This window comes from Nothobranchius furzeri, chromosome 1, assembly GCF_043380555.1.
Source record: "Nothobranchius furzeri strain GRZ-AD chromosome 1, NfurGRZ-RIMD1, whole genome shotgun sequence".
Classification (NCBI taxonomy): Eukaryota; Metazoa; Chordata; class Actinopteri; order Cyprinodontiformes; family Nothobranchiidae; genus Nothobranchius; species Nothobranchius furzeri.
The window spans coordinates 48,683,477-48,755,565 of NC_091741.1; the positions used below are offsets into that span (position 1 = coordinate 48,683,477).

At 41.6% G+C, this 72,089-nt stretch overlaps 2 protein-coding genes across 3 annotated transcripts in view; both read right to left on the bottom strand.

The window, feature by feature from the left end:
* Positions 1-34,653: 34,653 nt before the first annotated feature.
* rassf8b (Ras association domain family member 8b) lies at positions 34,654-53,017 on the bottom strand. Of its 2 annotated transcripts, XM_015958380.3 has the most exons (10): positions 52,783-53,011; positions 41,028-41,167; positions 39,761-39,927; positions 38,359-38,709; positions 38,067-38,281; positions 37,786-37,989; positions 37,582-37,656; positions 35,854-35,976; positions 35,232-35,361; positions 34,654-34,998 (listed from the first exon to the last, which is right to left on the bottom strand). In XM_015958380.3, exons 3-10 carry the CDS (start codon positions 39,870-39,872, stop codon positions 34,883-34,885), a joined length of 1,326 nt encoding a protein of 441 aa, XP_015813866.3. In that variant the 5' UTR covers positions 39,873-39,927; positions 41,028-41,167; positions 52,783-53,011; the 3' UTR covers positions 34,654-34,882. The 2 variants fall into 2 exon arrangements, with proteins under 2 accessions (XP_015813866.3, XP_015813857.3); XM_015958371.3 differs by lacking the exon at positions 41,028-41,167 and having other exon boundaries at positions 52,783-53,017.
* Positions 53,018-59,587: 6,570 nt separating this feature from the next.
* pkp2 (plakophilin 2) overlaps positions 59,588-72,089 on the bottom strand; it is an 18,907-nt gene continuing 6,405 nt past the window's right edge. The window contains exons 3-13 of the mRNA XM_015958358.3: positions 71,046-71,278; positions 70,755-70,893; positions 68,475-68,682; positions 67,526-67,703; positions 67,125-67,242; positions 65,965-66,126; positions 65,506-65,682; positions 65,048-65,201; positions 64,796-64,964; positions 64,613-64,691; positions 59,588-59,810 (exon numbers count right to left, since the gene is read on the bottom strand). Of these exons, the coding sequence (XP_015813844.3) occupies positions 59,739-59,810; positions 64,613-64,691; positions 64,796-64,964; positions 65,048-65,201; positions 65,506-65,682; positions 65,965-66,126; positions 67,125-67,242; positions 67,526-67,703; positions 68,475-68,682; positions 70,755-70,893; positions 71,046-71,278 (1,689 nt within the window). The 3' untranslated portion in view covers positions 59,588-59,738. The remainder of the gene's footprint in view (positions 59,811-64,612; positions 64,692-64,795; positions 64,965-65,047; positions 65,202-65,505; positions 65,683-65,964; positions 66,127-67,124; positions 67,243-67,525; positions 67,704-68,474; positions 68,683-70,754; positions 70,894-71,045; positions 71,279-72,089) is intronic.

The window sequence follows — 72,089 nt, forward strand, 5'->3', positions numbered from 1 at the left end:
CCCTTTTCAGGAACCTTCTGAGTACCCAGTCAGGGGTAGGTACTCTGAGTGGCCCAGTTAACGACTCAGTGCACTTGGTAGGTGGGAATGCTGCTAACTGGTTGTAACTCAGTCAGAAACAATGTTTTGTTCACCACTTTTGGCGCGTTTTGCGCCAATCGATGACCTAACTCACAACGCAGCAGTCGTGTGCTGACGTTTTAGCAAATTCCTTACAGGGCCAAACTGTAAACGGAGACACGACAGCTAAGAGGACCGGGCCTCCAGATCTCCCGGTCAATTTCCCCCTCGCAGCATTTTACCCTGAAGTTCCGGTAAAGGAAACGCCCACTGTGATGGGACTGTTCAGCATAAGGGCAGAAACGTAGATCTCTGTGCAAATGCAATAAAACTAGGTCCGGGACTTTAACGCGTTAATTATGATTAATTAATTAGAAAAAAATAACGCGTTAAAAAAATTAACGCATTTAATCGCAGCTTGCATTTCGAGCAAGGCGGAACCTTTGTCATTGCACGACTTCCTCGTAGACTGAATATCACTGACGCACACAACAATGCACAGTGATAATGGCTACTAAAATGGAATAAAAACAGAAGTTGCCTTGCTTGGACTGATGCAGGATTTAGGAAACCTGTCCGCCTCTTTTCTTAACTTGGAAAAAAAACTTCCAGACAACAACGGAGTCCGTGCCGCGGACATTTTTCAGAGATCGTCTCTGCTGCAGCTGCCCGGTGGCACCGGAAACTTTACAAAAGTTGCGGTAAGCTATATTTTTAACATTTACGTAACATCTGTGCAGCACTGAAAGCATCAGACAGAATAATTCTGTGCCCTAACAGTAGTTTATGAAAGTAGTCAGACAAACGAGAGGCACCTGGCTGCCGCTGGGAGAATGCTCCGTGTTCTCGTGTCTTAAAGTTGAAAACAGAAGTTTAAGTTAAAACAGAAACACTCTGAAACTTTTCTGATGATTTTCTAAACAATTCTGTCGGGGAATTCTATCTTTCTGAGATGAGTCACTGTCTAAACATCACATGCATTACTAAGCAGCGAGGTGTGTTGAAGCTGTCATCAGCTAAGGGGCGGATGCTTAAGTGCATCAGGGGCAGCGAGGAACGAGGAAGTTGTGATCAGGCTGGAGATCACACCAGATTTGCTGCAGCAGGCGTGAATCAGCGGGTCTGCAGCATCCCCTTCTTAACGTGACAGCAGGACTTCCCATGTAAGGAAGGTCCGCTCACCTGTTCGTCAGATCATTATTTCCTCGCCATGATCTTTTATCATCCCATCAACCTCCAGTCATCCAACTGGAACCATTTAGTGTTCCTGATCATTCTCAGAATACGTCACGCCTTCTCCGGTGTTAAAAGTTAGTACATCTAAGTCCTATATCATATTTGTGCCTGTTCTGTCATTTTGAAGGATTATTATTTATGTGTTTTTACTACATTATGAGTAGAAATGCTAATAAAAACTCCCAATTAAACAAACAAGCGAAACTGGAAAAATTAGAATCTGGTGCAAAGTCAAATTTATTTCAGTCCTTCAACTAGACAGAGAGACTATTTAAAGGCTCAGGAACCCTTTGCAGGTGTTTTCTATTTGTAATTATAAATTTTAGTTGATTTGGGTTTTGTTTCATATCACACAGTGACATTTGAATAATTAAAATAAATTTTTTATTAAAAGCTTTAGTTTACAGTAATAACCATGTCTAATGTTTGATTCTCTGTCTCATAATTTTAATTAAAAGTTTTGCTTTGAGAGCACATTTTCCTGAACGATTAAAATGCAATTAATTTAGATTAATTAATTACAAAGCCTCTAATTAATTAGTTTAATTTTTTAATCAAGTCCCAGCCCTAAATAAAACACATTTCAGCAAGGTAGGATGTCAGAAATGGTAATAGTTGACTGAGAGGGCTGGTTCAAGGGTTCGGTTGTTCATCTTCAAAGAGAAACAAGTTTTTAAAGGCAGAATCTGTGGATATTTTTAAGAATGTGTATCTATATTACCAGCTCAGCTACCTAGTGGTAGAGTGTCCGCCCTGAGACATGGAGATCAAGGTTTGATTCCTGGTCGGGTCACATCAAAGACTTTGAAAAATGGGACCCAATGCCTCCCTGCTTGACACTCAAGAGTTGGATTGTGGGGTTAAACCACCAAATGGTTCCCGAGCGCGGCTGAGTCTGCAGCTCACCGCTCCCCCAGGGGATGGGTCAAATGCGGAGAACAAATTTTGCACACACATCAGTGTGTGTGACAACTGATGGGACTTTGGACTTTTGATTTTGAATAAATCTGTTTGAAGCTTCCATATCTCATAAGTGATAAACAATTTGGTAGACTATACAAAGAACAGTGTTGTGCTAAAGTTTTAAGCAGGTGTGGAAAAATGCTAGAAATATAAATGATGATGTTTTTTTTAAATCAATTTCCAAAATGCAAAGTGAGTGACCCCAAACAGCAAAAGTCATCACAAACTGTCTTAAGCGTATGAAGAACAAGAAGCTGTTAAAGAGCCAGGATCCTCTGGAGATTTCTTCCTGTTAAAAGGGAGTTTTCCTCTCCACTCTCGCTGCATGCTTGCTTATAATGGGGATTGCTGTAAAGTCCCTGACACCAGTCAGTGACTCGATGCAATCTGCTGGGGTCCTTATGTAGGAAACTTTTTACTGATTGGCTTAATGAACTGACCTGTGAATTGTCTTGAGTCGACTCTTGTGATTAGGCGCTACATAAATAAACATAATGAAATAGATGGTCTGGCCTCCACAGAGCCCTGATCAACATCATAGAGTGTGTCTGGGATTACATGAAGAGTGAGAAGGATGTGAGGAAGACCTAACAGTCCAGTTCCTTCAACAGTTTCCCAACCGTGGTCCTCAGGGCACACTATCCTGCATGCTTTACACGTCTCTGCTTCAGCACACCTGATTTACATTGCCCCCTCAGGAGGACATCAGGTGCTGAAGATGCTTGTTAATCACTCATTCATTTAAAGCATAGGTGTGGCAGCTGTGTTTGAAAGGGCAACATGGAAAACATGCAGGACAGTGTGCTCTGAGGACCAGGGTTGGGAAACACTTATCTAGAAGAACTGATGCTGTTTTGAAGGCAAAGGGTGGCCACACCAAAAATTGATGACAATAAATGATTAACGCTTCCAGTTCTGAAGGAATTCTTTGTTTACAGTATGTTTGTTTTGATCCAGAAAATGATGCCGTACTGAAAACAATTTCTACGTTTCTGAAAGCTGCTTTTACAAAGACTGTGTCGGATTGTTGCATCGATGCAAACAGAGCAGAGATTTAAGTCAGCTCAAACTCTGCTTGAATAAAAATGCAAAAAGGTGAATGTCACGCAGGATCTCAGTGACCAGTGAAGACAAACTAGATGGTGTTCAAAATGTTTCACAAAGAAAGGGGGTAGAAGAAAAACATTGTAGTGGGATGTTATTAAAAAAAACTTTTTGATTTATGCCCTTTTGTGATTTTAGTGATAGGGTCACATTTCTTGTTCAAATGACTACTGCGCAGTGCTGGAGAGCAGCATGGCCGGAAACATCCTGAAGTCGTAGGTTAATAAATAAAACGTGCTTTGATAAGTGACCTTACACCTCGTACAAAGTAATTATAGAAATCTTTAACGATACTATTGTTGAATGATGTTTCGGACCGTTTGGATGAATTGGAGACTTACGCAGGCATGACATCAGACTTGAGATGAAAATGTCAGATCACCTTTTTGCTTTATGGGGTTTTCCCTAAATGTTCTTTGAAACCAACCAACCAACCAAACAAAGAAAATACTTCTGGCCTTTCAAGTTATTTGTTGGTCGACAAACAAGAACATCTTTAGATTGTAGATTTTAAACAGGCCTGCCTCAGTGTGTGATCCAAATATGTCTACTTTGATCATGGCTGGGAAATGCAGATATGATGGTTAAAGCCACTGTGTACAAACACTGCACACCTTTTGGCCATCTTAAAGGATTGCTTCATGTCACACTGTGTGAACTCTGGAGAGATAGAACACTGTACGGTGCAAGATATCAGTGAGCCAAACTGCATGAGGTCTCACCCTACCCCAGGACAGCAGTAGCTCAGGAGGTAGAGCCGGCTTCCAGTAATCGGTAGGTTGCAGGTTCGAATGAAAAGACCAAAAAGCGCCATCGTTCACACTTTTTATTAGACTCCAAACTGTTTATTGACTTGGAGAAAGAAAGCTGGCTTTGCTAATCCAGAATCAAAAGATGTAGAGTTCAAGGTCTTCTTTCTCTACAGAACATTTCTTAAAGTTTTACCTACAGAGTTTTGGTTGCCCATAAACTTTTAATACATGCAATCAATAAAGTAGTTTCTTCTGTAAAATAAGGCTGAACAAACCTAGTTTTTATAGTACAAAAGATTAATATTATAATCCAAGAAGAGGCAAAGTTCCCATAATAATATTCATTTATCTTCTTGTCTGTTCTTTTAACACACACACACACACACACACACACACACACACACACACACACACACACACACACACACACACACACACACACACACACACACACACACACACACGTGTGTCCCTTTCCGCTCTGACTCAACCTCAGGGCAACCTCTCAGCACCGCACCGCTGTATTGTTTTTCCTCTATCTGCTCCATCAGAGAGAAGCAGGCCTCATTAGCGTTCAGGGCCCCAGTAGGGTCCCCGGGCCCCATAACCCACCCGACCAACCTCCAGCAGCCCCTGTGGGCTCCAAGCCACAAACACAACAAATCACTGAAACAAAAAATCCCTAATGCCTGAATCTTTACACTTCAAAAACACAATTATGCTAATGCCAGGAATCATTTGCCATCCCAGCTCTGATTTAATGCGGCCTTTTAGTGGGGAAAGCTAATTAGAGGCTTTAATTAACATGTGCGATACAAACTGGAGAGAAGTGGGAAGGAGCCTGTCGATCACGGAGGAGCTCGGCGAGGGCGATGAAACGGGGAGAGCGAGAAGGGGAAGTCTGTAAGCAATGCAAATGAGGCGAGGGAGCGCCACAGGAAGGCGTGGATCTCTGCTGCAACAACGGTTTCTGTAAATATCACCGTGACCCGCAGACAGAGCGGAGTCATCTCATTAACACAGATTGGAAGGTGTCACCAGAACTCGGCCGCCAGGGTCAACGCCGACACGATCCAAGCCGAGCTCAGTGAGGGCACCATCATTAAAACCCCCTGACAAAACGCACGACTTAAGCTGGTGTTCTGTTCGGTTGATATTTCACTCTGCTCACATCCTCTTCTCCTGCACAACCACCCCAGGGAGGACATGCACCCTGCTCCCTATCAGCTTTATGCTCCTATTCTATATTATACGTCTTCCACAGAGTTATTGCATTTATAATCTTGACAAAACCTTTTAATGTTTATGTAAATTCAGCATCAACATGTAGTGGGGACTGATCTCATTAACGCAGGCTGGATGGTGAACTGCAGCTTGGCCTTTTGCTGCAGCGCCATTTTCTCCATGAAAATAATTATGAACCAGGCTGCGGAAAATAGAAAAAGTGAAGAAGATAGGAGCAGCAAATAGGTAAAGTCAGGGAAATAAGGCTATTAATGTCTGAAGCTTTTATTCTTTTTGTCACCCAGTTGAAGTGTTCTTCAGAGCAGGCATTGCACTTTAATAACCCAGATTAAGACATTTTAGGACGCGGTTCATTTTTCATTTCTCATTTTATTGCTTAAAGTACGTTTAAAGTTTAAATTGGATGAATTTTCTGAGTGGGAGTTTCATTAAAATACATTAAGCTGCTGTGTAGGTTGAAAATTTAATACTTGATGTATGGAATAAGAGCTGCTGACACTGTTTTCTAAATGGAAAGTTTCTTTGCAATTTTTAGTTTTACTTTGGCATTCATGCCATGTTTCAATTTACGTGTTTGCAGGATTTAATCTAGTAACTTTTAAATTAGAAAGCCCAAAGTTTTACTTGAATGTTTTCAAATGTTTTCTATCATGTTCTTCGTGTTGTTCATGGATTAGCATAGTTTATGATTTCTGTATGGTGCAGGAATTAGTCCAGCCATTACACGTGGGGCACAAAATACTTCTTTTTTGGTGGGAGAACGTGTAAAAGACAACTTAAATGAGCAGATTTATAGATGTTTGCGTGGCTTTTGTGTGTATAGAGGAGTGCAGCTAACTCAACATTTCTGTTGGTATTTTTTCTGTTTTGCTCTTGCACATTACACGTGGAACGACAGGTGCTGAAATCCTGTAACACAGTGACGGATCACTCAAGCGGTCATCCTGACACGCCATGCAGTGCATGCACGTCACGATGCCTGATCCTTCCATCCATCACCTCAGTTATTAATCTCAGAGAGGAAACGTAGAACATTGAGGCTCACCTGTAGGCTCAGGACAGCCAGTCTCTTTCGGGTTCGGTCACAGGCAACACTCTCTGTACGTCGTGTTCTTTTGAGCTGCAAGAAGAACAAAACATCAGAAAGCTTCTATCTTGGAGTCATTAAACTGAACTTTTGACATGTTTTCAGCTCATGTGAAAAAATTCCCCTTAAAGCTGAACTTGTGCTATACAGTTAAACCTGTGTTACCTTTAGTGTATATCCTTAGACAGCAGGAAACAAGCCCCTCTGGCTTATTGAGGAACTATAGTAGGTCATCCAACTCCCACGCTCTTCCTCCTCCTCACTACGCTTCCTGAAATTTGTCCTCGCAGTTTTGGAAAACTTTGCTCATCTTTTGCTTCTATTTTTTTAACACAAGAATCACAAACTTTTAACCTTCTTGACTAAACAAAAATGCAGACTACTTTTGGAGTTTGGAATATTTTTACTTTTATACTGTTTTGCTGCACTTATTCCACAGTTATAAGCACCTCAAATATCTTATAAGAAATTAGTTTTCAGCAAACTTCTTCAGCGTAAGGAAAAACTGGAGCATCAGTTCAGTCCTCTCCTTTGGGTTTAATAACATGTTTTACAAACTGTCCTTTGCTGGAGCAAGAATTAGCTCAGTTCATGTGTATTTGGGCCACTTGACAAAGTGAGCAAAGGGAAAATTGGAAATATTATTTCCAGACAAAAAATATTGAGATTAGAATTAAAATATCAAGGAAAGGGGAAAATCCAACTAAAATAAATTTTTGTGACGTTTAATGTTAAAGAGGTTTTGTTCTGGGAGAAAAGATTACATCTCACATTTAAGATGCCATCTGGAGTGAAGGCGTTGTACCACTCTCTCGTGGTGCGTAGACAGCTGAGCCGAAAGGTGATGGATAGTGACCGAAAGAACGAGATCACGGATACAAGCGAGCTAAAATTATTTTCTCTGCAGGGTGGCTGGGCTCTCAGAGATAGGGTGAAAAGCTTGGTCATCCAGGAGGGGCTCGGAGTAGACCTGCTGCTCCTCCACATGGAGAGGAGTTAGTTGAGGTGGCTCGGGCATCTGATTAGGATGCCTCCCTGGTGAGGTTTTCTGGGCACGCCCAACCAGGAGAGACCTAAAGGAAGACCCAGGACACGCTGGAGGGACTATGTCTCTTGGCTAGCTGGAGAACTTCTTGGGATTTCCCTGGAGGAGCTGGCCCAAGTGGTTGGGGAGAGGCAAGTCTGGACCTCTCTGCTTAGGCTGCTGCCCCCACCACCCAACACCGGATAAGCAGATGATGAATGGATGGATGCTGTTCAAGCTCACCCAGAGGAACCAATCACTGTTAAATGTAAGGAACAGAACACAATCTGGTTCAGGAGCATAATAGAGTTTTATTGTTTGAAGTCAAAAAGTCCCACAATCATCATCCCACACTGGTGAATTTCATCTCCGCATTTGACCCATTCCCCCCGTACAGAGCGGTGAGCTGCAGCTGTGGCTGCGTTTGGGAGCTATTTGGTGGTTAAATCCCCCAGTCCAACCACTAAAAGCCGAGTGTCAAGTAGAGAGGCACTGGGTCCCATTTTTTAAATCTTTGGTATGACCCGACTGGAAATCAAACCCCAGTATCCCAGTCTCAGGGTAGACAGTCTGCCACTAGGTCACTGGGCTGGTTAGGACCCATCTGGACCGATCTGTCAACATTTCAACTTTAATCTCAAACCTGGGAATGAAACAAAAACAAAATCGTTCCTCGTTTATTTTCTTCTTCTTCTCTTTTGCCCTAACATGCTGTTGTTCGATTCACAGCACATCCTGCAGACTTCATTTTTGGATTTTATTTTGTTTCAGCCTCCAAACCAACACTCGCACCTCTTGAAAGCTTTTGGTAAGAATTTGATGAGCCTTTTTTACTCTGAATCTTCCCCGTTTGGATTAGGAGACGAAAACCTTCTCTTTCAAAAGACCTGCCTGCTGAGTCAACTCCTAAAAGGTCACCTGGTGCATTAAAGTAAAAATACAAAAAACTCCGTATTCCGAGGAATCAAACAGAGGTTTATCTTTCCTCTGGACTGAGTGGGTCCCACACAACCATAAACAGTTTGTGATGCAGCGTTTCCTCTCCGATTTTGTATTCTCTCTGCAGCAGCGAGACGCGTCTTCGATCATAATATTTCGACAAAGGTGCTCTTGTTCTAACACTCATCTGAATTAACAATGCAGCAGGCCAACACTCACATTATTCACTTCACATTCAAGGTCAGTGACTATTAAGCGGTTATAAAATATGTTCCTTATTAATATGATACAGCAAGGAACTTGTTTCCCAGAGGGCACCCGAAGGAGACGAGTCTATAAATATCTGTTCATGCTTAATCAGATCAGCTTTGTGTGTTTTTATTTTACCGTTTGGCACAAGTGATGGTTCTGACCAAACACCACCTTCGGGTTGGTTCACCAAAGACTTATTTCCCCTATTCAATGACTTTATTCAGGTCCGTTTTATTCCATATTGATCCATGCCTGAGCTCACTCCATTTCCATCCCCAACTCCAATAAAATGAGCACAGCTGCAGTGACTAATTGATTGCAAGTGAAACTAAACGGGAACTATTTAGAACATTTTTCCCCAAGCACCAGCAGCAGCAGCAATCATTTCACTGCTTTTTGTTTGCTAATGAAATGTTTTTGGGGTTTCCAATGGATTGTCAGGCAAATTAGGACATTTTCTTCCACGTCCTCGGTCTGCGGGAAGTGTTCACGCCACACAATCTTTCAATGACAAAAATGGCATTTGTTTGATGCCAAAAAGAATCCTTATTTGGATGCATGAAAAACGAGACCTCCTGTGCAGAAAGAGCAGTAAACATGGCAAATTTGCACCCTTTCAGTAAACAGTATTTCATAACACTCATAAAGAAATCAATAAGATTCAGAGAGATGGAGCTGAAAAAAACAAACAAAAAAACAAAAACAAATGGAAGTGCTGCTGAGGCTGGCATCAGAGGGCCCTTTATAGTAAACTTGATTAAAAGAAAATTGCTTTCAAGTGCTCTCAGCGGGCTGGGAGGTTGAGTGGGTGTGCTCTTGTGGGTTTCAGGGTGAGGAAACAAGATGAAGAAATGCTTTGAAACTGCCGGAGGAGAGAGAAAGTCAAAAAAATAAATAAAACGTGCAGGCACTGGTGACGCGCTTGGGTTGCATTTCTGTTATTATCAACTTACGCACATTTTCACCTACCTTTTAACTCTAAGATTTTTTTAAATCTAGTTTTTGGCCTCTCCGTCATGACGAAAAGCAGTTTTTAGCTTACTTTTAAATAATATAAGCTTCAAATTTGTCATTATTATATAAATGGCAAGCAGTGAATTGAAAATATGTGTTCTTTTTAAAACACACTGTTGCATCGGAGTGTCAAAAGCACAGGGATGGGTTGGAAAATTCAATAATTTATTAGTGGAGTTGAGCTTGTTAGGTATTCACCAGACAGAAATGTCTGATGGATGGGGGTCTTTAATTTGGGAACTGTCAAATTTGTGTAATTTATTCCCTAATAAATTCAAAAAGACATCCAGGAGATCAAATGCTGTTTCTGATTTCCATGAAACTCTCCGTTAATTGGCTTTTAAAGAGTGGAATAATTCTACCTCCTGGTTTTAAAGTGAGCACATTTTGGTAAGAATAATATTACTGTAAGGAAAGTGTAACTGGGAAGGGTAAAACTTTGGTTTTAGAACCACTATGGAAAAAAATTCAGATTTGCACTTGATTTAAAAATCTGTCTTCATCCCTGGGCTCACAATTTAATTACCCATCTTTAAAACAGTAATTCTATTTTACATATTTTTGATAGAACAGATGGTTTCTGTCCATTCGGTCAGTGAAAATGTCTCATTGTCCAAAACGTTCAAGATTTTTGCTCCACTTAGCTCAGCTGAAGAGGAGCATCTGTGTCTCTTGTCTTCATGTGTCGCTGCCTTTAAGTGGCTCCATCTACAAAGTGTTGAGTGCTCAATAATGTGTCTTTTCAGTCAGAGAGTCCTGTTTTCTTCTACAAAATGCATCTCTGCGAGGTGCCGCTGACAATAGCTTGTAGTGACTTGGCATTTGACAGAGAGTGTGGCCCTCAGACAGACACGGAGACAAGATGGGACACTTCAGTGGCCACGCTCAGATGGGTAAAATCTCCCGGTCCGACAAACTCATCCCACACGATCGATGGCTGCTGTGACAACAGCCCTTCTCGTCACAGGCTGGAGAACAAGCTGTTGTGAAGGTCTGGGAATGGAAGATAGGCCCCCGGAGGGGAGGCTTGATTTACAACCCCGAGTCGAGATGGAAGCAACGTCGCCCACAAGCTTTAGACGGCCCTCTAGAAAAATCAGTCTCCCTCACCCTATCTGCCTGCCTCGCTTCTTGTCGTCCTTCCAGTGTCTCTCTGCTCGCTTGCCGACAGCAGGAAAGGGCTGAAATGACACACCAACTAAAAAATAGCTTTTCTATCTCCTTTACCTTCACCTGAGTGGATGGTGAAATCCAAAATGTCACTTTTGGCTTATTTTAGTTTTTATTTCGTTTTTTTCTTACACAAACCAAGCCAGAAGGAGAGGATGCTTAGACAGATAATACAGGAGGTGACGCTAAATTTACCATCTCGTGTCCCCGTGTCTCAGTGAAGACAACAAAATGAGGACACTCAGAGGGTTAACTGTGCTGCTAGACAAAACAGCAACCCTGCAGGAGGAGATAACACCATGTTTTGTGGGAAACATGTCACCTTTAGGCAGTCGTACACAACACAGTGCTGTGTTGCAGGAAGAGAAGGGCCGTGTCGTTTCTGGGAAGCTGGAACAATTCTGACACCCGCTGCTGTTTTTGTTGTGAGGCAAAGATAAAAATAAAAAGGGATGTTCTAATCTAACACTTCCTCATGCACAGAATCACGTCTAGGTTGACTTTCTGTTCCAGTGACACATTTGAACTTGGCTGCGGCAGGAATCTGAGCAAATATTCAGCTTTAACACGGATCTGAGTCAAGGTGACAGCAGCTACGATGAGAATAGAGTCATTCTAGAGACCCTTTTCAGGTCTAGATGAGACCCGCCATCAACCTTTTCAGCTCTTGACCACATATTCAGCGGCTTGTCAAACCATACCCCCCCCCCCCCCCACACACACACACACATACACACACCAGCCTTTCTCTTCGTCTTTAATCTGCTGTTGAGTGAGTGAAGACACCCTCTCTCGCCTCCCCATCTCTCTCCTGAGCTGTATAAATATTCATGGGTCTGCCGGGTGCGTTTGTGCGATGGCTGTCTCATTAGCCTTTGATCCCCCCCGCGCGAGGCCTGTCGGTGCGTTGCCGCGCCAACAACAGAGCAGCGTTTGAAGTGCAGAGGGAACATCTGCTTGCATTGATCTCCATACACTTTCTTTGCCATCCATACGCATGTCCACACACACACACACACACACACACACACACACACACACACACACACACACACACACACACACACACACACACACACACACACACACACACACACACACACACACACACACACACACACACACACACACACACACACACACACACACACACACACACACACACACACACACACACACACACACACACACACACACACACACACACACACACACACACACACACACACACACACACACACACACACACACACACACACACACCTCCTCTAAGATTTGACTTGGCTCGCCCTGGCCAGTTTCTCTCAAAACCAGTTTGTGGCATGAAATGTGCAAAGCTTACACCAGTAATTGATTAGCTCAGCTACAGCTAATCATTTTCCAAGTGATAAATTGATTTTAATGCAGATAATAGAAATCAGCACCCTAGAGACATTTCCTTTTATCATATTTTTACGCGTTAGATCAACAGATTAATCATTTTCAGTGAGGTTTGTGTTTGTGTTGACTGAAAAATAACAAGGACAATCACTGAAAATGAACTCTTGAGCACTTTTCCTGCAATAAAACGGACGTTTGGTGAACCAGATGAAAAGATCATTTGAATATTAATTTTGCAAAAGTTAGTCTGAAAAGACACACATTTGTTGATATAATCAAATGCATTCGGTTTTTGGAACATCTTTAACTCGATAATTCTGGTTTAGCTTCTGAAATCTGCTTTCATGAGAAGGACACATCATGCCACGAAAGAGCTGGCAGCATGTTTTCGACATCACAGAGTCAAATCACTCATGCCACTCTGTCTGCTCCAGAGGCATTTTAACAAACTCATTCTCCTTCTCCTACGTTACTCAACACTGTAGCTTGATGGTGTTTAACATTTTTCTGCAGAGCAGCCAGGAAGGAGAAGGTCCCTTTAGTATGACATCATAACATCAACACAAAGACAATCGCTGGCCTCTAACAATCACCAGGACTCGCCTCCTGCAAGGAAAACCAAACTCACGATAGAAAGCTAGTCTGGGCTATTGGCCCTTTGGGAATAAGGTAGCCGATCAATACCGCCCGTGTGTGTGTGATAACATTAAACTGCCCTTAATGGCACTAATGAAGAGAGTGGCTGACATGGTCAGGGATGTCTGGGTCAAACAAGCAGCCTGTTACTGGCAAAACGAGTTCATTAGTTTTAAAGCGCTGATATGATGCAGCGCAGCTGTTTAGCTTCAGGAATTTAAGCGTGTGCCCAGAATAAACCCATGGACTGCTAAGAAAAGCCTCTTCAGCTCTGTTCTTTTGCAGTTATTTGTTTGAAAGAAGGATAAAAATCATCTCTTCTGGGTCAAGTTTGAGAGCAGAACATTTGTCATCATCATTCGTAACATCAGGTCACATTGCTATCAGTCCTCAAGTGTCAAAGGAGCACACACACACACATGCACACACACGCACACGCACACAGACACGCACACGCACACACACACACACACACACACACACACACACACAGCAACTAGCTGCTAAAAAAACTTCTTTGCAAACACACACTGCTTAACACACTACTTTCATTAGTCTTTCAGAAGATGAGGACCCAACGTACCTCATCCATGATCGTGTGAACTTCAGGACTGGTGAGGCTGCACGGATGTCTTCTGTCTTCTCCGGGACGAGGACTCAGGAGGAGAGCTGCTCCTTCGCAGCCTCCTCTCTCTGCCTCTGGCTGGTTCTGCTGCTGCCTCTGCTCCCCTCACTATCATATCTCCCTCCTCCTCCTCCTCCTCCTTCGCCCTCCTCTTCTACTCCTCCCCTTTTTCTAACCCGCTCCTCTAGTCTTCCCGCTCTCCTGCACCACCCAGATTCTCAAACTTAATGGTGACAAAGAAAATCAAGGATTACTTTCAGATTTTTAAAGAAAAACGGTGTGCTGTTGTGCTAAAATGTGTCCCCTAAAGGTTTCATGTCGTTCTGGTTTGTCACTTCCAGAAACTCACACCATTCAGTTATTATAGGGAGTTTTGTTCATCATTTATCTCCTCACTGCTCATTGTCTGATATTTTCCAGCCCACAGAGTGCAGAAATCACTTTCCCTCGGTTTAGCTAAACGAGATCAGATATTTTTTAATACAAGCTACAAATCAAACGCTAAATAGGAGACAAAGCACATTTAAAAGGCAGTGATTTTTACAGTTTTACTTAGAATTAAACAAGATGACTTTTAAATGAAACTTTAAAAAGATCAAATACAAAAGGATGCCAATGAAAAACCTTCTGTTTATAAAATAGAAGTTTATTTGTTCTTGTAAACAAAAAAAAAGAGGATAAATTGAAACAAAACAGCCACTCATAGCCCTGTGACCTGCTTCATACGCCTCCCAGTGCTGCAGTCTCTATTTATTTATGAAAGGATGAATTTACCAATCCTCCTCCTTCATTTCATTTCTAACCTAAGATAAGAATGAGATGACCACTGGTGGATTCCTCAGCACTGACCATCTCCGTCCTTTTCTCTCCCTTCCTCTCTTTCCCCCTCGCTTCAGCAGACAACCCTCCACTGCCTCTGCCCCGGTTTCCATAGTGACACTTTCCCCGACTCCGGCTCGACATAATCAAGCAAACGGGATGGGGTGGGGGTTGAGGGCGAGGGAGAGGGAGAGGAATCGTGAGAGAGAGGTGGGATCGAAGGAATAGCCAAGTCGAGAAAGATTAAACAAAACAGGGAGATAAAAGAGCAAACAGCATAAAGACAATGTCAATAAAAGGAGGTTTGTCAGCAGCAAACACCGTCTTTGGTCCAAGTCCGTTTTTGGCTCCTGATCAGGTGCTGCTCAAAGCCTCGGCATATGGCTAAAATAATTATCACGCTCATCAAACAGCTAGATGGCCACTTGTGCTTTGCGACAACGCTCCCACCAGAGCAGAAAAATGAATTATTAGAGAGAGTTGATCAATCTAAATTTTAATGTGCTCAGCATGGGTTTACTGCAGGATGCCAGGGGAGATGGTGCAAACCTCCTCGAATGCTGGAATAACATTATGCACCACATTTAGGGACATTATGAAGCATTCTGTTTTAATGTTTTAACCATCTTATCAGCACGGCTCTGCGGAGTGGTTAGCAAGCCCATCAGTCTTTTTGATGGATACTTTTTCGAAATATTTTCCATATTTATGTGATCGGAGATCATTAATCTTACAAACTTTGGGGATCCGCTAACTTTTGAGGGTGGGGGGGGGGGGGGGAGAGAGAGAAACAATAAATGATGTATTCACAAGTCAGTTTATCAAAGTCACCTTTCACAGAGCAGGGCTTGTACCTTCAAATGTTATCAGTCTATTAAATGTCTCCTATCAGATCTTATCGCTTCCATGGAGAAGTCTAATCAACGTAGCTCTCTCAGAGTCTTGGTGTTATCACTTATTACTATGGCCAAAGCTCTACAGCTGCAAGATAGGTGAACTTAATTAGAGGATGCTCACTCGGGAGTTTGAGGTTTGCATCTCAAGAGAGCCGAGCGCTTTTAGAGTTTTTTTCACTTTTCGCTATCGGGAATTTTGTTTGGTTAGGGAAACCAAAGTGTGTAGAAAACAGTTAGAGACAGGATTTCAACTGTAGCCCTTTTCATGTACCCATGTTCATGTACCCATGACAGTTTAACAAATCAATCCAAACCAACCTGGTCAAATGTGAGGAAGTAATAGCTCCCATTTTAAACAAAAAAATGACCAAATTAGTTGTAAAGTTGTGCTCGAGTTAACCAACCACATCCAGGCTTGCTTACTGCCAGACCTGTAGGAAATCTCTTCAGTAAAACCTGTCTGACACGAAGTAGCTAAAAGATCTCAAAAAGCAACACAGCATGACTCGTTCCACAGCAAATCAAGACTAAAAGACTCCTCAGACTTTATGATTATTATTGGGTTCTCTGAGTTTAACAAGCAGGCTGAACAGGAAAATAGTCTCCTACACATATCCCCTGTATATCTTCTGATAGAAGATAGACGGTGAAACTGTAGGATTAGAAAAGCCTGACGGACCTAACATTCATGGGCTCACCCATCTTTACCAGTGGCGGGGAAGGCTGTTGATGGTTTAGCATCCAGGAAACAGCCGACAACATCTTGATCAGCAGAAGCTAACTGTTAGCATTGGCAGCTCCACCGCACCGATTTTGGCTTAAATTATATAAAATTTGAACTTCTAGAAGACCTGCAGTAAAGGTTAACTGTCCAAAGTTCCTGCTTAAATAAGAGTCATATTTGTGTTGAAAACCTTAGTTATTTAGGATCGTATGAACTGAACTTTTTGGTGCTCAGAACATTTGGGTTCCTCACACAGCTGTTAGTGAGCCTTAATAAAGAATTAATAGATTTTCATCAAAATTCCAGCACATCTTGTACTTTTGATCTTTTTGAGCTTCTTTCAGTGTCCAACCCCTTCCCTCTGCGTTTTGCTCTCGTCTATAAACACGCGTCTGCAGCTTAGATACAATTGTTTCATCCGGAAGAAGCAGCGAATGTCCCCAAGAGGAACGGCATGGATTGGGTTGTTGTAGATCATCATTTTGCAGCATTAATCACCGATGAATGGGATTACTGCCAGCTGCCGTCCTTCCTGTGTGATCAACGAGCTGCAGCGATATGACTTGTGAATCATCTAATTCCTTATTGATCGCCCAGACCTGCGGTGTTATAGCCTCCTCCTCCTCCCAGCAGGAAGGTCAGGAGAGAGGGTCAGCCGCCTGTGGACCTGGAGCAGATTTAGAGTCGTGATTAAAATGAAACTCTTGCAGCGAGGACACCGAGGGTCACAAGGATCCAGTGTGAGCCTTTGTGGCTTACAGGGGACCATTTCTTGCCTGAGGGCTCTACTCGTGGTGACTTTTCTCAAGAAAACTCACATATTTTACTCTAAGGAGATGTATTTAATGTCAAATGCACCAATAAGACATATTCTTATATCTTTGTGTTTGTTTATAAATCAGCACCTTTTTTTATTCTGTGGTTTTGCCACTTTGACATATTTTGAACAAGCAAATTTCTCATCCTTTCCTACAGGTGAGATAAAAATCAGATGTTGGGCTTCCTCTTAATCGCCAGTCTCCCTGCCATCCAATTTGGTGATGCCTGAAAGAGTGCTTCCTTGTCGAGCACAAACTTGTTGGGAAGATTTATGTCTCACTAACTCTAAATTCCAATCTCAGCCTGTTAGTTATCCCCGGCTCTAGTTTTGCTGACAGAATGACTGACAGCTGGCTGATTGGGGAGCTGTGGATCTCTGTGCCCTCAAGTCAGATTCTGTTGGGATTTGACCAATTACTGCTCAAGGGCATCAAGACAAGGAGCGGAGGGATGCCGCCACTGCAGGTTGTGCTCCGACCCCCCGGAGGTGTCGGTGCAAGTCAGAAGCTACAACAGGAACAGGGCAGATAAGTCAGTGACATGGTGAGACTCAGCAAGTTGTGTTCCACTCCCACGTTATCGGGCTGCAGAAGCACACAAAAAAATAACCAAGGGATCTCATTTCTTTCCTATTTATTCTCATTTGTAATGCTTCAAAACTTCATTAAATCTTAATTTGCTTTAAAGATCCCTGGAAAGACCAGGACGATATTGATATTTCCCTTGATGAAAACCTCATTTAAATGCAAATACACATGCAGTCATAAGACCTGGCCGTTGGTGTTTAAAAATAATAATAATAATGATCCATTTTATTTAAAAGCGCCTTTCAGGACACCCAAGGTCACTTGACAGGAAAAATACATTCAGTAAAATACATTAAAACAACAATAAAACACAATGAAGAATAGAACATAAAAAAAATTATTCAAATAAAATCAGAGGTCATAGGCAGATTTGAACAGGTGTGTCTTGAGTCTGGATTTGAAGAGGGTGAAACTGTCAATATTTCTGATGTCTGTGGGAAGTGAGTTCCCGAGACAGGGAGCAGAGCGGCTGAAAGCTCTGCTCCCCGTGGTAGTGAGACAGGCAAAAGGAACAACAAGATGGAGGGAGGAAGATGATCTGAGGGAACGGGAGGGGTGGTAATACTTATAAGGTCTGAATTACATGGAGGAAAGAGGTTGTGGATGGCTTTGAAGGTATGTAGGAGAATCCTGAAGATGGACCTAAATTTAACTGGAAGCCAGTGAAGCTGCTGGAGAACCGGAGTGATGTGGTGAAAGGAAGGGATTCTGGTGCTGCTGAGTTCTGGACCAGTTGAAGTCTAGGAAGGAGTTTGTAAGGGAGACCATAAAGAAGTGAATTGCAGTAATCGAGACGGGAGGTGACGAGACTGTGGACAAGAATGGCGGCAGTGTGAGGGGTAAGGGAGGGGTGGAGACAGTTTATGGATCGAAGATGGAAATAGGCTGACCGAGTTATGTTAATGATGTGAGCATGAAAAGAAAGTGAGCTGTCGAGGATGACACCCACACTCTTAACCTGAGGGGAGGGGGAGACTGTTTGTCCCGTATTGGGGAGCATTACGCAGAAACTTCCTAGTCATGCTCAATATTTCATTTCTCTCAGAGTCCTGCTATACGGTGAAGAGGCTTTCAAGTGGAGGCTAATAGAGCAAATGGGCTTTTTAAACAGTTTGTTGAATTTCAGCATGCTATGGCAACAAACAAGGTAAATCAGCTGAATTCATCAACACATTTGTTCTTTAACTCAAATCTAATTGCATTTTCTAAGCAAGAATCATAGTGACATATCACTAATCAGAGCCATTTTAAGTGATTTTGATTTTTCAGGTCATGGTCAGCAGACAGTAGGACCTGGAAACTCCTAGTTTAAACTGGTTTGTGCATTGTGTGAAAGTGGAGATTAGAAACAAGGAAGTTTACTCACGACATGCTAACAAGGCTAACAAGCTAAAAATTCATGCAGTCGAGTTTTTCAGATGAAATTTTTGATGGCTAATTTTAAGCATTTGTTGTTCTGAACCTGCATTTATTGTATTAACTGCTATGCTGCATTCATTCCTTCATACAAGAATTTTTTTAAATTAAGAAATAAATTTAACGAATTCCAGATAAATGTCTCAAATTAAAAGAAAAAGATAAATAAATCACAAATTACCTTATAAGTGTTACAGATGTCCAAATCCTCCTTCAGGTGCAGTAGCAGACCAGCTAGGGTTGCTGTTCATTCATGTCCTGTTGGATGAAAAGAAGTTGTGATTATTTAGTATTTTTTTGCAATCAGCCTCAGTTAAGGATATTGAAGCATTTTTTTTTACTTGTTCTTCAAAAGTCTCCATGAGTTTTTTCATCGCCTCGTCTGAAATTCCAGTCCTCATCTTTTTGTACAGCGTCAGATTTTGAGGTGACTATGGGTCCAGTCAGGAACAGAAGTAGTATTGCAGGCTTTGGTTTGTGATCCTATGGAGATCCGTGTAGAGCTGCATGGGTAAAAACAAAACAGACACCACATTAAAAGAAACCAACTAAAGCTTTAGTTTTTCAAATTTTGGTCCGTAACTTTGATTGAAAGTTATTATTCTGACCAGGTTATTAACCATCAGCTCTAAAAAGACAGTTGAATCCATATTGTTTGACAGTGAATGCCAGGTGAAGCGCGAGACAAACCTCAGTTTTAAAAGAGACGTAATGCAGAGATGACAAAATTATATCCAATAAATTTTAAATGTGAAGGGAATTTAAATAGTAATGGCAAAAATTATAAATATATATATACATGACATGCAACCTTGACTCCTAGTCACTGCAAAATCAAAGTTCAACATCCTTGTGGGTAAGAGGGACCTCGGTGGTTCTTCATTGTCTGGGCCTTGGTCAGCTCTTGGCCTGATGCAAACTTCTCTGGAATGTAGGAAGTAAAGTAGACATTTATCAATAAAGCATTGTTTAGTATTATAGTACTCAGAGTTTTTGTGGCTCGCATTATGTGTGTCTGTACAAACCAAAAATACCATTTAGATGGAAATGACTGACATGTATTAACCCATTCCAGGTAGCAGTTTACCTAATAGAATTATGTCTTTATTTTCAAACAAAAACAAGGCTTTAAATGTTGTTTCTACAACATAGTAAAACTATTTCATCAGAACTTTCCAAAGAGATTGTATTGTACTGTGTTACCAATTTTAGGCCAAATGACTCATTGAACAGCAGTTTAACAGCATTTTGATAAATAAAAATGTTAATATAAAATTCTAAAATACGCTAGCATTTCAACCATGAGGCTTTTTGTAACCTACTGTTGTTTTGCACATACACCCTTATTAGGTCACACAGCATATTAAACATTAGACATCTTGAAGCTCGCCACAGTTATAGTTTGTGAATTTACTCGGTAACTGAAACAAGGAAACAACAAATTGCAACATAACCATTGAAAGAACATTCTTACCAAAAATGGTAGTCCGGCGTTGTCTTTTTAATCAACTATGATGATTTCTGGCTCTTCTCCATTCAGTGTAGAAAGAAACTGTTTCCTCAGGCTGGACACCTCGGCATCCTCAGGTACACAGGGTCACCTGCCCAATTCAGCAGGGTCTACTCTTTTAGATGACTTAAAATGAATTTATGGGCATCAACCAAAACAAAATATGTAAATCTAACAAAATTCTGATGTTTGAGTAACAACTGGAACACTGAAAAGTCATTAACTCAAATCTGCAGAGTTAGTAACCAAGTTTTCTCTTTGAGTAAGGTGAACTTCATACAAGTCAGTTAGTTCAACTTCTTCTGGGAATAAAGTTATATGAACCCACTTTGTTTATTAAGATATGCTGTTAGGTTTTACAGTGCATTTGTCTGAGTTACATACACAAAAGAAATAAAAATGACAGAAACATAGCTTTGAAGAATGGCAGCTTGAGGTAAGGGTTAGGGTTCACATTTACTTTTGTCACGTCAACACGAGTGAGAACTTTCATAGCACCAAGCACACAAGTATCACATGCAAGCCCCTGATTTTATAGACAGAGAAAACAGATTTAGATTAGGATTGGCTGTGGGAACAGATTTGGGTTTTTAAAGCCTCTGAAAGAGTTGAGGTTGTTTATTTTGCGAATTTCAGTAGAAATTGTAATCCAGGTTGTTGAGAACAATTAGTCCACAGGTGCTTCTAAAAGAGAACAGGGATCAGACAGTAGCCGGTATTTAATGAGAATATCGCAATGATGAGGAGTTTTTGGTTTTCTGTTGAGGACCTTTAAGGCACGTTTGTAGGTTGTACTGATTTGCTGGTGAAGGTTCTCAGTCATCCAGGTCATTGTAATCCAAAAGGGTTCAAATGAAGGGTACCCAGAGTAGTTTCGTCTCCTTAAATAAAAATAGACAGCTACATCTTATAAGCTTGAATCTCCCATATTACAGTTAGAACTGAAAAAGCTCCTCGGATGAGAAGCGAAACGTCTTCAAAAAACCAAAGAAGTCCAGTCGCCTTCATTTGAACCCTTTGATTGTACTCATTGTTGCTATGGTAATTTTACAGACTGTAGTCCAGTTGGTTATGCAGTAAGTCATGTGACACGATTGTGGGTTAAAGTGCAGAACAGCGGATTCTACTGTTGAATTCGCTCCGATTTGTTGGAGAGGCTAAACTTCCTTCTGTTTTTTACTTGTTTGTTGAAGGTAAGTTGGGGTCGACGACAACACCTGAGCATTTCTATTTCTGCAAAGTTTCACTTTTCCCCTCTGTAGGATGTTTCAGCCTTTGGTCTGTTGGAGAAGAACACGCTGACAGTCATGGAGAAGTTTATGTAGTTTCAGCCAGTTGGAAATGATAATTATTGCCAAAGATCATTTGCTGGCAGTTAGGTTTTTATGTGGATTTACTCATTTCATTCCACTGAACTTCTGTACCTCAACTTAAATGAAGTGTGTAATTATGATTTTCTTGCACGCATATGTTAAAACGTGTCCATGTGCAAATCTATGTTTCCTTTTTTGGGATGAAAATATGAAAATATCTGAACAGGCTTACATTCTTACAGCTTGCTCAGACGCTTTGTTAAATTGTGTGCATACTATCCACAGTTCATCAGCGCCATTATTTTTGTCTGGGACGGGTTACAACCCTTAATAGGGACAGTGTCTATATTTAGACACTTCCACTTTCACAAGCTCTTAGAATCACAGGATTTCACCCAAGCAATCATCAGAGATCAGCTAGTCATGGTCAACGCCATGGCGCTGTTCGACCAATTGGAGCGGGTCTGTGATGCGCCAACTATTGGTAGGTTTGCAGAACCGGACAACTGCCTTCTTGTGGCTCGGTCTCCTCTGGTGTTTACAGTCGGATCTCTAAACCTAATAATGCTAGGTTTAAAGGACCTCTCACATGATATAGTTGACTATTTGTGCCAAATAAGGATACATGTGTTGTAAATGTGAAACCCAATGAAGGTGGTGAAATCATAACATGATGCGCCCTGAACAAGTAAGGAAAATTATGTATATTTTTCATTTAAAAAGATTGTTTATTAGACTTAATTTTCATAATGATGGTAGCATTAATAATAATCATAATATTGAACACATTTTGCAGTTTTCTTCTAAGATTTTTGTAGGAAACCGAGACAATTATGGCGGCAAATCTCACCATCAGTGATGATGATGATGAAGAGGAGGAAGATGTTTTTGAGGCAGATCTTCTATAACATTCCAACATATTCTAGTATTCTAAATAATCTGAGCTGAAATGGGTTCTATTGTTCAATAATCTTTTAAAAAAATCTACAGTTATGAAAATATACCATCAACCCATCTATTTTTGAGCTTCTCATCCGGGGTGGGGTCGCAGGGGCAGCAGCCTAAGCAGGGAGGCCCAGACTTCTCGCTCCTCAGCCACTTGGGCCAGCTCCAGCAAGACACTTAACCCACCTTGCCTGCTGGTGGTGGTCGGAGGGAACGGTGGCGCCTGTGCTCGGCAGCCTCGCCTTTGTCAGTGTGCCCCAGGGCAGCTGTGGCTACATTGTAGTTCATCACCATCAGTGTGTGAATGTGTGTGTGTGAATGGAGGAATGATACACTGTTGTGTAAAGCGCTTTGGAGTCCTCTCTCGGAGAAGGCGTCATTTATCATTTAGTGTTCACATATAAATCTGAGGGACTTCTCAGGAATGCAGAAATCCCTGAGCCTGTGGGTGGCGTCTAATACGCACGTGAAAGTCCGCTCCATACGGTAAATAAAGGCGGACATGAGCTGTGTTGCTTTTGGAGACTCTGAACCACATTTTTTTTATTAATTTGCTGTGTGTCCTCATAATCTTGTGCCACACACACACACACACCGGTCTCTCCGGTCGCCTTGGTCCCAGTCTGACCGCTGGGAGGCATCTTAACTAGATGTCCGAGCCACCTCGACTGGCTCCTCTCCATGTGGAGGAGCAGCGGATCTTCTCTGAGCCCCTTACAGACGATCGAGCGCCTCGCCCTTTCTCTAAAGCAGGGGTGTCAAACTCATTTTAGCTCAGGGGCCACATTGATGGAAATCTAGTCCCAAGTGGGCCGGACCGGTAAATTAAAAACAACTTCAGATTGTTTCCTTTGTTTTAATACAATCAATATCAAACAAGGCTGGAGCCTGAGGACAGTGTATCCAAAATAGTACAAGTACAACACCTGAAGTGTACTTGAAAATTTGAATAAAAATTAAATAAAAAAACAAATAAATAAATAAACATTCCTTAGTGATTCAAAGAGCTTACAGATCACATGGCTAGATCAGTTCCATGCAGCACTTAAAGTATATTCGACTCATTTTACTTTACATCTTTTAGCTTTCACCAGCACATCAACATCAGAAGTCACATCCTGAGTGGCAGCCAACTTCAGGATGTGATTCAAGTTCTTGTGTGAGCCTTGAGCGCTGCTTTGTTTTATTTATACTCATTACAGAGAAAACTTGCTCACAAAGATAAGTTTATTTTCACTCTACATTGTAAAGTATGAAAATAAAGTCTACACAACCATCTCCCGGGCCGGAATTAACCCGTTTGCGGGCCGTATATTTGACACCCCTGCTCTAAAGGGAAAGCCCAGCCACCCTGCGGAGAAAACTCATTTCAGCCGCTTGTGTCCACAATCTCGTTCTCTTAGTCACTACCCAAAGCTTGTGACCACAGGTGAGGGAAAGGTTTTTGAAAAATGTAACAGAAGAAAACTCAAGTTTTATACCACATGAACACCCTGGGGTTGAAATTTAAAAAGTCAAAGTATTTAATGCCCTACAAAGAGTAATAATGGATCTTGAGTTGTAGTCTTTTTGGAGTTTGGAAAGATAACTCAACTTTGTCCTCAAACTCAACCACTGTTGCTTGTTTCTGGTTTCTTGTTGGAGCAAAATTAGGTCTAGTTTTACGAGGTGGATGAAAATCTTCAGATTCTCTACAAGGACAGACCACACCTCAGTCCTTTAGAAACAGAGCACCTTTACAGAAGTCTTTCCTAATCTGTCTCAGCTACAAACCCTGAAATGCAGCATCTATTTAATCCCTTCAAGCCAAGTTCAATTCTAAAGTTGCATTTATTTTTAGAATTCTCAGGGCTAAAGTCTGCAGATCTATGGGCTCCCATGCATTAAGGGTAACTCAGCATCAGCCATCTACAACTATCGAACAGTAAAACACACCCTTTTGCATTTGCTCTACATTATGCACTTAGACGTACGCGCATCGATGTAAACTCATTGAAACTGAAGCAGAATAAAACAAACCTCTTGTTCCTTTGATATACGTTGAAGCATTATTTGTTAAAATAGTGTGTGTGTGTGTGTGTGTGTGTGTGTGTGTGTGTGTGTGTGTGTGTGTGTGTGTGTGTGTGTGTGTGTGTGTGTGTGTGTGTGTGTGTGTGTGTGTGTGTGTGTGTGTGTGTGTGTGTGTGTGGACTGCGCACAGAGGGAGAGCAGACACCAACTTGTAAATGATGTCTTTCATCTCTCGACTTCAGATGTGGCTGTCATCCACTTCCGTTATAAAGTGGGATGAAGAAGGACACACAAGACAGACTGTAAGACATGAGAGGGAGAACAAAGGAAGCCATGAAAAGTGTGTGTGTGTGTGTGTGTGTGTGTGTGTGTGTGTGTGTGTGTGTGTGTGTGTGTGTGTGTGTGTGTGTGTGTGTGTGTGTGTGTGTGTGTGTGTGTGTGTGTCATATGCACACACATATACCTTCTCGGACGTGTCATAATTATAGAAATGGTGAAGAATGACTCTTACTACTTGGGCTTTCTTTGTGAGATTACAGGACAGATCATCCTGGAGGTGCCCGAGTGTGGAAAACAAATGAGCTGCACTCTCAGCTCTCTTAACAAACAACACTGTGGTGCCCTCGAGGAAGCCACTTAAACCCCAAATCGCTCCAGTGGAGCTGCTCAGTGGCCAACAGCAGCAGACTGTGGCTACACTGAGCGAATGTCTGCAAGAATTTAAAGCAGGAGGCTGGAAAAGCAGCAAAAAGGAGGAAAAAAAACATCCGGGATAATTTAGAAGAAATCTCAACGCAGGCGTAGCCCAGAGGAATGGCAATTCACCGGAGTTGAAGCTGCAGGATGGAAAATAAAATTCCCTTAGGGAAATTCAATTTTGATAAAACAGGACATTCCCATATCACAGTCAAACAGACGGCCATGTTTGTGTTGGGAGTCTCACATCCGGGTGTAATGCCTTTCACTTTGCTCTATCAGAGCCATGCTTGTGTTTTCAGTCATGACTAGGACCTGTCTGCAGGGATCATCCGTTCACTCTCAGAAACCAGAACATTTTATTATCCGTGGGTAAATTATTTTAGAGGTTTTTTGATCCTTTAGGGTTAAAAATACATCAAATAAAAACTCAAGTGTATTGATTAATTACATATCATGATAAGACTGCTTTAAACATCCCTAAACTACATACAATTAAAACTAAACGGGAATTTCAAATTAAAAGCACAATATCATGTCTGTTCGTGATCTATAAGAAATTTAGTTAAATCAAATCAAGTTAAAAATTAAAGTGAACCGCCTTATTAAACGACAAGAAATGTTTTTTTTACTGTAACGACTTGTAGTTTGTTATGCAGCTAAAAAAATCCTTGTCATCCTTAAACGACCAAGACTTTCTAAAATATACCAACATTTGTCTTGAAGCATAAACACAACCCATCTGAACACTTGGAAAAGGTTCATGATACTTCAGTATTCCAAAGCAAAAGCTTATAAATAAATTTGTAATCCACTTCTCAGATCTGCAGCTCGACATCCTCTGGCATTTCTGACCAAAAGCATTTTAAAGATGAGTGCAAAAACACAGCTTTCAGCTCTCAAGAGCCTGCGATCATACCTCCTCCATGGGATCAACCTGAGCTAAAGTAAAATCAGAAAAGTGCGTTAGTGTAGCTATTCTCACGGCTGCAGGGGAGGAGTGTTAAATATGCTCAAAGACAGCGGCAGAGAAGAAGTGAAGGAGTATTCGGTGGTAAAATGGATCTTAATGAGAGCTGCATGCAGGAGAGGATAAGCAGCCCTCTTCACCTTACATACCAGCACCTTGGCTGCTTAGACAGCTTCATTAAGCCCACCAGACTATGGACTGTCACTCCTGAAAACGAGCAAGGCAGCCAAAGGAATGGGGAACAACAACACAGTAATAACATTGACATTTACAATAGACATCGGGTTTCATATCCAATTTCTCCCTGCACACTCTTAATTCCTTTTTAATTGCTTTTCCACGTTGGTTCCGGGATAAGGCCGTCTCTCTTCATTTGTGAAAATGGAGAGATGGGATAGTGCAAGGGTGTTTGTGTGTGGACAGCTGATGGTGTGTGTGTGTGTGTGCGTGTGTGTGTGTGCGTGTGTCAGATGCCAAAGCTGAGGATGTTGCAGGGAAGGTTGAGATAATCGTTTGCAGTTTCAGACAAATCAAACGCTTTTTTTAAAACAGCTTTGATTAAAACTACAAATCTATCTTCAGCTTATGAAATACCCAAAGAATGAAGTGATTAGAACATACTCTGTAGGATCTTATATCAGCGTGCCGCCAAATGAATGAGGGTCCAACACTCATCCTTGGAGGGCGAATCACGGCGCTAAAAGGAGCCCGGATGCCCGGGACTCCTTGTAATAAATTTTCAGAGCTGCCATTGAGACTGTTAATATTAAAATTCATGCACCTTATTAGAATATGCATACATCAACATATTAGGCTCTAGCAGCCAATTTAAACTGTCTGGTTTTATTAAATGTCATGTCAAACCTTAATTCTTTTAATAAACATGCTGGAGGTATTTTGGACTTCCTCTAACATCGTCATGTTTTAAACCCTGAAGTCGTAATAAATTATGCGTGTCAGGAAATAAATACCAGCACTCCATCCTATTTCCTATCCTTAGCCAAGGTCAGGTTGCAATGGCAACAGGTTCAGTAGGGAAACCCAGAGATTATCTCTCCCCTGTGGCCCTCTCCAGTTCCTCCTTGAGGATCCCAAGTTGGTCCCAGGTGGTGGAGGATTTACGTATGATCTGGGTCTGCCCAGGGGTCTCCTCCTAATTGGATGTGCCAAGAAAGACATCCAGAGAGAGGAGGCATGCCTGAACCTCCTCAGCTGACACATTTCAGTGCAGACAAGAAGGAGATCTACTGTGAGCTCCATCAGCTGACATTTCTCAGTTTCCTTACATACCATGCTGGAGTTCATAAATGTGTAAAAATACTTAGCAGGGCACCGTTAACACAACTAAAGTGAATTTAAGATGCGAAATAGACTTTAACAATTACTGTTGATGCATGATCAGCCATCCCTGAGTTTGGAAAAGAAATGAAGTGTGTGCAAGCAAGATGAAATAGACAGAGAAGCTGTAGTGATAAGAGTGTGCACGAGAACAACAGGAAAGTTGTACAGGGCAGTGGTGCGGTATGGTCCAGCGGCTCTGAGGAGAAGGCAGGAGGTTGCACTGATGGAAACGTGGAGATTCTCTTTAAGAGTGACACAGATGGATACAATCAGGAACGAGTATGTCAGAGGGACAGCTGATGTTAGATGTTTTGGAGATAAGATCAGAGGAGTCAGGCTGAGATGGTTTGGACACGGAGAGAGAAGTGATAATGAATATGTGGTTTGAAGGATGCTTACGTTGGAACTCCCAGGTAGAACGTGAGGAACACCAAAGAGGATTAATGATGTGGTGAAAGAAGGAAGGGAAACCCTGAAAGGAAAAGAAGTAGATGCACAATGAAAAAGTTTCAGTTCTGTGTGTTTTTATGGGTTTTCATCAGTATGTCTAACTTTTTTCATGCTAACATAACAAAAGCTGATTAGAAAGCGCTAGATGCGAATAGCAAAAGGCTAAATTTTATGCTGCATAACATAACTAACCATGACACTGACAATGCATCATTGTAATGGAATGATAGACAAGCTAACAGTACTCATTTACAAGCTAGCCTGCTTACTGTGAAGCATGCAAAAGCTACTGCAGAGGGTTTGAGCTTCTTTGCTGATGTGAAGGTGAGGAGCAAAGATGTGGATTCAAACATGAACAACTGAAACTTTAATGGTAAAAGAAAACACTGAAAGTGCAACAATCAAAAAAGGTTGCATGTTTGGTCACAATTGGATCTGACAAGAAGTAAATGGGGAGTATTTACCTGCTGGGTGGTTAAAACATCTGAGCGCATGGTGCAGTGCAGGTGGAGGTGATTAGCTGACTGATTAAGGAGCTGAAAGGGAACATCTCACACCCACAGCTGTGACAGATTTGAGAAAGCTGTCACTTTTCCCAACCGCTCCAGAAAATTGAGTGAAACTTTTATAAAATGAAAGATTCACCGTCCTTCCATCTGTGTGAGAAAGACATTATTAATCAAACCAGACCGAGTGGACCTCTCAGTACTTGTATGTCCGCTTTTCCCATCAAACCAAAGAAAATATAAAACACAGAATGACAAATGCTGCAGTTTCGTTCCACATTTCAAAAGACCGAACAGTAAACATCGATGGAGAGTCAGGTCCATCACGCTCATGACTGACTGACGGTCCAGCCCACTGCACCACATTCCTTGGCAACCCTGGAGTTACTTTTATCCAGCAGAGTGTGTGGTGGTTAATCAAAGCCCAAAATTTCCATAATTCATGGATGCCCATCTGTTTGCCACCTACTCCCAGGCCCAGTGAGGAATAAACAAATTCAGGAGAAGGGCCAGGGGGCTATTTAATGACAGCATCAGCCAGAGCTTACACACACACACACGCACCGCAGAGGACATGGACACCTCACACACACACACACACACACACACACACACGCACGCATGCATGCAGCACACTGATAAATCTCCTCAGGTGATCTATAATTCATTTTAAACACAATTGTTTAATTCATCCATGATTTGCTTCATAAATTAACCACATGATGAGATTTCTATATTCTCACTAAAAGCCTCAGCACATCGAGCTGATTCACTGAAATTTTAAATAAAATACATTTAACTATTTTGATGTGCCACTAGCTCATTATTTGACTAAATGAATGCAAATCAAGTCTTTAGAATAAACACTTTTATATTGTAGCCAATAAGGATGCCCATCTTAAGTTTCCAGGGCAAAACTGAAAATTATTCAATCTTTTGCACACTTTAAACTCATTAAATACAATAATTTGACAAAGACACTCCCAACACGCCTGTTTTTGGTCTGTGGGAGACAACAGGAGCACCCAGCAAAAACCCACATAGGCACGAGGAGAATCTGCTAACACTGCTCAGAAAGGCTGCAACTGGGATTTGAACCAGCAACCGTATTGCTGCGATGCAACAGTGCCACCAGCAGCACCACCATTTTCAAAAGATACAATAAATTAATGAGCTATAAAATAAAATAAAAACCTAATATTTCTTCTTTAGTTTGAATTTTACAATTGGAGTAAAAAAAATCAACAAAAAATAAATAAAATAAAAAATTGAAGTCAGTGCTTGTGGCTTCAAATCTTTTAATATGATCTGATGTTAGAGGGTCACAGATGTAATCAGAGTCCCTCTGACCCAGCGCTTGAGCTCCATTTGGAGCATTAATGCTGGAATGCACAGGGGAGACCTGGAGACAAATGACTTTTTCTCCAAAAACACCTGGAGTGATAGCCAAAGTTCTCCAGTTCTGCAGAGTGTTACTTAAAACTTGAAATAAATCAAAAATCGGCTCTTCTCTGAGAAACTTTTACCACTCTCCTCTGTTTATCTTCAAAAACAAAGCCGCCTGCATGGTCAGAAAGTGGGATTCTGACAGCTGCTTGGCTTGTGAAGTGTCGGTAAAGAGGCTGCTGTGGCGCTGCTTCCTGCAATTCAGAAACCATATTAAAAATTAAGTTGTTTTCAACCTTCTCTGATTCAGAGAGGGTCATTGGTGCTTCCATCTGATCTTGTTTCCTGCAGAGCTCCTCTCATTCAGGTGGCTTTTCTCCACAGCAAGACTACAAAGTAAATCTCCATTAGGAGGAAATAAATCCCTTTTGTATTTCCTCTAGAAGTAGATGTAGTGTTTTTAATTTGGACCAAGCAGTTGGATGAAAGCTCACACAGATTGTGATCTGCCTCATTTCTTCAGTCCTTCCATTATTAGTCAGGCAATGCAGCCAACTACCTCAGGGCCCCAGACCCGGTGGGGGCCTGATGAGCTCTCGGTTTACCATGAGCCAGCTGGGTTTAGCTAATTGACCGTTAGCTAAAGCCCTTCCTCTGACCTGAGCAGCATTTGTCCAGTTATTGGCACAAAAGCCCCAAAACACATGAGCTTCTTAGAATCTGGTTGTTATTTATTTGTTTACTGAAGCTTTTTATTAGTTTGTCTGCATGGCTGGAGGCTTGTAAAGGATTTCCTTAACTTCTTGTTTTGGTGGTGAGGCCGTGGTGGTACAGTAACCTTCATCATGTTCACGATGGATGAAAAACATCCCACCACAATCCAAGTCAGTGGGAGCTTATTTACATACCGCTGATGAAATCTGCCAGCAACAGATGTCATCTCAGTCAAAATGTGACAGGTGATAACATGAAAGGAGATTTTTTTAGATGAAAAAGGAGAACACAATTATTAGCGGTGCAGCTGTCAGTCTGTGACGTTTTATTAGATTTAATCCAAGGGCACCACTAAAGGCTATCGTAGCAATATGTCTGCAACTCCTGCAAACGGGAACAATTCAGGAAACGGTCACAAGATCTTGTCTAGTTATGGCACGCTGCTGGAAGGCGGTGATGGTTTTACCCGTGTCTGTTTGTGTGTTGGATAAAATAAATCTCGTGAACCACGGGGCTGATTTTAATAAAATGCTCACAAAATAATCGCTGGGTGTATGTCTCCTGATTAAAACGGGGTCAGTTTTATGGATAGGAGGTAAATTCTGCTGTGGTAGCAGAGAGTCAGTCAGTAAGTAAACTAAGTGCAAAGAGATGATGTTAAAGAGACAATGTGTAATCTCTGGAAATGTCCATCAAAATGTTGTTGGAAATGAATTAAAAAATGCCCAGTTGTTGAACAATATTAGCAGCTTTGTGACATATAACCATGAATCAGGTCTAAAATAAAAAGGAGCACATCTGAGCTCAGACGTTGACTGGCACTGCTGTAGTGGCCGGCCGCCATTTTAGATGGGTCTCTATTTGACCCCAGTGCATTCATTTCTACCGAGAAAGGGGCTTACCCAACTAAAAAACACATTTTATCAAACTTTTCCACAAGATCGGACACATAGCATTGTATGATAATTAAAATATAATTAAACAAAATAAATAAAAATGAATTTAAACATAAAATCCCATCAGGTAGGTAAGAAATGTCACGTGATCTGTTTTCAGTTGTACGCCAGCTGTTATAACTGTAGGCTGCACAGAAACGGACATAGTTCCTCACTCTGCGTTAGGGTGTCTACATATTCATGTCTATGGGTCTGAGGCTCTGGGCGACGCCATGTTTCCTTCTACGGGAGCCCATGAGGACAAAAATGCATTTACTGATGTGTAACAAAAGGTTAGAAAACTTTCACCAGTCATAAACAATTTACACATTTACCTCTTTGCTCATTGCCAGTGATGAAAGGGAGTTTGATGTTCTTGTCATTTTGCTGGAGGTTGTGCTCCCAGGGATTTTGACCCGAACACAAAAATAATGCTTGCATGCAATTATTTAGGTATGTACAGTCCCCTCGCCAGGGAACACATACACATTGTCACTTTATGTTAATATTCGACCGAAACAGATGTATTTGCATCCTTTGTTCAGGTTTCCCTAAAAGTAAACCCTCTACAGCCAACACATGACGCTTCATCAGAGTGAGAAGCTTCATGAAGATGACACCAAACTCTGGAATTAATCAATAACCCATAAAACCGGCCCAGAATTCAGCTCAGAGAAGTAGTTTATTGACTTCCAACATGTTCAAAATGCTTTAAATCGCTTATTTTTACACTTTTAACATTCTTAAATTTGATTCACAACCATTTTGAACCCAGAGAGGATGGTTGGATAACTTCTGGTAGATTAAAAAAATACACTTGGTGACTTTGTAGATAATAAAAAGGTTTTGCAGATTTTCTTTGAGTTTCTGCAAAGCATGACCAATTTAATAATGTTTCCAGGGTAGTGTCTGTTCCAAGAGCAGTTATTTATATTTGTAGCATCGTGTCTGTGCACCAGAGCAACAACGCGTCAGCGTGCACGGCCCCCCCGTGAGACGAGAGCATTTGATTTAACCTGTCAAATGACTGGAGACATTGTGAAAAGCGTTTATCCATAATTACTTTGTGTCCATTCTCGTCTGATTCTGTGTCTTGAAATATCCCCGAGCCACAGCGTCTCTCAAATAGCCTTTAAAACCTCTTGATGGCTGTTTCCATAATGGCTCCATCATCTCATTTGCGCGTTGAAAAGCGCCGCTGATGACTCAACAAAGGCCAATTATTGGCGACGTCTTACAGTTTGACTAAGAGAGGAAAAAGATACAATAACCAAAACAACATTAACTTGTTTTTTGTGTGTGTGTCGATGCAAAGCAAGACTCTTGCATTCAGAACAAAAAGGCATGAAAATAACAAGGAGGTAATCCCATTTTTCTACATAGCCAACCCATCATTAAAAGCCAACAGGGCAAATCGAGACAAAACAAGAATCCTGGTAGCCAATTAACTCAAGTCCAAATAAACCACATTAGCATGCACTCAGCTTTAATCAGCCGCCAATCTACTGTAAAAATAGTTCTCAGACTGATGTGATATGTAGACATTTACATTTCTTTTTCTTCTCAGTAAGGCATGCCATTATTGAAGACTTTCCATTAAGCGAGGGCTGAAAATGTTACCATGACAATACCAGATCACTGTTCTGTCACCCAGCAATTACAGGGTGGACTCAGAAAAGTTGTAATGAGAGTTTCTTCAGCTGCAGCCTCCAAAATCAAGCTGAGGGTGGAGTTTGCTTTGTTGTTATAAATCCGCAGCACAAACACGAGCGTCTTCACACGCGCTCAAATAAGATTTTCCAGCTTGTCAGGTGAAGTAATTGCAGAAAAGCTTGCGGTTGTTTATCACACTGAGGGTAACTGCAGGGAATCTTCAAGCCCATGGACGAGCAGAGAAGATATATGGCTGCACAAATTAAAACAGCTGTGAAACAAAAAGAGGAGCCTGCTGCGAATACTGATCCAGAGCTGAGGAAGTTAAAAGCTCCAGTAAAGAGACAAGCTTACTTCCAAAATCCTGCTCAGATCTGCTGAAATCCAACACTTCAAGAGCTTTTAATGGATGCAAAATCCGTTTGAGCGCAGGAGCGTTATCTGCATTCAGGTTTTTTTATTTATTTTTGAACAGATATGAGCTAGATGATAAATTGTTCATGTGATGCAACAAAAATATCCAATTTGTCATCTGAAGTTGCAAGTAAACTTTTATTTTCTACTTTTATTCATGGACGCATTTGTAATTTGGCTTTATCAAATTAATTTAACAGAGAAAGTTTGCGCAAATATGGGAAATCTACCCATTTCTGTATTTATTTTCACCCCCCATCCTCTATAATCCTAACTCCCACCCAGTCTGAGAGCAAACCCACATGGTAACAGATAAAATAAAAATAATACAATTACTGTTCGACCCAAGCTAGAGACCACACACATATATAAAAATACATTTATCTATTTTTACACTAGCTTTGGTTCATACCAGACATCTTAGTTTGTTAATTTAATAAAAAGCAGATGAAAAGAAAAAAAGTGGCACTTTTATTGTCTGAAAGGTAAAGTGCTGAGGCTTAGTTACAGATTAATACCCACATTCATACCTAACCAGTGTTTTTAATTCCACACATTAATACAGATTAAATCCCAGGAGAGACTTTCACACACTCGCCTGAATAACGCGTTTATGTCGCCCCCAGGCGGTCACTTACGGATACTGCAACGTTCTACAGACGAGCTGCTCTACATGTCTTTTATTTTGTTAACACAAATCAAAACAGAAAGGGGATTTAGTTCACATTTAAAACAAAAAAAAATACTAGATTAATTTAGTTGCAATACAAAAATCTAAACTCATAAAAATTCAACCCAAATAATAAGCTACAATGACATCATTTATGACCTGCTGACTCCTGATTTATTGTTGAGTAATTATAAAATCAACATTGCGCATTTAGGTCTGAACCTACCTTGAGTTGTGTTTTAATTTTTATTGATGTCCGGTGTTAAAACACCAGAGTAAGGCAATCAAATATGGCTATAGCACATAAGGGCCGTCTGTGTGTGCATGCTCATGCATCTGCTAATATTACCTGTTTATATACACGCATGAGTCAAAACTCTTCACATCCTCTTTTGATTTACAGCACACACACATAATCTGTCTGCAGCTTCCATGAGGTCAAGAATATTAATAATAGTAAAAACAGAAAAGATGCAAAACAGGCCTTTTCTTAAGCTTTGTTCTGCAAACTGGAGATCCCACACCATTGCACTGCTTAAAAAATATTTTTGTGGATCTTTAGGTGTGAGATGAGCTGCTGTATCAGTAGGGCACTCCATTGCCTGTCTGGACTTTACAGGGTCAAACGTAGATGCCTTCTGGGTTTAGGCTGGAGGAGACGCGGCTCTGTAGGGCGCGAAGGCCGCTGGGTAAGAGTCGGGAGGATCCAAGTCGTTTCAGAGAGTCACACTCCACTTCTGTACATAAAAACACAGGTTTTAACATCACTGACCTTATAGAAAAATACCTTTACTAACTACCCGGAATCATATTTTCTTGCTACATCAGACGTTGTTTTAATAATAGCCACAAGGTGGCAATGTTCCCTCACAAATACAAACCAGAAGCCAGTAAATAATCCATGAAATTCCGATAAATTAAAGATTATTTGGGCGTCTGTGTGTAATTTTCTGCCTGGTTTTGTGAATACCGTCGCTGCTGTTCTCTCCTGAGGGTTGAGCAGGCAGCACAGTCACTTTGGTACCGGTTTGCTGAATGAACTGCTGCAGGTTGACCTGTCGGAGCTCCTTTGTCAGCTGCTCCAGCTCCTGCTCCTTCTCCTGTGTAGGAAAAACACACCGTGACAGGAAAACAAGGCCTGAGTCTGTGCTGATATAACCAGCATGAATGGAGCTTTAAAGACTCGGAGTTGCTTCACTGCACTGAGGTGGTGTTTTTTTTTTTCTTTTGCAGTTTGGATGTAAATTGTTGCATCTGTCGTTTCGTTTTTTCTCCCTCCAGTCATAAACCAGTTGCAACAGCTACTTCAGCATGGTTAAGTGGCTTCAAGGAGGAGAGATTGCATCCTCATTAGGCCTCTCTCCAATTAGGAGAAGAAGGCTGTTAATACCCTTCCTTCCTCTTTCTAATTACCTCGTGCCATCACACGGTGGACCCACAACGTCATTCATATTCATATTCAGTCCACCTACAAACCAGTTGCAGTCCTCGTTACACTTGTCCATTCTTCTAAATCTTTCTTTTCTACGTATTATTAAGCAAACACCAGCAACCCAACAACAAACATGAAAACCAGAAGAAAGTGAGCTCACCTGTAGTCTCTTGCCTGACTGGAAAAGTGAGCGCTCCACCGCTTTGCAGCTGCTCTCCAGCCGTGAAGTTTGTTGGCTTTGTACTTGCAGCTCAGCCCTCACTTTCTCCAGCTGGGTTTGCACCTGAAATCCAGAGTAGAAGAGTAAAAACTTTTATCCAGATTTATTTTCACATCAAAACACGGGGAAGAGAAGCAGTTCTTTTTATTAATAAATCTTATCTCGAGGGTTTTTCTTCTACCAAAGTGAAGCATTGACAAACTGTTGGAAAGCTAAAAACCTGCCGGAACATTGCTAAGCTGAGTCCCATTCTGTTCCGCTCTGAACTTGAGACTGATCTCCACACCTTCATCTCCTCACGCTTAGACTACTGTAACTCTCTTTTCACGTGTCTGAGCAGAACCTCCCTGGACCGTCTACAGGTGGTTCAGAATGCCTGTGCTCGGCTTCTGACCAAGTCCTCCAAACACACCCACATCACCCCGCTACTCCTCCAGCTTCACTGGCTGCCAGTCAACTTCAGGGTTCATTTCAAGATCCTGGTTCTGGTCTATAGGGCCTTACATGGACAAGCACCATCTTACATTGGTGATCTTCTTAGTCCCTACACCCCCAGCAGGTCCCTGAGGTCCAGTGACCAAAGCCTACTGGTTGTGCAGCGCACCAGGCTAAAGACCAAAGGTGACAGATCATTTGCTGCTGTGGCCCCCAGACCCTGGATCTCTCCCCCTGAGCCTGAGATCAGTGGACTCAATGGTCTCCTTTAAAAAGCAGCTGAAAACTCACTTGTTCAGGCTGCTTTGGTGTGACCTCCATCACCCTCTCCTTATTCAGCTTTTTATTTTTTTATTTTTTTTTTTTACCAATTTCGCCTTTTCCGGGATCCACTGAATTCCCTCTTTCCTATTAAGTTTCTCTTTCCCATCTCCACCTCTTTTTTTAATCCCAAATTATTCAATTTTTTTTTTCATTTTTATGATCTTTTTTTAATCTTTTTTTTTAATCTAGTTATTTTTTAAATTTTTGTACTTGTGAAGCACCTCATGATTCTAATCTTCAGAGGCGCTGGATAAAAGATTGTTTTCTCTCTTTCTTCTTACCGCGTATCACCAAGGATTTAGAACAGTGCTGATATCTGAGTTGTACTCAAGTCACCATTTCTCGAGTCCAAGTCACACTGGAGTCATTAGCGTTCAAGTGCAAGTCCAGTCTGAGTCAAGTCACCAGGTCCAATAGTCCAAGTCCCAAAAAAAATCTTCCAGTCCAACATCCAATTTCAACTGCCAACTTAGGTTGGGTTACTAGACAAACTTTATAACCATTACTTCACAGTGTACAGGTGACATGCAGATTTTTTACATTTATTTTAAGCCTTTTTATTATTTTGCTGCATGGTACTGAGTTAGCTTGGTGGTGGCACGGGGAATTGAGTTGCCCCAGTCTAGTCTTCTATCATACTCTTGCATATTGTATATCTGGCAGTGCTCTTTCCTGACTTTGAGGATAAATCTGTTAAAGCAAACCGCCAAATACCCGGACATGTTGAATATCTGCTCATGCCTGAGTCAGAGTCCAATTGCAAGTCAGCAGCATGCTGCAAGAGTCAGGTCACAAGTCCTTTAGATGTGACTCGAAGACTTGAATGCTACATCACTGCTTGAGACAGACTTTGTTTCTCAGCTGTTTCTCAGGTATGTGTTTATCAAACCCGGATAATGTGAGTCCTACCTCTTCCTCTTTGACCTTCAGGTTGAGCTCAGCCTCCTTTTGAAGTCGCTCCTTCTCCAGACCCGTCTCCATGCTCTAAATAAAACAGCAAATATTGATACAATAATAATATCCTGCTTCTGTTTAATTTCACTGCCGCTTCACAGTCAAGTTTTGAAAAGTTTCATGAACAGAAGACCTACAGAGTGTTTCTGTGGCGCTCACCTGAATGCGTGCTAAGTACTCTGAAACCTTGGCGTTGCAGTCACGCACACGGCTCTGCAGCTCCGCTAGCTGCTGCCGCAGCTGCCGCTCGCTGTCCTGCTCGACCTGCAGCTCGTTATGCCAGAATTCCTCCTCCTCCATCTCGGCATCGTTCCTCCTCACCTGCTGCTCCAGGAGCAGCAGCTCATCCTCCAGATTTCCTTCCTGACAAGAGCAAAAGTAACAGTTTCTTTAATGAGGGCATGGAGATGATTTGACATGTTCTGTGACTGATGACACACATCGCTGCTCTGGCTGGTGAACTCCTCCCAGTCCTGCAGCTCAGCCTCACAGCCCAGCAGACGGCTCTCCAGCGCCTGGAGTTTGTCCCTCTGCAGCTGCACCAGCCGGCTCAGCTCTCTGGCTGGACTCCCAGGTACTGATGCGGTTCCTCCACCGCCAACTCTGCTCAGGTTCAGATTCACACCACGCTGCTGCTGCAGCTGTAGCTGTTTGGCTGAAAACAGAAATAAGACATGAAGGTAAATAAAAGTGATGCCGATAATAAAAGTCGTTAATATGCATGTGCAGTACCGTCAGAATCTCTGCTTTTTCCAAAGATTTCCCGCAGACCCCTGGCGCCTCCGGTGAACGTCAGAGACTTGCGTTTGGGCTCCCTTCGCTTGAGTGAGCGATCCGTCCATGATGGACGGAGTTTAGCCAGAGGTGGGAGGCTCTGACGGTACAGTCCCCGCTCCGGGATGCGGGCCAAGCCTTCAGAGGTGGGCCGCTCGCTAACCGACGGGCCGGTTCTTTGAAGGATGAGCTGCACGTCACTGGCATACTGACCCCACTTGTTGAGGGATACCACAGGGTTTTCATGTGGAGCCAGGTGGCGCTCCGTGTCCCGCCATTTCTCGATCAAAGTGTACCTGCCAGTCCGTCCTGGGATGAAAGAAAACCCACTTCAGACTCACTTTTAAACGGTCAGATAAAGATAGTAAACATCCTCCACTCAGTTCTGATAATCCAGTTCAACTGAGGGTCTAACTCTCACATAGAAAGAATTTTTTTTATCTTATCTTATTTGAACACCTTCACAACTCTCCCACACTTATGCACCACTGATTCACAGAGCTTCACCAGCATGTTGGGTTAAAAGGAGTTTTATTTTGAAAAAATTCGATTGTGCTGGCTGAAGGTTCAATGGTTCGCAGTGTGTGTGTGTGTGTGTGTGTGTGTGTGCGTGCGTGCGTGCATGCGTGCGTGCGTGCGTGCGTGTGTGTGTGTGTGCGCGCGTGTGTGTGTGTGTGTCCTGCATTCTTGTCTGTACACACACAGATAAGAGCAGAACACTGCCTGTTTCACCCTCCTGCACCAGAAGGGTCCTTGTGTAAAGAGGTGCATTCATCATCCCCCCCCCCCCCCCCCCCCGTTTGCATCAAAGTGCCCCAGCCTGAACAAAAGGCACAGCCAACACAAAGAGCAGTGATTGCCACAATTCTTGCTTTACTGTGACACTAAAACACTTTAACTCTAGTTTATGTCAGGTGTTGGTGAAACACATAACCCTGCTCCTCCTGGCAGGACAGGTTTTAATCTGAAAAGTCTCAAATTAACACAAATATAAAACATCTATAACAGCAACAGAGGAGGTGCGAACTTATTTTTTTGCTGCCACTGCAGCCCTTGTCAATAAACCAAAGGCTGCAGCATGACTCATCACGTCCTGTAAGAGGCTGTTTACGGTGAAAATCTTCATACCCTCCAGTCACTTTTCATTTTCACTCAATTCATCACCTTGAATGAGTCTGACATTGTAAAATATTCCTGTGGGGGATTTACCCCAAACTAAATCTAAAATGCACCGCTCTGACAAGACTTTGGTGCACCTTTGTTGCTCGGTTTTTCAAAACGTAAACACCATCTGACATTTTCCACTTGTGCAATGACACTGAATACTTTGTATTTATTACACAGGTAGGTCTGAGCTTACCAATGGCTTGTGCCAAAGCAATGACCACTTCCTGGCAGGTGGTGAACTCCGTGACACCGCACACAATTCGCTGCACTCCGTCCACCCACACCTTCAGCTCCATGGCCTTCATCCAGAGGACCTCATTCCTCCACACCACCAGGGGTTTGCCGTTTTATTTTTCCATCCTTAAAGTGAGAGAACAAGTTTAGTATCAAAATGTTAGGAATAACTCCATACACACGTACCCAAACGTTTAAAACAATAATCCTAAAACAAACAATTCCTGAGCTTGGTAAACAGCTTGAGTGATTCAAGTCCTAGCCACCTTTTATTTATTTTTTTTACTGTGATGTCAATAGATGTGTTTGTTTAAATAAAATTAGCAGGTACATAACTGTAGTCATTTTATTTATTTCAAAACCTTTAGAACTAATTATTGGAACTCATAATTGGTTTGGTAAGCTCAGTGGCCGTGGCCTGGCCTGCCAGACTCCTCCTCTGTTTAATTCTGCACACAGAAAGGGTCTGGGAACGCTCCTGTTCAAATAACCCCACCTCGTGAGAATTCTAACCGACCCAATCAGCGCTGAGTGGCGTACATCACACACCACAACGAGGATTTTGTCATAAACATGGCGACTGAAGCGGAGTTCGCTGCGGCTCTTTCCTCCGGTCTAAAAGACTTGGACATGTGTTTAAAACAACAAGTAGAAGCGCTAAAAGCCTTTCTTCTAAACAAAGATGTTTGCGCTGTTGCCAGACGCCATTTTTTACAACAGCTAAAAAACAGTGTCGCGGACGTCACACACAGCGACGCTCAGTTTCTCATAAACAACGAAGACAGCGGCGGAGTTCGCTGTGGTTCTTTCCTCTGTTCTAAATTACTTGAATATCTTTAAAACCACAACAAGTAGAAGCGCTAAAAGCCTTTCTTCTAAAAATTAAAAGATGTTTTTGCATAATTGCCAGATGCCTTTTTTTACTACAGCGTCGCGCGGTACAGTCGGCATTCCGGTTATTTTTTCTGATTGGTTATTTTTGAGCTGCCTAGTCCCACCCCTCATGTGCCTCTCTGCCTGTGAGCTACCAGACTCTTTCTCTCTGCAGAGTTAAACATAGGAGGAGTCAGAGGGCCAGGCTACAATGACCCTTGACCTCCATACACAGGTGAATCCAGTAAGGAGAGAGTATTCAAGGGAGCCAATTGTGCGTTTCGCTCCTCTTTGAATATTCTCTAAAAGTAGCAAAACAACTCTCAAATGACCTGAGAACAAAGAATGTTCACCGTCATGGTTTAGGGGAAGGATCCAGAAAGCTGTCTCAGAGATTTCAGCTGTCTGTTTCACCAGTTAGGTACATATTGAGGGAATGGAAGACCACAGGCACAGTTCAAGTTAAGCATCCAAGTGGCAAACCTAGAAAAATCTGGGATAAACAGAAGTGAAGAAAGTTGAGAACAGTCAAAGTCAACCCACAGACCAGCACCAAAGACCTACAACATCACCCTGCTGCTGATGGAGTCGCTGTGCATCGTTCAACTATTCAGCGCACTTTACACAAGGAGATGTTGCATGTGAGAGTGACACAGAGGAAGCCATTTCTTCACCCACAGCACAAACTGAGCTGCTTGAGGTATGCTGAAGCACATTTGGGCAAGCCAGCTTTGGAATAAGGTGCTGTGGACTGATGAATCCAAAACTGGGCATAACAAGGGACGTTAAGGAGGAAAGAGATGAAAAACACCTGCTACCCACAGTAAAACATGGTGGTGTTTCCGTCATGCTGTGGGGCTGTGTGGCCAGTGCAGGGACTGGTAATCAGGTTAAAGTTGAGGGACGCATGAATTCCACTCAATATCAGCAGATTCTGGAGACCAATGCCCAGGAATCAGTGACAAAGCTGAAGCTGCACCGAGGCTGTCTTTCAACAAGACAATGACCCTAAACACCGGTCAGAATCTACTAAGGCGTTCATGCAGAGGAACATGAACGTTCTGGAATGGCAATCTCAGTCCCCAGACCTGAATATTATTGAAAATCTGTAGTGTGAGTTAAAGAGGGCTGTCCATGCTCAGAAGCATCACACCTGAATGAACTAGAGAAGAATGGTCCAAAATACCTTCAGCCAGAATCCAGACTCACATTGGAGGCTATAGGAAACGTTCAGAAGCTGTTATTTGTGCAAAACATTGAGTTTAGTTATTTTTGTGGTACTCAAATATATTAAACTTGTTAAATTTTGTTTAAACAATTATTGCACACTTTCTGTAAGTCTTGTAAACTTCTTTTCACTTCTTAAACATGACTGTGTCTCCTATATGATATATTTAACTGAAAAGTTTTATCATAACAACAAGACATTTATACAGGAAAACCATGTAGAATAACAAGGTTGCCCAAACCTTCGCGCCTCACTGCATCATGCAGCCCCTAGTCTATAAGATTTGCTGATTCGATGTTATAACAGTAGCCCTATAACTATTTTTAAAGAAAAAATTTGAAAATCAAAACATTTTTCCACCTTCTTGCAGTAAATCTCTGTAAGACATACGCTAGTTAAGGTTGTTAAGTAGCTCTATTTTTCTAATGAAGTTTGTGGGCTCCAGTGTTGCTGAGTAAACACCCCTTCACTCTTTATACTAGTTTGAGTAACTCTTACTTTAGTGTTCATGAAAAACAAAAACATTGTGAGTGCATTATTATCGTGACTGAAATGGTTGGTCTCAGTTTCCGTTTCTTTAAGACCCCTCAACAAACCCTGATTGGTCAGAAGTAGACCATGAAAGAGTACTTTACTGGTCATAAAAATATTACAAACTTATGTGAAGAGGAACGAGGAGAGAAGAACAGCAAATAATGTTTTACAAACAGTTCAGGGTGAGTTAAAGTCAGGCGCTGACTCTACAGAACTTCTGCTGTCTGGTTGTATCTATCGATGCCTCAATACTGATAGCTTCAGGTTCTGATTCAGTATTACGATTGTGCCCTCATACTATTGAAAGTTCTCCAGTACCTGGGAAACGATATCTTTATGTGACACACAGCAGGAGAAAACAGCAGGAGACTCTGCAGCAAACTGTAAGTAAAGGTTAGGATTAAGATGCTTAGCCGTACGAATATTCATGCCGTCCAAATGATCACAGTACCAACGTTTGGTTTTGGGTAAAGTACACATGACCAAATAGATGTTATCTGAACCAAACCTCGGTACCGTGAGGATTCACAGCTGATCAATGATCCAGAAGTGGTAGCAAGTTTTATTTAGCCAAATTTTACTAGCAACTATGGTAAATGGCTTAGCTTGTATTTTGTATAGCGCCTTCTAGGATTCTACAACCCCCCAAGGTACTTTACAACACAATCAATCATTCACTCATGCACACACACATTCACACGCTGGTATAGATGAGCTACAACCTAGCCACAGTTGCCCTGGTGCTTACTGATGGAAGCGAGACAAACAATGGCTCCACCAGTCCCTCTGATCACCACCAGCCAGCTAGGTGGGTTAAGTGTCTTGACCAAGCCCCCACAATGTGGGTGAAAAATTGAGTCCAACCCGGAAGTACCAAAAATTGCAGTTCCACCCTCATCTGCTGGGGGCTGGTGTCAGAAGCGAGCAAATCCTCATTGACTCCCATGTTAAAAATACCAATTTCACAGCAGAAATAAACATGTTTACAGCCTGGTACCAAAACATGTTTTTGGATAAAATTATCTAGTTTACACTCATGACAACTCTGAGGGGGGTGAATATTTTTCTCACTCTTCTGTTTAAGTGTATTAAAAGCCTAAAATTCTGTATAATTAATGAGCATCAGACCCACGTGACCACAGAGCTAGCTCCGGGGAAAGGCCTCAGTCTGAGCCTCGGTCTGGCTTGGAAAATTGCTCCGGGATTTTGAGTCTCTGTGTTTGTGTATTCTTTTTTGAATATTTTTTGTGCAATTGTTGGACAAAATGACTTGCTGTGGCATTAATTGCACAAATAGAGCGTCCAAGGAGTCTCCACTTCATTTTTTTCGGTAAGTAAAATTATATTTATGTATTTTAGGTCACTGCCGAGCTGAGCTTAGATTTTAACATGTACTGTTTAACCATGGAATTTAAATGTAATAGGGTTTAACCCATTGCATTTAACATAATGCTGCACTTTAGAAAATGGGTTGAAATATAACATGTTGGTGGAGCTGGGTTCCGACTATCGGCTTGTGGAGCTCTCGGAAGACCGATGTTTTCCGCCCGTTTCTCCCCTCCCTGCAGCTCGGCGCATCTCTGTCTGATCACGGCTTCTGTCTGCTGCGCGGGCTGCCGGCTTTCAGCAGCTTTCGGGAGACCTCTGTGTTCCACCCGGTTTTACCCAGCGGTCAGCCCGGCGTTATCTCTGCATCAGAAGCTCTGGTGTTGTGCACAGTTAACTCCGGTTGTAACTAGGTTGCTACGTTAACTCCGGTTGTAGCTAGGTTGCTACCTCCGTTAGCTTAGCTCCCACCTCCCCGTTAGCTTTGGGTTAGCTTGTAGCTAGTTCGACCGGGTGTCGTCAGTTGATCCCAGCCTTACAGCCCCACCCTCAGCTCCACCTCTCTTCCCTTTTGTGGAATTGTCTGGGCTTGACGGAACCTGTGACACGGTCAAAATGGCGGTGGTGGCCACCTCCCATTTTAGCTCAAAAACTTATTATTGGAGCCTATGGAAACCCATTGTCCAATATTTATATGTCAATGGTCTTGATCGAAGACAAAGCGACTGCAACAGATTGAGATGGACTTAATCCCATAACCCTCCAGTTATGAGACGGGCACTTAAAGAAACAACAGATAGTGTTTGAAACTTTCAGCTAGAACTAACATTGATCTCAGTGATTGTTGAGTTAGAAACTTGACCAGTTTCATATTTGACACCCCTCTGCTGACTAAAAACCACACTAGATAGTTTTGTGGAGTGAGTAGGTGTCCTAGGGGATGCTATTACAGCTGTTAGCTGTAATGCTGGTGGTTATAGCATTTACAGTTCGCTGATCGTCAATAAAAAGCACACGATGAAGAACAACAAGAAGTTTGCTTTTTTCTTTAGGCATCATGGCGGAGCCTGGAAGTAAAAGTAAGAAAGTAATGTCTTTGGAGGGGAAGCAAATAGCTAAAACTGGAGCGAACATTGGCACCCACACTAGTTTGAGGGAGTTAAAGGAGGCTACAAAATCACAGACTGATGGTGACCTGGCTTTGTTGAAGAAGAAGAAGAAGAAGAAGAAGAAGAAGAAGAAGAAGAAGAAGAAGAAGAAGAAGAAGAAGAAGAAGAAGAAGAAGAAGAAATCATTTCTATATTTCTGCTACTGGACTTGTAAGTAACAATATTTTTGTCCAATAGAGTGGATCTTTTTAGAATTCATTGGCTTATGTTAGTGTTAGTTTGCTGTTAGTGCTAGCTACAGCAGGGCTGTTCACAACAGTTGTTGTTCCACCTTTAGCCAGTAGGGCGGAGAAGCAGGAAACTGTTCTGTGTTACTTTAACTCTAACTTTCACTTTAAAAATCCAGGGAGCTACAGATGCTCTGTAACTGAGCTTCAGAACAACACACAGAAGATTAAAGGTTCATGGATTGGTTTTAATCCACAGAAGAAGCATTTAGCATTGATGCATACCTTATTACATTTTCCAAAAACTGTAAAAAAAAACTACATTTGTCCTTCTGAGAATCAAATGCTGTTGCTTTAATGTGTATTTTTGTGTTTTAGTTCAACACTCAACTACTACAACTTTGTCGTAAAACAAAATCACAGCATCATCCCAATGCAGTTCCAACCTGCCTCATCTCTTTCTACTGATCTCCTAAATGACTGCACAGTCACCAGAGAGGCCGCTTCACTTCAGCTGGGATGCAAACAGCTAAAACTTGACTTCAACACTTGTTCTCAGAGCGCTTTCATTTAACGCTGCTGATAAACTGCTGCGAGAGCACCCTCGTGGTTCAGCAATTGCGACCGTGTAATAGAAGTCTTCCAATATATTTTTCATTTGCTGGCATTTGGTGCACAGACGCAGAATGAGAGCCATTTTCAAAACTGCTGACACAAGCAGCCATGGTGGGGCAGTCATTATGGAGCTGGCAACGCCTCAACAACCATCAGAGCAACGGAGCAGTGAGGGAGCGGGAACATGATGCACAGTTTTAGTCTGCAGCACTCCTTTCTCTGATCCCACACTTCCAGACCTTGATATGGAATTATGGCACCATCTATCCATTGGAGAAGGTGGAATGGGACACATGTATAGAGCTTCACGTAAAACTCCTTAAGGATTACTCCCACTGAGACTGCATTATGGTACTCTCATCTGCTAGTGGCATCTGTCAGGGTGAGCTTTAAATAAGCAGGAGTTTAAGATTTTTGTTATAGTGCCAAAAAAAGATTGAGTGCATGAATGAATGAATGAATGAATGAATAAATGAATGACTGAATGAATGAATGAATGAATGAAGCATTTTTTTGGATCTGAAATAAAAATAAATAAAGAACATAAGCAATGGCGAAGAAAAATCACTAAGCTGTTGCTGGGTCTGACTTTGAGAACCACTTCTGGGGTGTCCATGGCTTTTCCAAGGACGCTTCAGCATATGAAGGAGCTGGGTGATGCAACCGCCAACCCTGCAATTAGAGCACAACCTGCTCCGCCATCTGAGCCTCAGCTGTCCGAGGTGAACGCTCAAAGCAGCAGACGGAAATAAACTAAACAAGCAGGTGGTTGGTGTGTAAAAATCAGGCCAGGAAACGACACGTTGAGTACACTCTCACTGGTGCGGCAGCAGCCATCAGGAGCTAACCAAGGAGAACGATTCACAAATATCTGACATGGGAAACTGTCAGTCAGCGGCAGCAGACTTGTGAATGAGATCTCTGTTATTTCACACACACATTTATAAACCTATAATCAGGTTATTAACACTGAGTTGCATCAAAGAGAAGTCGAACGGAGGTCTTTTACTCATCAGCTGTCAAATCAGAGCTAAAGAGAAACCATAAAACTGTTAGTGGTGAAAGAACTCACTTAGCAAATGGTCACAAATTTAGTTGAAGACGAGAACAGGTAAGAACTACCATGCAGCAGTATGTTTCTCAATGAATATAAATACTGTGTCACTATTATTTCCTTTTTTGGTCTAGAAGTCTTGAAGTTTGAGCAGACGTCAGATCTGATAACTAGAGGAACAAAAGTTTGCAAAATAAATGTTTAGTTTTATCATTTAAGAACAGTTACGTAGGATAGATATACTCAGTTACTCCTGAATCAGTAGTTTTACTTTGATAGGACATGATTCTTCCACCATAGCCCCTTGACTCATAAGGTGACATATGTAAATGAATGTTTGCGTTCATCAGTGTCATAGGAGAGCAGCTGTGCAGCAGCAGATGTGCAAATGTTTGGTAGCGTAAATTAGCAGGACTTTAGAGTCCACTGCTTTGTTCCTGAAGAGAATCGGTCCTGCATCTCTGAACCGAAATACACCAGTTACAGATGCCCTGACCTGGAAACCTGAAGGTCAGAGGTGCCACCGACTGAATCCTTCGCTGAACTACTCCAGTATCTCAGCTGAAGTACTGCTTCCTAGTGGAAATGAGCTTCGATTTTCTTTACCCTGCTGGTAAGTTGCAGCACCCTTATCACTATGGAGACGGTAGCTATAACTCCACCGATTGCTCTCTGCAGCCACGGCTGTTCTGGTTTCTCATCAGAGCATTCCCATTTCCTCTCAGAAACAGCTACTTTGATGCTCCCAGAGCCCTCGTGTGAATAAATAAAATCGTAGAGGCTGGTGTACATAAATTAGCATGCTGCGACACTGTTTCTATTTTTGGGGGGCTGCTTCATTGTGAATGCATGCTTTCCTATTTGGACCAGCTCAGTGAGTCGTGTCCATGCGGTTAGTGAGAAGCTGTGGGAAAGTGCCAGGCTTTAGCACGCCACATTCCATCATCACTTGGAGAATGAGCCTCTGCAGAACAGAGGGAAACATGAACTCAGACCTGAATTCTGCATGGAAATCAAGAAGATCCAATCATGTTGTTACTTTATTTAGACTCTGAGACAACTCTACAGTTGGTTTTACTTATTTTTCCCTCACTGTGATTTGAATAAACTGTTTTAAGTGTTTTCCTCATCATTTTATTAAAAATTTGGTGTGATTATATTAATCCAACCAGAAAAGGCTTAAGGGAATCCTTAAAGAGACAGGAGCTCAAACTGAAAGTTGCTCAAAAATATGATCAACAAACCCGTGACCTGAGGGTGTGTTTCAACTATAGGGGGATCACACTCCTCAGCCTCCCTGGAAAGGTCTTTCTGCAAAGATGCATTAAAGCCTTGCACTAAATGTACTGTTTTCACAAAGAGCAATGTGAAAACTACTATAACCATAAATTGCCATTCAAACCGGGGGGAAATAATCAACAGATATGTAATATTCCATAACATATTTTATCCAAGTGCTGCAGAGGAGAAAAGGCTGCAGCTAACAGTCTATATTCTTGCTGTCGGACCATTTTCACCACAGCCTTTTGGTTTCAGACACAAGGCAATATAGAGCCGTCTGGGCTGTAAACCACTGAGCTAATCTTAGTTGTGACTTCAGTCTGCCTCCCCTGGAGTTTCATTCTCAGGATGCCACAGAAAGGCAGAGTTGGGGAGGGGATGCGAGGAGCAAGTCAGGGTTTCCTTTTCCTCAGTCTGCAAAACATCAGACGAATCAGAAGGAAAGTCCAAATTAAAACTCATTTAATAACCCAAAAAGAGATGGGAAAAGTAAACAACTTAGGAATTTAAATGTTGTTTTTTTTTCACACTGATTTTAGGTCTGGGTTAACCAACTGAGCGGTTCGTTTCCTGAGCGTTGTCCGGCTCACTGCCTTCAGTCCTCAGCTTTAATTAAAGTTTAACAAACGCATTGATTGGCTTTGAACTCCTGACCCCTTGGCCGCTTCGCTTCCCAACTGCCAAAACAGACAGAAAAACACCGGCGCCTGAAACCACAAAATGTACATCTGTGTACCTTTCAGCCACAGCAGGAACATTTCAACACAATGATTCAATCAGAAGGCCATTTTTAAAAGGAGGCTGTGGCAGTAAAAAGGAGGAGATCCGCTGAAAAGAAAGGTTTCTCACACAAAAGAGCGTGCAGTAATGTGTGTGTGAGCCCACATGGATAGTAGCATGACTGGATGCAAACAATCCCTCACCATGGCAACCCAGCTCTGGCTTTGTCTGGGCTTTATACACAGCTGACTAGGCTGCCTGGAGGGCGCAGATTTGAAGAAAAGACCCAAACAGTCTACAACAATTAAGAAGCAACTTCTTCTTTTGTTTCTTTTTAAATATAGAGGTGTGTACTGCAACTGGGCTTCTTAAGAGTTTATTATGCACATTTTTCTCTTTTTAAAATGTATATCCCCCTACCTAAATCAGTGTCTGTTCTCAGAATTTCACACTGGTGGAAACGGCCAAGTAGTCCAAGACAGGCTGCGAAACTGGCTGGGAAATCACTAATCCTGCTTGCAGGTACTCACTCACCTTTAAGACCTTCATGTCGGATAAGATAAGCTGTTCGGAGTCTGTATAAATACAGCAGTTTCATAACCTGAGCAGATGTAAATCTAAAAAAAATCATAATCCTGGGTGATTTTATGGGATCCTTTTAATTTCCAGGTATTATATTGAATTTTTGCTAATTATTAGATTTTAAAAATACAGTTTTCCCTTTTTCCCCACAAGTTTGTTGCCTTGTTTTAAAATTTAGGGCCAAGTTTGAATTTAAGAAACATTCTAATTAAAGGTGCAGTGTGTAAGAATAAAGTAAGACGACGTGGTCAAATCTGGTTACTGCAATAACTCTCACTCTTGTTGCGTGAGTTTAATGGCTGTTACGGATCAGCACCAGAAGATTCTAGATAACAAGCAAAGACGAGTCATACACAGTAAGTTGCTAAGTAGATAAATACATTGTCATGGATGGTACTACTACTCTTTTGTGTTTTTGTGGTAGGGAGCACTTATTACACTTGTTACGGTAACATGCCTCCAGCATAGAGAATGAGTTGTTTTTACCGTCTGGCTGATAGCTTGCTATTATTGCTCTGAACCATGGACGTAATTTTGGAGGGGGACAGGGGGGACATGCCCCCCCCCCCCCCACACACACACACACACACTTTTTCCAAAGTCAAGTTTTGACTTCTGCACTTTTTACCATCCAAAAACAATATTACACTATATTAAATTGACACTGGTTGAGCTCTAGGACCAAGTGGAAAACAACCATTTGTGTTGAAGCCTGTTTCCCATTAGAGCATATTGTAAAGATACCCCCCCCCCCACACACACACTCACACACACACTCCCTGTGTCCCCCCCACTTCTAAAGCGAAAATGACGTCCATGCTCTGAACGACTCATTAAAGAAAGTAAAACGCCACGTTTGACTCGTTTTTCACTTCACACATGCATTTCACTGTAATATCAATCAATCAAAGATACTTTATTAATCCCAGAGGGAAATTAGAGTTTCAGTACACACAATTCAAAGAATTGGTGACTGTGGTCATTCGCAACCCTGTGTCGTGCTACCTTTACGTTTCCTGCCATGTCCGGCTCACTGCCTTCAGTCCTCGAGCTTTAATTAAAGTTTAACAAACGCATTGATTGGCTTTGAACTCCTGACCCCTTGGCCGCTTTGCTTCCCAACTGCCAAAACAGACACACAAGTAACTGATAAAGTAGATTGAGATGTTTTTATAGCTGACTGTTTGTTTCTAATTCACAGTTAGCATTGTTAGCTCAGTGTTAGCCTCTCTTTACCCGATATTTGAGTAAAGCAAAAATATGCCGTGGCTTCTTAGGGGTACAAGAAATAACGTTGGGTTGCTCGTTACTGACTTCAGTTCTTTAAACACCGATGCAGCTTTTTGCTGCATGTTGTAGTCAAATTACAAATGCCAGCACTGCAGCGTTAGCTCGCAGGTGACACAACAACCTCACACGTGGTAAACAGTAGCTACGTCCCTCCATCTTTTATTTTGAAAGGAGAAACGCTGACAACCTATGCGGCTGGCTGAGAATAAAATATGTTTCAGTATAACCTTCCTTTAAACATGATTTGAGACATTAGGCTGTTTTGGGACTATTTCACTGTAGAAATCTTACTTTATTCCTACACACTGCACCTTTAATCTTTCTGACTTGGAATATGTACATTTCAGCTTCTGAGTACAAATTGTGATTTATATCTTATGTAGTACATTCAAATTGTATGGAACCGAAGGTGCAAGACGCTCAGTCCAAACCATGGTGACGTTAGGAGTAAAGTTAGCAAACAGAAGTTTAATGGGGTGATTCTTTTGGGAAATGTGGCTTTTGTGTTCCTGAGATGATGCGTGGTGACTGACCCTGTCACGTGACGTTGGGGGCCGCGCTGTTATCACAGAGCTAAAATAGCAACAGGAAACGCTGATGTCAGCAGGTGTTTCAAATACGAGCAAAATGAAATTAGATTTGGACCCTTGTCCTGCGACAAGATGTCACTTTCCTTAATGGAGTGTCCTGCAGACTCCGTGACCTCCACTTCTACAGCAACACTCCTGACTTTGTGCCTCAGAGTTGGCACGCTGCCTTCTTTTACAGTAATTTCCCCCTTACTCCCCTCTTCACCATGTCTACTGCAATCTTTAAATTGCCTCTTTCAGTGAAGGCTCTTTCTCCTTTTGGCTCCAATTTTCCTAAACACTGTCATCAGTCGAAGACAATGATGTGGCTGCAGGTTTAGAAACGGCTTGAATAAGCAAAGCAAAAGACTTAAGGAAGTAATCAGTCTGGAAATCTCTGCCATCAGGTGGTGTCAGTCATCTACTCTGCTAAACACAATGTATAATTTCACTGTACATGCAAGAGGTGTGCAGCATTCGATGAGCACTTAGGGGGAAAATCTTCTATCACCAGAGAAGTTTTTGGGTGCAATTTCCTTTAAAATATTAATTAGAATTAAAGTCTCATTAGTTTTCCCCACTGATGCACTCAGTGCAATATGGCAGCAATGAAAGCAAAATCCGGCCATCTCAAAAGTTAAGACTAATCAGATTGGAGACAATAAGCTTGTAAGTCTGGAGGCTTAGCTGACCATGTGGTGGTGCTGGGAGGAGGAGGGGTGTGTGGAAAGATAAGAAACTGGACTAAGACTGTTAGTTTTCCACTAGAGCAACACAAGCTGATCTAGGAGGGCAATGTAGACACAGACCGATCCAGATGTGGTCCAATTTGTTTTATGGCTGCAAAATGAAAAACTTTAGGTCCTCTCTTTATACAGTGTATTTTACTGCAACTTAATCGGACAGATGAAGATTTTTTAAATTGTTGCTTTTGCATTAAAGATTTCCTGCCAATTAAGAAACTTTTAATGAGCCATGTGAACAGAAATAATCAAGTAGCACTTAATATAAGATAAAAATAAACAAAGAAAAACATTCTTTTAGTTATTTTTGTGCAGGTACATATATATTTCGGCTCCTAACTGACAATAACTATGACTGAGTTGCCCTGGCTTTCATCAGACATGTTGCTCCAGGGATGTTTTACTCTGATGTAGCTGCATGACTCAACTGGAGGAAGTTTTGATTAAAACCACTGCTGGGTGATTGCTTATTCTCTATAAAAAGATCCATCAGTGCAGGACACACACACACACACACACACACACACACACACACACACACACACACACACACACATTTTCTGCTGGCTCATGGATCTCAATCCAAACAAATTTCTATGAGAAGAAATAACTATATGAATAACAATTGTGCTTATTGTTGTTTAGAAATTAAGATATAGAGGAAATAATACAAATATGTACACGTTGTGCAGCAGATTTATAATTATATTATAGTAGCTACTCATAAAGCCTAAAACACTGATTTAAACCTGGATACAACAGATGATGTTCAGCTTTAACTGGTCTCCAGTTTAGACGCAGCCCTGATTGACGCATTCATGCACACCTACCTCCTTAAAACCGCAGCTCACTTCACTCCACTTCAGCAGAGATATGAAGACTTTTCTGGTGTCTTCCTTGGATAAAAATCCGGGTATCGAGCCGAACCCCGGTGGATTAGATCCGATCCGAGCACAGCCGAGCCGAGCCTGAGAAGTTAGCTGTGTCCGTGGCTGTGTGAAGTGCTGTGGATGTAAACACGAGTCCGTCCGCTCATCGGACATCCGACAGGGGGCTGAGACACATTACCGCTCTCTCTCCACAACAGTCAGGAACCCTCACTTGTAAATTACACAGGAACAGAACTGGGACACCGCAAGGCATGATGGACCAGTTAAAGCTGCAATACACACGGATCCGGAAACATTCTGGCTGTTTTGATGGAAATCACACAACACCGACTTCTTCATCTGAGTTTTATTCAGTAGGAAATGCAAATTTGCTCCAATATCCGAAAAGTTGAAAAATAATACTGATGTAGATTTTAAACGTGTTTAGATCTTGTCTAACATTTTAGACAACAGTGTAGAAGCTTTTACACTGTTGAAGTTTAAATGGTAAACTCATAGCCAAGCAGGGTCGGGAAGCAGGTTGACCATTCTGGAGTTCATATTCTGAAAACAAGAATTAATCTGCAATTAACAAGATCTAATTAGTTCCTGGACAGAAAATGGAAACATCCATTATTACATTTGAGCCCAAATGCAGTCAGAATTTAGAGACCAGAACTAACCTGTAACAGTCATGCTCATGCTCTTATTGAGTAGCAAAATGATAAATTATAAAGATAAATGGCCCACAGCTGTAAAGAGCCTTTCAGAGGCCCAGGACTCCAAAGTGCATCATTCATCCATTCACACACTGATGGTGATGAGCTATAGTGCAGCCACAGCTGACCTGGGGGGCACTGACAGAAGTCATTTTCACAAAACAATGTTGTCAATTTGCAGCAACGCCATGGCGGTATCAGGGAGCCTTAAGTAATTTATACGTGGTCAGACCACCAGAGTCTTATTTACTAAATATTACACGATGGCGGCATAAAGGGAGTATGAGTCCACTGCCGCAGACTTCATTTAGCTTGGATATAACTTTCTTTTTATTGCGATCGAAGCCACGCTCATGTTTTTTAACAAGCTGCTCCTAAAGGTGACTGTCCCCTACATTCCCCATGCAGTCTCTGGTGATCTGACCTCCAGCTCTTAATGGAGAGAAGCTCTTGGAGCTCTGCATTCTCTCCAGTTTATCATCTCAGATTATTCTGTTTACAAAAGTTAAACGTATTGCCCGTGTTCATTTTCATTTTCAATACAGTTGCTGGCCGAAGCTCGGCAGTAACTCCCAATGTGACCACGACACCACCCTCTTGCGCCAAGGCGCAATCACAATTTATATAACAGACAACTACCACGAATGGCAAAAGTCGCGCATGGCCATGCTGGCATGGCGCATTTATAAGACACACCGTTGTGGTAATACTACACTGATTTGCAGGTGACAACGTACCAAGTGAAATGTGACCACTTAGTACATTACACAGGCACAGTGTGTCTTGTAAATAGGGCTGGAGTCCACAGGTCACACCTATCCCTCCACCACCACCAGCAGCAAAGGAGGGTTATCTTGTCCAGCATTCTCTGCTGGGAGCTGGGATCAATCCAACCACCTCTACCTCCTGAGCTACTGCTGCCCAAGAATACACAATGTCTATTAAATAAATAGACATCATCACGGACTGTTTTAAAGCCTCAGATTTAGGATTTACTTGCTCACTCATTTTCTGAGCTGCTTTTCCTGAATAGAGCTGCAGGGAGCTGGTGCAAAACTCCAGCAATCATCAGGTGAGAGGAGGAGGAAACCCTGGACATGTCACCAGTCCATCACAGGACTGGTAGCAACTGAACCTATACAGACATGGACGAAATTGCTGGTGCCGTTCGTTCAATGAAAGAAAAACCCACAATGGTCAATGGAATAACTTGAATCTGACAAAAGAAATAACACATTAAAATTCTATGACTTTGTACCCTAAAGAAGACTGAAAATAATGTGACCAAAGAAACATGTGACCACTAATTAGCACCACGGGTGTCTACAGTTTTGTAATCAGTCAGTGGGCCTATATATAGGACTCCAGGTAGTCACTGTGTTGTTTGTTGACTTGTGTGTACCACACTCAGCATTGACTGGAGGAAGCAAAGGAAAGAGTTGTCTCAGGAGATTAGAAGGAAAATTATAGACAAGCAAGTTAAAGGTAAAGGCTGTAAGACCATCTCCATGCAGCTAGAAGTTCCTCTGACTACAGTTGCACATATTATTCAGGAATTTAAGGATCCATGGTACTGTAGCCAACCTCCCTGGACATGGCTGCAGGAGGAAAATTGATGACAAACCAAAGAGACAGATATTCTGAATGGTAACAAAAGATCCCAGAAAAACCTCTAATGAGATCCGAGGTGAACTTCAAGCTCAAGGAACATCAGTGTCAGATTGCACCATCTGTCGTAGTTTGAGGCAAAGTGGACTAGACGGAGACAACCAAGGAGGACACAATTGTTGAAAACAAATGCTAAAAAGCTAGACTGGAAAATGCCAAACTACATGTTGACAAGCCACAAATCTTCTGGGAGAATGTCCCACGGACAGATGAGATGGAATTTTTTGCCAAGGGACATCAGCTCTATGTTCGAAAATGGAAAAATGAAGCATTTGAAGATATGAAAACTGTCCCTACTGTGAAACACGGAAGAGGCTTTGTTATGTTCTGGGGATGCTTTGCTGCATTTGGCACAGGGCGTCTTGAATCTGTGCAGGGTCAGAAAGCTTGATCTCAGTTGCAGGTCATGGGTCTTGCAACAGGACAATGACCCAAAAGACACAGCTAAAAACACCCAAGAATGGCTAGAGGAAAGCATTGGACTATTCCAAAGTGGCCTTCTATGAGCCCTGACCTCAGTCCTATTGAGAATCTTTAGAAGGAGCTGAAACATGCTCTCTGGAAAAGGCGCCCTTCAAACCTGAGACAACTGGAGCAGTTTGCTCATTAGGAGTGGGCCAAAATACCCGCTGAAAGGTGCAGAAGTCTCACTGACATTTACAGAAATCGTTTGATTGCTGTGAACGCTTCAAAAGGTTGTGAAACAAAATATTAAGTTAGGTCTTCCATCATTTTTATCCAGGCCTGTTCCATGAGTTTATTTTTAAAATAATTCTGTTGAAGCAGGGTTGAAAAGCAATGTCTGACTTTCACTGGTTACATTTCATAGAATTTTTAATTATTGTTACTTTTGTCAGATTCAAGTTATTTCTGTAACCCCTGTGGGTTTATCTTTCATTGACCGAAGGGTATCAACAATTTTGTCCACGTCTGTATATCATTTTCAATTTTACCGAAAATGCAACAAGTTCAAACAAATTTTAAAAACATGAAGAAGCACTTTAGAGTTGTACAAGATTAAGGAGTAAATAGTAACAATAGTATTTTTCTCCACCAGAACATAAACTCTTCTTTCTGGACGATTTCCTACTGAAGATCCTGTATTTAGTATTCCAGTCAGGACTCAGGTCTTCATGTCTCTCAGCATTAATCATGACAGCAGCTTCTTGTGCTGATCTGGCAAAATCAATGACCTTCAGCTTTTCAGCTCGCTATTAATTCCACTGCTGTTAAGTGATCAAACTCAAACGTTGCATGTTAGCTTTTAACAACTTTATTAGTCCTCTGCTGGTAGTTGCCACCTCTACAGTCCACACTGTGTTAAACAGCTTTGATGATCAGTCCTAGTTATTTCCTGCAGCGCTCTGGAGCTGTGAATAAATTAAGTTTCACATACAGCAATTAACATAGGGTTGTTGACTTGATCAAGCCCTGAGTGATTGATGTTTTCCTGCAGGCTCATGACAGGATTTGGCAGATGCTTGCAGGAACCTAAAACTCCAAATGTTAAGCAAGATGCAGCCAGGCTGCTGCTGATTGTGACAATTCTCAAAGCTTAATTAATAAGAGAGTTAAAGCATCCACCAGCTAGGCGTTGCATTTTCTATAAAAGTACATTTATGTTTTTCACCAGTTTCTGTGCCTTTTGGGAGGGATTGCTCAAGTTCTAGATATTTTTGACACTTTGGTTGTTGCATTAGCTTCTTATCTGATCATTTGGTCTGGTGGAATTATATTAATTTAAAAAATTCAAACAATGTACCACTCAAGTTTGAAACAATCAAGATTTCATCTTAAACAAGAGAGTAAATTTGATTTAAAACATGTTAATTTAGAATCCACATATCCAGCTGCAGAAATGTTCAATATCATTTGAAAATCTTCAAAGATTAAAAAAAAACAGAACTCATTAGTTTCATCTACAGCAATAAAATGGAGATTAGACTTGGCTATAAATTCTAATACTCACTTCAGGGGAGGGAATCTGTAAAAATACCATTAGAATGAGCAAAAACGTCAATATTTAAATGATCCAATACAAAATATTACACAGAGTTCATTACACAGGGCACAACATGAGATTTAAGGGGTTTTTCTCACTCAGAAACCTGCAGACATTGTACACAAAACACCCCAGACACCCATCTCCACGCTCTCTGGCTCTGCACTCACGTTCATAACTTCTGGTAACAAATAACATTACTGTGGTCCCTGCTCGGCTACCTCATCCCACTCACACCATCTAATCAATAAAGACATGCATGTAATGATTCATAAACAACTTCCCGTGGAGCCAAGAAAATAATCTTCATGAATTGGAAATCATGAACATAAATCAATGTTTAACATGGAAAAGCCCTCTAACAAAACATGTCTCCCAGGAAGAATCTTCCACATTCACTTAGATGCTGAAATGGATATTGGTGCCCCTATAGGGTGGCCAGGGTGGGTGGGTGGAAGCATGGCCACCCCACCTTACGCCTCCTAATTTTCATCCGAAAAGTATTTTATTTGGTATCATTCTGCCTTTTTAGGACCCCACAGGCTCCCCTCAGTTATCTCTGTAAGTAACCAGTGTTCCCAGTAACACCATCTACTCATTTCTGTGACACCCATGGGGTGAATCTTCATTCCAGACCTTCTCACGGGTGAAGAAGGTTGCCGTGCTCTCAGAAAATGACGACATTCTGGAGTTTAAATTTCACATAAGCTTGAGGGATCATGTCAGCAGAGAGTAATTTGACCTGAGTGGTGACATGTGCAACAATGGCCTCACTGTAAAGTCAAATCTGTCCTCCCTCTTGCCTTCTCTGCACTGCTGGAGATCTGTGAATGAGTCCTTTCTCTGCATCGTAAGCATGTTCAGCCATTATGTGACGGCTTCAACGCGTCCCCCTCCTGGAGCAAGCAAACCCGCACTCATGTTCCTCCACACCTGCCACCGCAAGCTATTTCAGTATTTAGACATATGATATTATTTCTGTCTATAAATAAGCGTTTAAGGCTTTCTCTTGTAGGCTGAAGGAAAAGTACGGACTTGACTTCTAAGGATTGTTGGGTTAAGATGAACTTTTTATTATGAAATAAGGTGAACCTTGTCTCAGAATGACACGAGAGAGAAACAAATGAGCTATTGACAAAAGGATTTGGCTCAAACTTAAATCCTTTCATTTTTCTGCCAAAACCAGAGCTTTCAAATCACGGCCTTCATAAATAGGCCACATAAAGGCTGATACAGCAATTATTACCAAGAATGAAAGTTCAGGGTTTTAAATTAACCTACAACTAAAACTTGTACCATCATAAATGAGATTGAAATAAGAATAAAGAAGAGAATAAGCTATTCTTTCTTGTTTATGAACATCTGGGATCATGTTGATGCAGCACCACTGCCCTCTGCAGGATTTATCTGAGCCAACTTGCATTTTATTTACCTTGCAGTTTTTTTTTTTATTCAGATAATTTATGTTTACATTCTGGTTTTTCCCAACTTCCCAGTTGAGATCAACTTCATTAGCTGATGTGCATCTCTGGGGGAGCTGTTAAAAGTCTGAATGAGGACAGGGAGGTTGAGTTTCAAAGATCACTCATAGTACTCATATTTTATGTGACTTTTCCTCTAATCTCTCTGTCTCTCCCTCTCTCTCTCTGAACTTGTTATTTAAAGTCAGTTTCCTTTGACTTGGCCTTTCAAACCACATTGTATAAGGGGTGTGTCGATTGGCGTCTCGCCTCCTGACTCCTCCCCTCGTCCACTTTACCGTAGTACAGTTTGACCTGCCAGGACCCACAAGGTTAACGCCGCTTCAGAGTCTCAACGTCACCCGGCAGGAAAAATTAACCAGGAGCCAAAGAAATGGGGCAAATTTTTAGTCACAAAAATAAAATATATAAGCTACAACAATATAATATCAATCTGTGTTCACATGTAAGTATTTTAGTCAACATGCATACAATGCTGCAGTACTCACAAAGATACCAAGAAAACATGGACTTAAGTTCAGCTTTTTCCTTTAAAACAGTTTATTTCAGAAAACACAATTAAATAGGCATTTTACATTAATTTATGAGCCCCTTCATGTTCGTTTCAAATATTAAAAACAATTATTTTTCTATCATTCATGAGAATATTTAGTACAAGAAAGAAAAACCACATACTACAAATACTTAGTTTAAATCATTAAAAAAATACTCCAATATTTCAAAACATCTACAGTCATTTGTCAGTAAGGCCCTAAGGAACTGCAACAGTGTGCTGAATGTATTTAGATGGCTTAAAAGGTCCAAAAAGGCAAGTATTTAGTGCAAACATGTGTGATTTTTTTGTTATGAAATAAAACGATGCCGCTAGTTTCATGCAGTTAAAATGACACGTATGTGCTCAAAGTCACACCACAGCAACAATCAAAAGGGTAAACAAACAAAAAAGTGTACTCGTTTAGAAAAATGCTTCATCATGTTTTTGTGTCCTTAAACATTAAGAAAGTGTCACTGATGAAGATGATTAATAACAGGAAACGGAAGATAGTGTTACTTTTCCTTCACAGCCTCCAAAGCCCGTTTTGTGTTTTTGTTGATGAAATCAGATTTTTTTAAGCGTTTCTGTTGAGAAAAAAGAACATTTCTGTTAACCATCGTGTTGAAAAATGTGACAAGGAAAAAAACGAGACTAAAACAAATGCTTGCAGGAGTTCTTCTTCTGTTTTACTGATGTGCGCATCGGAAGCTTTAAGCAGCGTGCACGCACGCACGCGCACACACACACATGCCGGTCGAACACCGGCCGACACGGAGTGGATCTGCCAGTCGAATCAGCCTTAGCAGTGGGGATTCACATCCCCACTGACCAGTGATCTGACGAGTGTCTTGGAGTCTGTGGTGCCACAATGTTAGAAAGACTTTTACACTCAGACTGGACTATGTAGATGTTCCCTGATATTTCATTATCTTTTTAATAACACTGCTCACTTTGAACTCTGTTAATCTTTGTTTAATTTGTATCTTGAAATTTGGCATGAAGTTTGGTTTAAATAGATTCTGGTTCATTCTTGACACCCTCGCCTGTTTGGAGAACCCTCTAGAATGGTGCCGTTTATATGTTCTATAAACCTTATTGTCTTTTTACACATTTTTTGTAAATTTTGTTTGCATTTTTTTTATCTTCGTTGTTTGCATTGCATTCATAATTAAGTTTACTTGCATAAATGCAATTCTTTTTTTTTGGTGAAAACACTAAACTGGGTCTGATGGGTGAGTGGGGTGGGGGAGTAAGGGTTGGAGCAACTGACCTGCCACCATGTATGGCAGCCTCACCTCTAGTGTCAGTTTGTCAGTATGTGAATGTGTGTGTGTGTGTGTGTGTGTGTGTGTGTGTGTGTGAGTGAGTGAGTGAGTGAGTGAGTGAGTGAGTGAGTGAGTGAGTGAGTGAGTGAGTGAGTGACTGCAGTGTAAAGAGCTTTGGAATCCTCTGACTCAGAAAGGCGTTATACAAATGCTGATCATCATTCATCACTATTATAATAAAAACAAGTTGGCTCATCTTCATGCAGTTTTAACCGTAAACCACTCCAGCCTCATAAACATTGCTCGGCATCTCAGAAACATCATTTTGTGGATGGTGGAGGAAACATGGAGAAATACGGTGCTATGAAACATTACCTTAGAATTATGGGATGAATATGCTGCCTTCAACCAACAGTGCATTTTTTCCCTATTTGAATGCATTCGTTGTTGTTTTCATGGCCAGATTTTGTTTTGCTCTCTCACTGTTTACACTCAAAAAGTTCCTTTAGCAATCAAATGTGTTTTATTTGCTCTCAATTTGCCTCTTCTGCTCTTGAAACTCATACAAATCTCCTTCCCTGGAGTTGCAGCTCCTTCCCTCAGTGCTCAGACATTTTCTCTGCACCTGTCCTTGCTGATTTTTCACATGCTCTTGGACTGAAGCAAGACAATCCAGCTAAACGTCCCTCAGCCAATAGGAAGCCACATATCAAGGCCATCTTTTAAAATAACCAAGGTCCACCACTAACTATCCCATGCACATTAAAAAAGTAGACCAAAATGAAAACTAACACAGAAAGCACATGAAATTGTGTATTAAATACTTATTTGCCCGTTTGACTTATGCCAAATCCTTGTCTAAGTCAAAGTCGTTTTTATTGTCATTTCTACCACATGTGCAGGACATACAGAGAAACGAAATTGAGTTTCAGTGCACACAATTCAGAGATCAGACATACATGGGTAAGACACATGACAAGAATTGGTGACTGCAGTCATTCGCAACATGAGTCGCGCTACCTTAATAGATAGATGAAAAGGGTGTTACATGAGGATAATTGGGGGTAAGGTAAAAAAAAGGCATAGCAGAGTTAGACCCAGCGGGGAGTAACTCTATTATACAAAAAAAACCCTCCTCAACATAGAAGCACAAACAGCACAGATACAAAACATCAGAGTCCGATGGGGAGGCGGGGTTGGGCGGGATCCTGAAGCCTCCAATGGGAGCTGCCGGTACGGCGCATCAACCAGCTGCAGACCAACAGGTGGGAGGGAGAGATAAGGAACAGAGAGCACATTGAGTTTCCCGCAGGTCGCTGACCTCAGCAGAAGTCACAATCTGAAGGCAGGGGGGGAAGGTCGGGACACAGCATCTGTCAGCATTCCTCCTTTCGTGGGGGTGTGTTGAGCAGCCTTGAGAGGCTGCCTTGGCGTCAGATAAGGATAAACATGACTTTGTTTGGGGCAGGCAGAGATAATTTTCCTCTCTGCCTTGGAGTCTATTAAGTGGTCATTCATGCCCACCAGTGAAGTCAATTTTACGTTCTAAACATCCCCACATCGTCCGGCGACCCTCTCCGAGATGACATCCATCTTGCGTACTAATACAGGCAACGCCGCGAGGACATTGTCCAGCTTACGGTTCACCTCGAGTAACATCCCAGTCTGTGAGGTCACCGCACGAGCGGCACATTCCATGGGCAAGGGTTGCACTCCAATCGCTCCAGTCTTCCCAAATTTCCAGAAAACCAGATATCCTACCACTCTAATCAGAAGAAATCCAGTGATCATCAGGCCAAATATACACAAATCTTCCACGTCCTTGATGGACAACTGAGAAAGACACACGATTCGCCAGACCTCCCAAGAATCGAGTGCATATCCCGCTGCGAATGTCCCCTCGGGACAGGTGGGAGCCCCCTTCTCCGTTCTCATCATAGAAAAAATTTTATCAATCGCGTTGAATGACCAGTTAATTATGTCCATATTTCCAAAAAGAGTAGTGGTTTCAGGAGAAATGCAGAGAAGTGCTCTGTAGGCTGACAGGACAAGAGCCTTGGGGAAGGAGATAAGGGAGCTGAGAAAAAAGCGTCTGTACTCTCTGAAGGCTGGAGAAGGACGAATTGTTACTTTTTATCAAATGCCAGTGAAATTCTCCCATATCCAGAAGCATCTCAGCTCATCAAAACATCTCAGGATCAAGTGCTCAGTTTTTATACACGTGCATCCCCACAGTCTTCCTTTGGGTGCACTCGTTTTGTTAAGAGTCACCAGCATGAGTTTAGGATTTCCTTCCACTACCAATGGTGGGCACGCCAACTCAGTATACTAATCAAAAAAGGGCAGTTAAAAGAAGACCGTCTCAAGTAGGGATGTCCCTATCAGGTTTTTTTGCCCCCCCGAGTCTGAGTCATTTGATTTTGAGAATTTGCCAATACCGAGTCCCAATCCGATATATATATTTTTTAATGTATCAAAAGTAAGAAAAGGAAGAAACTGTTCCAGAATTCAATTCAATTCAATTCAATTTCATTTATATACAGCGCCAAATCACGCATCTCAAGGCACTTCACATAATAAACATTCCAATTCAGGTCAGTTCATTAAGTCAATCAGAAAAAATGTTTCCTATATAAGGAACCCAGCACATTGCATCAAGTCACTGACTAGTGTCAGTGACTTTACAGCAATCCTCATACTAAGCAAGCATAAAGCGACAGTGGAGAGGAAAACTCCCTTTTAACAGGAAGAAACCTCCAGAGAATCCTGGCTCAGTATAAGCAGCCACTCACCACGACTCACTGGGGATCGAGAAGACAGAGCGCACACACACACACACACAAGCACGCACGCACGCACGCACGCACGCACGCACGCACGCACACACACGCACACACACACGCACACAAATGTTCCTTATTTTTTATTTAATTACCTTTTAATTTGAATTTTTTACAACAGATCACTTCTGTGAGGTAGCTTGAACAATCAAGTAAAAATAACATAAATTCTTCACTTTTGGACTTTATTGCAAATATAAAAAGTCTAATATAAAAACAGATAGCACTTCAACTTAAAATACCTGGCTGGGGTCTATTTTGCCTCGGCCCCCAAAATGCTTAGATATGTCCCTGGGCGTGGGACAGCGTTTTGAAGATGATCTGAATTTTATCAACTATATAAATACTACATGATGATAAATTACTGCTTTATACAGGTACAAACGTGTAGTGGGATAAATCTACCTACATTTTATTTTTTTAAGAACTTTGTTTTGTCTTCTTGGTTTTTATTTTCCCATCTTCCTGTCCCGTCTGTCTCTGATCTTCCTGCATCTCCCAGTCCTCCAGAAAACCTCCTGCCTGCCTCCTTCTTTTTCCCCTCACAAGTAACTTTTTAACTAGCAGATCAAATTGATCTATTGACCGCAAAAAAAGCAGAGTGTGCGCCATGCTGCCCGGCTGAGCCAGTGATGAGTGCTGCAGCGCGAGCGCGTCCGCACGTCATGCTCAAATACAGACAGAATTTACCAGAGAGAAAATGAACGGGCACGAATGACTGTGTGTTGATTGTGTATTTTTGGTGACGCCACTTAGAAACATAGAAAATGTTACTGTGGCCGTGTGCAGAACGCAGCTGGAGTTCATGAATAACCAGCGGTCTGCCTGCTGCTCTGCTCAAAAGAATCCCCGCTACTCTGAGTCCATATAAATAATATAATAAAGGTAGAAACTGGATCTTTTTTGGGCTCCTTCTGGGTGTGTAAGTTAAGGGCATCAGGGGAGCCTGACAACCTTTAAGGAGAACCAAGTTCCTCTCCTGTAATTTGAACCCAGTATCCGAGTCCGGATCGGGAAGTAAAGCCCGAGTCCCGATCAGTCTGAAACCACGTGATCGGGGCCAATTTCCGATCATGTGATCGGATCGGGACATCCCTGGTCTCAAGCTCATTGGTCAGAATCATATCTGGCTTCTCAACATCCCATCTGCCTCAAGAAAAGTAGAACAAGATCGAAGCATGAAAATATCAATTAATGCCCTCAAATTGACTAAATGTGCTCTTGATTAAAGGCAGGACATTAATCCTATACAAATACCGTTTTATGTGTGGGAAAACTCACAGCCTTGAAGTCCTTACGGAGCTCATTGTGATTCCACATTATGTGTAGCAGGATACTTGCTTTCTTGATCTCTTCATAGCTAAGAGATTGAAAAATGAAATTAGCTTTAAAACACTTACCCTCCAACAGAAAAGCCTCATAGCGGAGAACTTTAAAAGCAGTGATGGGGTTAGAGCCACCAACCTGTTTTCTAATTTGCTTGTGTATATTATTTTTGGCAGGATATCCTCTTCGAGGACAGCTCTGCTGTTCTCCGTACTATTCCAGCACAGATTAATGAGAATCTGACACAAAGGCACCACCTCTTTTCTTTCTGCCAATAAATTGTTTATTTCTGGCAACATCTTGTTCACTGGAGGTAAAACAAAACAAATATCTGATTTATACAAACTAAAATATCCCGAATAGTACTGAAAATGTTAGAAGTGGGATTACCAATGGTAGACTGGAATACTCTGTGTTGAGAGAGGTTTCTGGTCAGAGAAATGGCTGCCTTCATCAAGTTCTCATCTTTCTTTTGTAAAAACGTCTCGATGACTTTGAGTGTATCTTTCTCCCTTTTTAAAGTGGCAGCCACAATTTTTGGCATCTGTCAAGCCACATGAAAACGATCAACGTGTTTATTTCACTTGGATTTACAGGATTAAAACATGGTAGCAGCCAGGTTTTCTGATTGCAAACAACCCTAACCCTAACTTGCTTTAAAATGTGATTTACACACAGATTCACATAAACACTGAATGGTAATTAAACATGCAAAAAAAAAAGCTTTTAGCTGTAGCTGCTTCATGTCATTTATATTATATAAAGACCACTGATCCCACCATAAAGTCCATTCTTACACACATAAACAACTTAAACTTTACAAAGAGCACAGCTCTGTCCCTTCTCACCTCTCCGCTTCCAGCGGTGGCATTGTGCAACGCCCCAATGGCAGCTAGCTGCGTTGTGACATTCTGGCTGCAGACCAGCAGCGACAGGTACAACCGCATGGTGATGGAACTCCACAGATACTCCGAACCTTGGGGGGATGTTTGCTCCTTCAGCACAGGTGACTCTTCCTCTGGATCCTGGTGGGACAGTCAAGAGCCTCAAAGTTCATGTTGATGGGTTCAGATTTAAATCAACTAAGCAAAATAAAATCTTTGCATTCTCGGAACTGGCAACAGTCCAGCAGGAACTCACAAATCAGTAATGAAACATTTCACTTCTACTTTGATTTCTAATGTAATGAAACAGGAAGTTTGCCTTCACTTTCACCTGGAGCTGTTTTAGACATAAGTCAATGGAATTTTTCTCGAGCATTCAAAAAAAGAGTGTTGATAAAGTAATTATGCCGTAACATGAATTACCTTTGTGACCTTTGCAGTGCGACGTGGAAAACAGCCAACACGCGTCCGCTCGGAAGCCACGTTTTTCTGAGATTCACTGGAACATCGTGTAATCTTCTTTGGAAGCTCTGGTTCAAACTCATATGTCAGGTTGTGCAGAATGTGCACAGAGATTCCTGTTGACTTTATAAAAAGTAAAAGAGGTATCTAAAAACAATCCTATCAAACTGATGAAACAATCTACAAAGGATCCACATTTTTAAATATATCCACCCATCCACCGCTTATTCGGAGTCTAGTCGCGGGAGCAGAAGCCTGAAGGTTGGTTTATGCTTGACGCGTCTGCGAGGTCCGCGTGGAAAAGTTGCGTCATTTTGCGTCATTTTAACAACCACGCCCCTCCACCGCGCCTCCGCACGGCCCAAAATTTCTGCAACGCGTACCTAGGAAATTTTCTAACCACGCGGACGGTCGGACGCGGAAAAACATGGCAGACCGGCAAGAACTAGTATGGCAGAGGTTCGTAAATACAAACATTTGTATGATTCAGCTCTCAGAGATCACCGTGATCAACATGTTGTTAATAATTCTTGGATAGAAATAGCTTGCACTGTCGGAAAACACGAGGACGCTGTTATGCTGGAATGCCATGTTGTAAACAACAGTTTTTACTTCTACTATGGTGTAGTGTTGGATGCATGCCGTAGAGCTCCATGCTGCCCCCTACAGTTTGGGAGAATAGTGGCTCACTGCTGAGACAGGCCGCATGAACCATAAACGCTGCGAGTTGTGAAGCGCGTTCCATCCGCGAGCCGCATCACCAAGCGGAAAGTGAATGCGTCAAACATAAACCAAGCTTAAGCCGAGAGGCCCAGACTTCCCTCTCCTCAGCTACTTGGGCCAGCTCCTCCAGGGGAATCCCAAGGTGTTCCCATTCAGCCGAGAGACATAGTCCCTCCAGCGTGTCCTGGGTCTTCCCTTGGGTCTCCTCCCAGTTGGACGTGCCTGGAAAACCTCAGGATCTATTTGTTGGAGTAAACAATCCAACCCCTTAAAGCTGAGTGTCAAGCAGGTAAGTGTTGGATCCCATTGTCAAAGTCTCTGGTATGACTCAATCGGGATTTGAACCCCGATCTCCCAGTCCCAGGGCGGACATTCTGTTCCCGCTGGCTTTGCCTTACCTTGTCATCAGCATTTTTGTCGTCCACAGTTCTTCTGATATAGTAAACAAGAGAATCAATGAGATTCTCACAGTCTCTTAGAACTTTCCTGGTGTTGTCTCCTGCAGAGCTCAGATTTCTACACAAACACACACACACACACACGAGAAAATCAATAGCTAATAATCAGATCCATGTAAATAAAGCAAACATTAAAAAAAAAACAATTACATGATCCACAATCAGCCCAGTACAGGTAAAATATTTTCATAATAAATCTGACAAGGTTCAAAATAACTTCTAAATTTGTCACTTCCATTTCCAACAGTGTTTGTGTAAAGAAGTGTTCACTCCTGGATTCTCATATCCCTGTCAAACAAATTATAAAAACTTTGTCTATTTCCTCTAGTTGCAACACCTACTGTATGCAGTTTAATGCATTGCAGAAAGCTTCGGTGTCAGCATTAAGCTCATGTTTTGGATTATCATCTTTGAAAATGCCAGAGGTCGGCACCAGGACTGTTTTGGTGAGGATTGATGCAGTTTCTTCAGGGAACATCTCTTTTAAGTCCTCATAAGCAGATAGATTCCACAAAAGACCTAAAAGTAAAACGGATGAGAAAAAAAAATATTAATTTTTACTTCATCAAGACAGTAGGATTACTTTTTTAGTTTCATCTTGAATAGGGCTGAGCAATAAATCGAAAATTTATCATTATCGAAATTTCTGACTCTTATCGAGATAATTTTTCCCATGTCAACAAATTTGACAGTAAACAAATGAAAAGGTGTGTAGGTTGGCAATGTTCATGTCCCTTTAAGAAGCTGTACCACCTTGTCACATAAAAACGTGACTCAACGTAATACGTGTGACAGCCCCATCTAGTGGACAACTTTTGTTTCTGCGCTTACCTGTAGTTATCGTCCATTTATTGTTATCGAGGTGAAATCCTCAATATATCGTGATATTGACTTTAGGCCATATTGCCCAGCCCTAATCTTAAATAAATAAATCATCATGATGGCAGCTCTTTTGAAGCCAGTTTATGGAATTAACAAATACTTTAAAGGGGCAGTGACATCTAGTGGCATAAGCTGCAAATTGAACAAACTAAAATTCTTTTACCTGACTTATTTTCTTCATGCAAGAAAAAGGAAAATGTCTCAACATGATTTGAGGCCATCAAACATAATTTAGGTCACATCAAAACAAAATAGCACCCTTACAGTTTTTTTTTTGTTGACACTGAAGAAAGTAAACAAAGCATACAAGGTCAGGTAGGGTGAAAGCAATAGTGATTGTCACCCAAAATGTAACTACAGAACAAAAATAAAATATTTAACACAAAAGTAAAAGGGAAAAAAACTGACCTGTGAGATGGCGTATTGTCTCCTTAGAACAGCTGCTTTTCAGTGCACTCAAAATGGCTTCAATGCCATTGCACTCATTCACTTTCCACTTATTGTCATTATGCCGGTGGACGGCGTTGCGCAGGGCTCCGGCGGCGGCACACTGCACGTTCTCACTTTCATTACCAAGAAGTGGCAAAAGCTTTTCAATGCCGCCCAGCCTCTGAATCTGAAAGCAAGAGAGGGTAATTCCCAGACAGATTCACAAAGTGGCAAATACTCCCCCCACTAAAATTACAAGTTCATTACACAGAAATGTTAGCCTGGCAAGCCATCCTATATATGTATAATCTGTCATAAGCCACTGAAACCACCCAGTTATGGGGCAGACCCCACGGTTGTCTTTCATTCTGTCTCGGCATCAATTGGACAGTGCCAGGACCAGATGGAGAAACAAACAACGTGACGAACTCACCGCTACAAACGTCAGTCAACGGAGCGGTTTGCCATCAGTGTTGTGCCTGAACAAGTTCATTGGACATTTGTGAACTTGTTCATATTTTTGTGAATGTGAGCTGAACTTGCTCGTATTATGTCTGACGAATATTAAAGTGAGCATGCTCATTCTGTGGTTTGCAAATAGGCCAATGAAAGGCACGGTCTCACAGTTTGAGAGCTACAGAACTCCATGGAGCTAAAGCTAGAGTAGAACCAGCAAATGCAGTCAACATAAGCAGTAGCAGTCAATGCAGTGTCCACTCTTAAAGGTCTATGCTGTTAACAGATCTAAAGGTGCTTTACATTTACCTCAGAAGAAAATTTAACTACATGTAACATTGATTTTAGATGCACCTAGAGCTGGGCAGTAAATCAAATCATTATCTAAATTTCTGATAAATTTCTCAGGGTAATACACATGACAACCCCATCTAGTGGACAACGTTTGTTTCTGCGCATACCAGTAGTTATCGTCCATTTATCTTTATTGTTATCAAGGTGAAATCCTCAATATATCGTGATACTGATTTTAGGTTGCATCACCCAGCCCTAGATGCACCCTTACAAGTTTATCTTGTAAAATAAAGACGTTTCCACCCCGGCTACAGCTTTTGTGTACAACTGCCATATTGAACTTTGAAATTGGGAGTAAAAAACCTTCACTGACTTCAGGGGTGTTCTAATCGATTTTTCCTTCTCAGGAGATGGAATTTCTGAGTATCGAAAAGAAATGGAACACACCATTAATACGGGGAAGACATAAAGTCTGGAAATAATAGTCACAGAGTTGCACCAATGAATTTATTTATTTTTTTTTTTTTGCTGTTTTTTGTTAATTTATTTGGGGCCGATTGTTGCACTCTATAAGCCAACTTTTCTATTTCTTTGGGTAAACAACTCGGAAAATGCATTCACAACATTTGAAAAGTGACTTACAAGATAATTCAGGTTTAAATGTTTTGCACTTTGAGGTCCTACCTCAGTCTGGTTCTTTTCCTCAGATTGTTTAATAATTGCTTTAAAAAAAAATTAAAAAGCCATTCAAACAAGTTATTTCTCATTTTTTGAGAATATACTGTAGCGTGTGGACAAAACAGGTGGCAACAATTGGAAAATGCCAGTATTGTTAGAGTAATAGCTCACCACTACAAATTGGGCAAAAAAGAACTATGAACTAGTACAAATTTAAAATGAATTTTCCCAACGCTGACCACCATTCACCATCAAAGAAGAAGCAAATATATTCTTAATCGAAATAAATGACTGAAGTATCTCCATCTGCTCATGTCTTATAGAAAAGCTCAAGTCTAAATAGTCCAAAGTTGATTCCTGTCCCAAAGTCATTCCTGAGTTGACACCATCTTTGTAGTTTTTCTCTGTCGCTGCTCTCAATGGCAGCACTGGTACTCTTGTATTTTGTGGTAGTGTATCTTTTTTTAATGTGTATTTTATGATGACTATTTTTTTATTATTTGTATGTTGTATTGTCTTTAATTGTGTGTTTGTTTTGCTGGACTTTGCATCTGTATCAAAGTTTCTATCTATCTACCTATCTACCTATCCATCCATCCAGGCTAACAAGAGTGATGTGATTGGCAAGACATAAAACTGATCATTTGTAGGCCTGCTGAGGCTACAATGGAGAGTGGCTAGACCAAACTGCAGAGCTAAATCCTTTGCTACTGCTACAGTTGGTTTAGATTTCTAGGCTAAAGAAATGCACCAGCAGGGCGATTTGTCAGTTTTCATTCCACAGTTTTAACCTCTACTAGGTTTCAAAAGCAATAAACTGATCAAACTTACCGTACTCTTGGCACATTGGTCACGGAAGCATTCATGTTGTATGTGGGAAGCTCCAGCAATCAGCTTTTCCTCGTTCTGATTCAGGAGAAAGTGTACAGCCTTCTCCAGCGTCATCTTTGGAGGATTATTTCCCAAATTCCTACACAGGAGGTTATAATTTCATCATATTTTTCATGACGTGAACCAAAAACAGTGCAAATATGGCATTATCAGAAAACAATATAGGGTAAACACAGATATTATTGTTTAGTGAGTCTGTTTCTGTATGTGTGGAGTGCTGCCTTCATTGACCTTTTTACCCTTGTGCTGTTTACAGACAGCTGTGAGGATTTTTGGTTCAGGGTCTTCTGGCTGTCCCCTTTGCCCCGAGTTTCACTGCCATGTGCAATGGTGTTTGTTGTGCGACGCACAGTAGAATTAGTGCTGAACACATCCATCAAGGATTTTTGAGGTGCTGCCATGCTCCTGGATGATTTCAATTCATAATTGGTTAAAGACGAGCTATGGAGGGCTGATTTATTAGTCTGTGAAGAAAAAGGTAATGAGAAGTTTCATCAGCTTATCTATAAAACACCATGATGGAATGGCATTTATTTTCAATATTACTTTTAAAAACTTCCATCTTTTCAGGAAACTTGCAGTCAAAGACAAATGTAAATCAACAGGTATGTCATTGATAAAAATGTATTTCCAATTTTACTTATTAAAAGATAAACACAAAGATTTTTGTTCAGTTCCTTAACTTTCAAAAAATTATTTTGGTATTTTTGGCTAAAATACGAGTCCATCCATTGATCTTTTCCCACTTATCTGGGGTCGGGTTGCAGGCCTAAGCACAAAGGCCCAGACTTCCCTCTTCTCAGCCACTTGGGAAGACCCAGGACACGCTGGACGTACTAAGTCTCTCGGCTGGTCAGGGCACGTCTTAGGATTCCCCCGAAGGAGCTGGCCCAAGTGGCTGGGGAGGGGCAAGTCTGGGCCTCCCTGCTTAGGCTGCAGCCCCCACGGCTCGACACCAGATAAGCAGCCGAAAATAGATGGAATATTTAGTTATGAGGGTGGACTAATCTGTATATAACTAGGATTGTTTTTTTCTTTTAAATCACACTGTAGCAGAAATCCACATTTTATATCCTCAGGTTAACTTTGTGAGGATTTACACAGAAAAGAACAACAACATTTTCACTCAAAGGTTTCTTTCACACTTAGGAGAAAAAAGGGGGAATTGGAAACTGACCTACAATCATATAAATTCCAACGGACCATTTTCGAACATCTGGCTAACTCCGACATCTTTTCCCAGGAATGTAAATTTTACCAAGTGACTTGTTTGTT

Coding starts and splice junctions, on each gene's coding strand:
- rassf8b (XM_015958371.3), bottom strand. CDS start 39,872: ATGAAGGCCATGGAGCTGAAGGTGTGGGTGGACGGAGTGCAGCGAATT. Junction 38,710..39,760: donor TGCTTTGGCACAAGCCATTG/GTAAGCTCAGAC, acceptor CTTTCATCCCAG/GACGGACTGGCAGGTACACT. Junction 37,657..37,785: donor AGTACTTAGCACGCATTCAG/GTGAGCGCCACA, acceptor TGTTTTATTTAG/AGCATGGAGACGGGTCTGGA.